Source organism: Maylandia zebra, linkage group LG15, assembly GCF_041146795.1.
Source record: "Maylandia zebra isolate NMK-2024a linkage group LG15, Mzebra_GT3a, whole genome shotgun sequence".
NCBI lineage: Eukaryota > Metazoa > Chordata > Actinopteri > Cichliformes > Cichlidae > Maylandia > Maylandia zebra.
Window position 1 is genome coordinate 26485378 of NC_135181.1, and position 69835 is coordinate 26555212.

Here is a 69835-nt window from a genome sequence, read left to right on the forward strand (position 1 = left end):
AGTGTAAACAAACATTTCCTGTGTCGCTCATTTCCTGTTTGGCCACTTTAATGACGCCTGGTGGATGGTCCTGGTGTGTGACAGAGGGAACAGCAGAGCAGACATCAAACTGCAGACGCATCATCACAACAACGCTCACAAGAACCGGGTTTAATCCTCAGAACTTTACACTGAACTTAAATGTTTTCATATTTGAAGCTCCAACTGTGATTAAAATAGGAATAAAGACAGAAACGAGGGAATCAGATGGACAAAAACAACCCCTCTGATTCTGTTTTTACAGTTTAAGTTTTGAAATGAAACTGTATTTCCTGTTTTCCTCTCAGACGTGCTTTAGTCTTTAGTCTTCATGCAGCAGCATTAGGTTTTGTTTTTTTTTTGTCGGGATTAAAACTGAGGATAGAGTCTGAGCTTCAGAGCAAATCAAAAATACATCAAACCTTTAAGGCTTTAAGGAAGAAATTTCATTTATCTACGTTTTAATACGGACATTAAACAGGTAAAAACATTCCACAGAATATGAGTGTTTGTATTTGTTCTTGTGTCACTTTCAGTTTTGGGTCTGAATATTTGAGTTTCTGCTACATTAAAAAAAAGTGTTTCAAGCTTCTTTCTCTGACAGTTTGTGATGAAGTTTTGGTTTAATCTCTGCGTCCAGCAGAATAGAATCAAAGTCTGTGACTCTGAAGAAGAACCTGAATTTCTTCTTTGATTTCAGTCTTTTTTTTAAACAATGTTTTTAAAATATGCGACACAAACATTAAGTTTTTCTTGGTTTTAATTTAATCTGATTTAAATTCTTTACAGCAAACAGACATTTTCCTTTTTTTCTGAACAAAATTTAAATCTGCACTTTACTGAAATAAACCCTGAAATTATTCATTTCTTTGGAGCACCAGAATGAAAGAAAAAATCTTTGAATTTCTTTGAAGTCAGTGGTTTTTAAATAAAATCTTCTCATTTAAATCTGACACACTGAGACGTTTAAGGTCAACTGGTTTTTGTTTGGAAATCAGTATCAATAATTCAGAAAAAAAGATGTTTGTAGTTTTGAGAAGAATCTTTTCCTGATTAAAAAATAATAATTCTACTTTTGGGGAAATTAACGAAATATGGACGGTATATTCTGACCTGCAGTCTGATTTATTAGTTTATCGATCACTGATAGATCTATCCTACCTCAAGTTTTATCCTCTGAGAGTCAAACTTTCTGCTTCTGTGCAGTTCACGTTCACCAACCTTAAACACAGCAGAAACAAAGTGCAGACGTAGTCGATAAAGTTTTACTGACATGAGAACAAACAGATTATTATTTCATGAGGTAAAAATGGCTTAAAAGTCTAGGTTGAAACTCAGTCTGAGAATTTCATGTCCTCTGATTTTTAATTTCTAAGTTTGTTTAAATAGGGGTCAGATGACAGAGATCCTTTGCAAAGAGCCAAGTTTCTTTCCAGGAACTGTGGAGTGAAATCTGGACTTCTTCCAGATGTTTAGTTTGTGATGGCAGGGGAGTTGATGTGTTTAAGGTCCACGCGGAGTTGGCTCTTTGAGCGCTGAACTCACAGTTTTCAACAGGAAGTGTGGTTTTTTTGAAAGTTTTTTTTTTTTTTTAAAAGCTGCAAAAACACAAGCTAACAGTCAGCACACAGAACTGAGCCGAGAGAGCTCATCTGTTTCCTGAGGATTATTTGAATATTATTAGAGGTTAAAAAGACAGACCTGAAGCCTCTCCAGTTAAAAGATTAATGCAGTAGTCAGTTATTTAAACTACTCGTTTAGTGTGACTTCTTATTTTCTGAATCTACAGCAATGGTGATGGCACGCTGCAGGTTAGTACTTGAGTAAATGAACGATTTCAAACTCAACCGGGAAAAAACAACCTGAGACTTCTGAGGCTGAAACAACAACAACCTTGCAGTACCCAATACACTCCCATGTTAAAACTTCACAGCAGAAATAAACATGTTTACAGCCTGATACACAAATTGGTTGTTCTCTACAGAGAATTTCCCCCTTCATAACACCCATTTTAAACTTTTGCTACAGAATAAAGAGGAAGTAAAAGAATAACCAGAAGGGTGTCACTATATGCAGATTACATAATTTTACACATTGAAGAACAGAGTCTAACAGTTTGTTTGGGTTCATATCAGAAGTAAGATACAGATATCACAACCTGTTTAAATTGTATTAAGGCTTAAAGTTTGCATTATTAGGGGTGTGGCCTTTTTGACTGACCGGTGAATGACAAAACACAGGTGCCAGTAGCTGCTAGCTGTCTGCTAGCAGATACCTCAGCTAATTAGAGTCCCTGAACTGGACCTGTGGGCTATGTTTGTGCTGTTGGGGCACTTTTTAATGATCTCACTAATAACATGGATGCTGTGCAATCTCATCCAAATATGGTGAGCACTGGAAACAAAATGGCATCAAAATGAAATTTAAAAAAAAAAAAAAAAAAAAAAAAAAGACTGAGGATTGGGAAAAACCAAAAGGTGATGTGACAGAAGCGAGCTCTGTCTTATACACGATGGTTACGATCATGCGTTTAGAAAGAAACAAAGCTTCTATTTTGTCAGATGCTTGGAGCTGGTGACCAGGCTCCTTGTAGACATTTTTGTACATCGTCTGCTGCGCCAACCAATACAGGAAGTACTACTCACAAAGTACTGAAGCTGAGATGAACCAGCAGGCCTTGAATGCAGTACGATGGCGTTTATGGCACACAGAGAAATTCAATAAAACATTTACAGCTCAGAGTTCATCTGAGGACTCGATGCCAGTGTCAACCAACTGTAAGTGAATGCAACACAAAGCTTCTTTGATGGCTACTCTCTGTAGTATCACCATGGCAACCTGCCCAACACTGTAATGTTACCCTAGCAACAGCTGTGGTAAATGAAGGTGGACAAACAACTGGTGAAAACAAATGAATGAAGTTAAAAATGAAGCATGAGATGCTGATGTTACTTTATTGTATTTGATTCTACTTTCATTTTATTTTTGTTTTCTGATTAACTCAAATGACCTGCAGAGGAGAGGCCATAGCAGCAGCGACTCGATGGAGCGAGCACACCTGAAGTCAAACAGTTGGCTCAGGTTGCCTCAGACGTCTTCTAACTTGGATGTCTTTACATCGTTTTAGAAACCAGCTGCAGCACATCATCAGAGAATTGCTATCCCAGAAAGAGCTGAGGAGAGCCCCAGATGAGGGGTCACTCAGCAGCCGCGGAGCAGAAGCCAGGGGGGGGTTGCAGTGACGCGCCCGTGAGCTCCGTCGGCAGGCAGCTGTGCCTGTGACCGAGCCCCAGGCCGAGAGGCTGACAGCACCCCACCCCCGAAGTGGCCCGAGTGAGCCCCAGGCTCCAGGCCCCGACAAGCAGCCACCAAGGAGTGAGCCGGTGTGTACCTGGACACCCATCCCCGGACACACTGTAATATCCTTTATCTATCCAGGTGAATGTCTCATTGAGATTTAAAACTTTTCCAGTGGCCATCATGGCAGCAAAAGTTACAAGACATAACAAGTAAAAAACAAATACATTTATATGTAAAAACATCATTAAGAGCGACATTAAAAACAGTCACACTGACTAGAAGAGTTATTCTCTCTTTAAAATGGACTTAAACTCCATTTTGTTACTTCTGTAGATAATTCCAAGAAACAGGCACAGCGTATTTCAAAGTCTCTTTTCCTATGTTCTGTTTTGATTTTAAGAAAAAAAAAAAAATCATTTGTATGACGTTGTGAGAGTGAAGACTATATTGGTTGTGGTTTTTACACATATAAACACAAAGATAAGTTATGAGCTAAACCTGCACAATTCAGGGGTTTATAGTAAGAAAACATTACAAAGGGTCACGTGTTGGCCACAGTTTCTTCTTCTGCAGGTGGAAACCAGAGGTGAGCAGTTCCGCTTCCTCAGGACTGACACAAGTAACAGACCAGAGTAAGACCTGAAACACTGCTTCACCTTTAACCTTTGGTTGGTCAACAGTTAGGGTTAGTACAGCTGTTTCTGCTGCTGCTGCCGCCATCTGCCCAGCAGCAGAGACAGCTGTTCACAATCATTTCAATCATTGAGGTCAAGATATATTAACACGGCGCAGACTGTACATGAAGTAAAGGTCACCCTGTGTCAGATGGAGGTCAGCTGAGGTAAATAAGTCCTTAGCTCCTCCTCTAAACTACAGCTGCCTCCACCCTTCATACTACAACCGCAAGCTGTTTTCTAGCTTCTGAAGCCAGAAGATCTCAAACTCGCCCAAAAAACATTCAGCTGCAGAGGGAGGAGGAGCAGCCACAGAATCAAGCAGCCAAAAGAAGCTCTGAGCTCAACTTTTCCACAAACATCTGGCCAGCTGCTCGGCGCTGCTGCTGTAATGGACCTCAGCAGTTTCAGTGTGTGCTACCTGTAACAGGCTGCTCTCCATTAGTGTGATTGAACATCACCTCCTGCTGGTCACTCTTAGTCAGTGCAGCACTCCTGTTCATCCATGGCACACAGGGCAGTCCCCTGGAGAGTCACACAGTCTGCTCAAATATTCAGGACAGCAAGTTTAACAACTTTAAATCTACACAATTTAAAAGCTCTTCCAGCTCCATCCACACACATGCAGAACTACACCCTCATCACATGCCACACATCCATTAGTCTTCCAGGTACTGCGTGCTCTCCGCCTGCAGATACCATTCCCAACCCGATGCTGCAACTCTCCATCAGATCCTGTTGTTCAAACTACAAATCTTTTCCTCCTTTAGAGAGATCTCTCTCCTTTTTAGGAAACGCTCTGATCAAATTTTCTTCCTATTGACAGAAAAATCTGTTTTAATGCAATTAATCAAAGACAAGAGCAGCCCTTTTAGGTTTATTTAAACAAAAACACGGAGGTAGCAGAAACAGCCAAATGTCCCACAGATGCTGCAAATTCTCAGCTCTTCCTACTTCGCTGCCGTTTCCTGTGTGAAGCCCGGGTCCCGACTGAAGCCTCAGCCGTCCTGGGTGATGTCCGGGTCCTCCTTGGTGACGTCCGGGTGTTGAGTGAAGCCTGGGCCTCGGGTGAAGCCCCGGCGGTCTCAGCCGAAGCCCCGGCATTGGCCTTGCTCTTCCCTCTGTACAGTCTGGTGTCAAAGATCCTCCTCTCCACACTCAGGACCTCCTCATAGAGGCAAAACGGCTTCACGTCCAACATGAAGGCGAAAAGCTGCAGCAGCCAGATGAAGGAGCGTGGCAGCGTTGCCTCCACCTCCTTGTAATGACTGTTGTAGCACCTGCAGGAGGAGGCAAGATTTAAGTGTCAATGCATCGTCATGGGAACGTTTGAACAGATGAGGGGAAATTTGGCATTATGATGTGGGATCAGTTTGTTGTCGGGCCTAGTCACAAGTTTGAGGTCTTCCAGGAGATCTCATTCAGCAAATCAGTTTAAAACCCACTAATGAGCATCGAAGGAATCGAAGGAGCTTGGAAAGAAAAGCATCTGGACTTCTTTAAGTTTCTTGAAGACGTTTCGTTCTCATCTGAGAAGCATCTTCAGTTCTAAGAGCAATTGTTGATTCCCCAAGAGAAAGGATGCCCCAAATGTCTACATTTTGGACAGAGAATGTCTTCTCTGGTTTGAAAGAGGAGTGGAAAAAAAAGCCATCTATGGTCGTGTCCAAATTCATGGGCTGCATCCTCCTGAGGACCCAGCCTTCACGATCTACGTGGGCCGGGTCCTCAGAAGGTTGGGTAGGCCGGAAGTAAACGGCTGGGGAAATTGGATGGTCTAGCCTTCTGATTAGCGTCACCGCTGTCTCGGTGGAGTTTAATAAACTCAGCCGTCTGCTCCTTGCTGTCTAAAATATAACAGGACACTGGCGTAAACTCTCAACCGTCTCACACTTCTGTTTAATCAGTTTTCTGTTTGACGTTTATTCAGCTGTGTGAAGATCCCGGAGGAACCCACCCGGGGGATTAATAAAGTTTTATTTTATCTAATCTAATAACTTTAATCTCAGCCAAACCGATTTACTCACAAACAAATAAAACACTGAAAAAAGCCCAACAATAACATTTTTAGGTTGTCTAAGTGACTTATATATTACGTTTAACCTGAGTAGCGAAACTCTGCGGTGACCTGAAAATGATGTGCCGGGAGTTGTGCTGTTCTCGGCGGCTTCAGTGACCCTCGAGCTCCCGGCTTCCTATCGAGCTGGTGGGTAGCAGATGCTCCGAAAACGTTGAAGCACTTTTGCAAATATGCGATATCTTCATAAACCGAGCAGATATTTGATGTTTACATAAGTACTTTCTCGCCTGAAAATATGTTAAAAGTTCATTTTGTGACCCAGAAAGATTAGTATGAGTAATTTTAAAACTTAGTAGCGGCCGCCATTGTTGGAAACTGGAGTTTGGCTGGGCCGCGCTATGAATTCTGGGATATGGTAGGCCAGGAAGGACACACCCGACCCATCCTTCAAATTCGGGAAAAGGAGGACGCATTTGTCGGCTGCTTTCGGAGGAGTCTACGAATTTGGACAGCCTTCGGCGCGTCGCTGTGACGTAATCGGTCTACAAATGCGGCCTCGGGAGGATGCAGCCCATGAATTTGGACACGACCTATGTCTACTGTGAAAACCATCTTTAAACAGAGGGCGGGGCTTATGACACCAACTGTCTGCCATCTATAATCCAGTTTTGAGATCCTTCCCAGACACTGACATCCGGGGCCATTTGACTTCAGTAAGAACTGAAGAAGCTTCCCAAGAAATTTAAAGTCCAGACGCTTTTCTAAGCTCCTTAGACTATGATGACCTGGATGACCGAAACCCTTCACAGACATGAGGTAAGAAGCGTCATTCTGTAAGCGATCGAACCCAGCGTCCAGTCTGTGAGGCAACATCAGTCCAACCTTCATGACATACAGAACACCAGTACATCTCCATATATCACCGCTTTGTCATCACCCTGAGGGGGAAACTTCAACCAGCCAGTGAACGTCATAGAGCTCACAACTCCTAACCATCACATTACTCCACCACGCTTGGCAGGTAACTTCCTCCTCCACCCAATTTTTTTCTTCCTGACACTTCACACTAAGATTCTTTGTTCATGCATCGCTATTTTCAGTCCTCTGTCATCAGCTCAGTTTAAAATGACTAAAGCCTTAAACGACCAAATAGACTCACCAGAACTTCTGTCCTCTGAGAACAACTTGTCAAAAGATCTCAAGCCAAGATGTGTACTACTCCCTTTACTGGCCATTCTCCAAGGTTTAAAACTATAAATCTCAATTTTTTACTGAATTATTTCATAAAGCTGACTGCTGATGACCAGCGATCTACAAGCGCTGATGTTTATGTCGTGCAATCTTCTATTTTTGCTCTATACAAGCAGCAGTACACTCTTAAGTGTGAAATCTTCACTTTCCTCTTTGGAAGTTTCTCTCTTTGAGGCAAGTTTCTGGAGAAAATATTCCTCTTTGGTCATTTTGAGATTTTTGTGCATTTTGATATTTCAACCTGAGACTGAAGCTGTGAGTGACTCACAAGCAGCGTCTGAGCGCCGGGTGCCAGTACATGTTGTTCAGCGGAGTCAGGAAGTCGTATCTACGGGTCACGACCTCGTCCAGCTTCATGTGGTGCAGACTGGGACCGTCTGATTCCTCCTCGTCCCCCCAGCAGAATATGAAGCTCGATGGTCCTACGTCCTGGAGCCCCGATGGACAGGAAGCCAGCTTCTCGAAACACAGCTGGACCTGCTCTGCAATTCCTGCACAAACAACAGAGGGAGCGTGTCGCATCTCAGGATGTTTTTTCATGTGCTTCAGATTAATTTTGCAGAGAGAAATGAATATACAGGAAAGGACAGGACTTCACCTCTCTTTCACAATAAGATCAGCCAATTAAATTTCTTACTTTTTTTTTTAATCATCGAACACTTTTCTTTCTTGTTTGGGTAAATTTGTTTCTTTGACTTCCACTGCTTCCTGCCGGGGAGAGAAAAAAAAAAAAAAAAGCATATCAGGAACTCTTCATCAAAAACAGAAAGCACGGGTTTAAAAAAAAAAAAAAAAAAAAAAAAAAAAAAAAATCTTTTTTTTTTTTTTTTTTTAAAAGGAACACAAGCAGCTATTAAGCAGCTTCAAATGTCTCCACATCTGCAGGTGTCCGAGTCAGACACCAGAGTCAAACTCACATTATTCACATAAAAACACAAAGAAAAAAAAAAAAAAAAAAAAAAAAAAGCCCATTATTCCTTAACGTAACACACAGATTGCAAACTTCCTGTGTGCAGATACGCCAATGACGTCACGCTTTAAAATCAGGACTAAAATCTGATTTCTGCACACAGATCCACCTCAGGGGAAATACCGCTGATGTCCTACCTGGAGACATTCTGGTCTCTCCTCTCTTGAGCTCGAATCAGAGCGGCCTGCATCACTTTGTACCACCTCCTCAGGTTAAACACCTTACCTGTGGATCCACACAGAGACAGAGTCGCACACAAGCCACGTCTAGAAGGGGTCACGCTCAAAGGTCAAAAGGGCAGAAAAGTTCCAAGATCAGACATAGTTCGTCATCTGTATACAGTCATTCACAAACACGTGCAGTCAGCCATTGATTTTCAAACTGATCATGTTATCGAATAGCTCCTTACATCTGTGCCATGTTATTTTTTTAATAAATATAAACCCAACCTGAGTCCTTCTGTCGTCCAAGATCATTGGACAGATGCCTGAAAGATAGAACCAATCACAGTCAGCACACCTGGAGCCCTGCCGGAGGTCGTCTGACGGCGTGAAAGATACGTACCACTCGGTCATGTCGTCCAGGCAAAAGAACAGCTTCAGAGTGACGATGATGAGGGCAGCGGCTTGCACGTCATACCGTGGCAGGGTGGGGTGATTGTGGGGGTCAAATGTGTGGAGCGTTTGATCCATCATACCGGTGTGCTCCAACAGCCTGCAGACCCAGGGGTGGAGCTCATCTGACAGGAAACAGGCGTGTACAGGTACACTGTCAGTGTTTGTATGTAAAGAAGGTCGCCTCCAGCAGAGACCATTATCGGTCAGAACACTGAAGTAGTCGTTACCGGGCAGGTTGACATCGGACAGGTATCTGAGGCTGAGCAGCGCCGGGTGCAGCAGGGTCTGCTGACTGATTGGAGGAAAAGCAGGCAGCTGCAGGAACTGAATGAGAGTCTCGGCCTCTTTATGAACGGCGTGATGAGACGGGACCGTCTACAGAAACCAGGTGAGAGCCAAGTCACGCATCATTACCAGGGCCAGGTAATAAACAAGATGGCGGCTTTCTCACCTCAACTACAAAGATGAGGGAGTCCTTCCCCGTGACTTTCATCTCCTCGGGAAGCTGCTCATAGGCGTTCAAGTACGGGATGTGACCCTCATTCACAAGCCTGCGAAACATCACGTTCATCCAGGTGAAACACACTGGTTAAAACCCCTCAGCCACGCAAGTGCAGGTGGGTGCAAGTGGTACCTGAGCAGGTCGCTGAGCGTCAGCGCCTCACGGCTCCACACCAGAGCCAGGTAGATCAGAGACAGTGTCTTCTTCATGCTCAGCAGACTCTGGCTCCGCTTCTTCCTGGCCGACAGGTAGGTGAGGGTGTCCGAGGAGCCGGACCAAAAACCAGAATTCTCTGAGGTTAAACGAGCAGTCAACTAACGCAGGAAACCTCATCTGGTCATATGACCTGACACTGAAACTTTTACAGGAGCTTCTTGTCAGACTGAGGACGCTTCCAGCACCGTACCTGTGTTTGAGCCCGCCGTGCTTGCTGGGTTCGACTCGCCATCTGTGCAGCTGATCCCCTCGCTGGCGCTCTCCAAGTCAGAGCCCACAGCTCTCTGAGGATTTAGATTTAATTATTAAATCTCAAAAAATGAAATAAATCAAATGAAATCAATAACCAAAAAAAATAAAATAAAACTTAGTAGATGAAGTAAAACATAGAAAATCAAATAAAATGATTAAATATACAAAAAGAATACAAATTTTTTAAAAAAAGTGAAATAAATAAGAAAATAAAGACAAAACTAATCAAAATTAAGGATTAAAAATACACAAATCAAATAAAAATACAAAAAAGAAATGAAAATGGATTAAAAACAAAGGTGAAACTGCCAGGAGACAGATAGATAGATAAAGCTGACAAGCAGTTTCCAGGCACCACCATAAAAACTCACCACTCTGAACTTGCAGCTCCTCACGGGGTCGTGGGTGTAGGCCTGGCGACTTTTCTGCAGGTAACACCTCCACAGAGGACACAGCACATCATCCTGAAACAGTAACACCAGTTAGGCCTCTGATTGATTGCTTTGTGGTTAACAGAGAGGAGACGGACCTTAAATTGAGGATGGACTCCAAGCGCGAGCAGAGCATCGGCCTGGTTCTTCAGGATAAACTGGAAACCCTCGCAGACCATCCACACGTGACCACGCTCTAAGACAAACAGACACGTTAAACAGGATATGACATCATCGATTTATGCTGGTGCTGATCGGACACTGACCGGCCTGCTTCTTGCGGGGTCCTCTGATGGTCGACACCCTGCTGGACAACTTTAAGAAGGACAGGTCCACCACCTCCCGGGTCCTCTGAGGACACAGTCACATGTTAGGCAACAGAATAAGGAGGTCCTCTACACGTGGGCTTAACCACCAACACCATATTGTTAAAAGAAGCATCTTAAAGCATGTTTATGGAGTTCTGAATTCCCTATATCCCCATAACATATTCATACTCATCCACCTGTGTAGTAAAAAGAGTGTCTCTGAAAGGGCACTGAAGAGACCCTGACACCTCAACCTCCAGTTACAGACCACTGTACAGGTCATAATGACGAAGATGTTTTTACCTCGATCACGTTGTGGCAGGACCTGCAGTAGAAGCGACCCTCGTCCGAAATGCCCCAGTCCACTGCTGAACACTGGGCACAGGGCACCGTGTACTCGGCCTGCACGCGCGCACACATACACAGACACACGGTAATGCTCAGGTGTTTCTGTAAATATTCTAATGAATAAATTAATCTTTCAGTCTTAAAAAAACAAAACAAAAAACGTACTTCATGTTTTTATTAACTTTATATAATACTAAGTGCAATAATCCTTTCTGTCATCGTTGTATTTTTACTCAGTTGTATATAGTATTTGTATTCTATTTTTATCTTATTGTATATTTATTGTATTTTATTCTACTGTATATAGTATTTTATTTTATTCTATTCTGTACAGTTGTGTACTGTATTTATTCTTATTGTATTCTAATTTTTGCCTCATAACTTTTGCACTGTCCACTTCCTGCTGTGACAAAACAAATTTCCCACGTGTGGGACTAATAAAGGTTATCTTATCTTATCTTATCTTATATTCGTGCATTCAGCTCTTAATGAACAGCGGAGGAGAAATCAGAGCTAATGTTCACGTTCAAATGCCTTTGAAAACAAATTTATGTACAACAGCTGGTGAAACTGTACAGCAGCGCCCACGGGAAAGAAGGTCAACAATTAAACCTCCAGATCCTAAACACTTCACCCACAAAAGTCTAGACGTCATTAACAACGATTGCTAAAATAATCCGTCTATGTTTATCGGGAATATTTATTTGCGTTTTCATTTGTTAACTTTAAGGCTTCTTTGAGACTTTCTGAGTATTTCGACACACAATGTAGTTAAAATCAAATTTTAAATCAAAACTCATTAAGCGTACACAGTTCACAGGTACTGGTAGAGGAGTTTATTTTGAACATTATGGATAAACTGTCGCTGATATTACGCTAACGGATTTTAATTGAAGAGAACAGTTATTAAATGTGTGCCGATTAATTACTCAACGGCTGCGGAGTCACACAAACCTGTTAAATGTCTGAAGTTAAAGTTGGAGACTGAATGTCGTGCCAATCATCTTAAAACACTAATATTTTTAATTGAGTTTGGTAGGACCAAACTAGCTGACAACTGCGTTCACCGTAGGTTGCGTAAAATGAAACGGCCGGTTTATGAGAGCACCGGGAGACTCACCGTGTGTTCGTCATCCATCCTGAGTAGAAAACTGCAGCTTTAACACGAAACTTTGGATTTTGTCAGCACTTTGTTACAACCGCACGTGCCTCTGGTTGGAGACGCTGGGACTCTTCTTCTTCGCGCATGATTTCTGTGAGACTGAACGCCTCTCTGCTGCAACCACAGGCCAGATTACATACTTCAACTACTTCTACTCAGCTGTAAAATAAAATAAAAATAAATATGCTTTATTTAAATATTGTTGTAAGTAAAAATAATACATGTGCTATACTGTGTTAAATGTGTTTAAAATAACAAATGATAAATGTGTCTTTTATACTTTTTTTTTTTTTTTTTTTTACATCTCCTCGTATAAATATACTAAGTATTAATTTTCTGGATGTTTCTAAATCACTTTAGTGAGAGTTTTTCTTCCTCCAGATGATGATGATGATGAGTTCCTGATGTGCTCTGTGTTTCTAAGCGGATTTGATGAGGTCAGAGGTTATAAATAGATGCCAGATGTCTCTCTGATTCTCTTATATAAGGTGACCCCCCCCCCACACACACACACATACATACACACACATATACGTACAGACAGAATGATGGTTTGATTGATTTTTTATTATTGATCTAGCTGAGGCGGATCAGCTGTTATCAATCACTGTCACGGGAATGGTTTCGCGAGCTTTTTGTTGGACTCGTGTGCAAAGCTTACAACAAAACAAACACAAACGCCTGATAGATTTTCAAAATAAAACATGTGCGGGTAAACGCTTTTCTTTGTGAAACATTTCTAAAACAACTGAAGGTTTGATTATTGCTTTGCTATTAAAAGAAAAGCAAAGAGGGCTATACAACACAGACATCCCACTAAACAAAAGAAATTGATTATTTATTAATTAGAAACACATTTGTATGTATACATTACTATTTGTATTTTAAATTTAAATAGTATACTTTTATTTGTTATTTATTCATCAAGTTAATTTCATTAAATTAATTAAATGTTGTATTATATTTATTACTTTAAAATGAACTTTTTTTAAAACTTGTTTTAGTTTTAAAGTTAAGATGACAGCACTCCCCCTCCAGTCTAAAAGATTTCCATCATTAAAATTTATTGAAATATTTACTATTAGCTACCGTGCGTTTGTTTTCAACAGTATTGATTATTAATCGAATTAATACTTTTTTAATCGTACCCTTAAAATCCCTTGCTTTTACTGTGAAAGCCCTCGGGCCTACTTCCGCCCTGCTTCCTCGGCTCTCGGTAGCTTCACTCGGACGCTCTCTGACTTCCTGGTGAGTGGGGGCGTTTGTTCTGCCCGTTTCCAAACACAACAAAGACTCGAGTGGGGTGAGATTTAGTGAGGTCGGTCCAGAGATGAGCTTTAAAGCTTAAATTTGTGTCTGAGCTGCGGTTGGAGTTTAATCTGATGCTAGGACGTTGAAGCGGGCGGCGGAAGGTCTTCATTCAGTCCGCCCCGACGGTTCAACATGTGGCTGCTTTTCGCCTTTTTAGCCGCTTTCACCGCTTTAACGAAGGCCGCCGTCCCCCCGGACACGACGGAGCAGGACTTCAGTGAGTGTTTAAAACTGAATTTAATCGTAAATGTGTCCTTTGTGAGAGCCGCCTTTCCGCCGGAAAAGTTCATGTTTGAGGCAGAATGTATGGAGGACCGCTCATGTCAAACAAAAGTTTAATTCGCATAAAAATCACAGATAATTAAATAAATGGCTGAGTGCAGGATTATTCAACTGGATCATGATAGTAGTTTATTAAATGGAAAATCAAGTCAAATGAGATTAAAAGTTAACATTTTGACCAGATATTTAACTATTATAAAAAAATCACAATACATGAACTTAAAAATAAAAAAGTCATAATAAGAGAAGTGTAGGGAGTTAATTGTGCCTTTTAAGAAAGAAAAAGCAAAACCAAGAATAATGCTGTGCCATAACGATGTTAGCATATGTCACTGGTTTCTAATCATGATGTCATCATTTGACAGGAAATGAGATGATAAAAAGTGCAGAGTACTGAAGTTTAATATTTTAACTTCGTTTATCGTTACAAACTTTTTCCTTTTTTTTTTTCATAAAAGGAAAAAGTGGATGGAAAAACTTACATTTCTATTAAATATAAAGTCTGCAGCATTTCATTTGTGTTAATTATTAACTGATGTGTTGAGTTTGGTCACTTGTTGGCGTGTGGTAGAGCTGAGGTATTTCACAGGATTTTCAATGCTAACAGGCAGGTATGCGTTTCCTCCGCAGTGTCTCTCAGAGCGATGCTGGATGACTTTGATGTGCTGCCTCTCTCCAGCCTGCAGACGCACTCCGTCCGCCGTCGTGACGTCCAGACTCAGACGCACGTGGAGAAGCTGATCAGCTTCAGCGCCCTGCAAAGGTAAGATGGCGGCGTCCGTCCATGCAGCTCTGTGCCATTTCTTTGATTTGTAAAATCTGAACATCTCCTCCTCGTGTCTACAGGCATTTCAGACTCTACTTGAGGACCAACGATGAGCTCTTCACCAGCGACTTCAGAGCCGTGGTCATCAGCGAGAACGGCCAAGAGTCGACCTACCCGGTCAACAGGCACAACTACTTCACTGGACACGTCATCGGTAAACTATTTAAGCAGAGCCTTTGTGGGAGGTCTTTGGGGTCCTTCTGGTGGTTTTTTTGTTTGTTTGTTTTCTTTGTTTTGTTTTTTGTATTCGTCTTGATGGAGGCTTTTAAGGTCCTTGTAGAGGTCTTTTTTGGTTTCTTGTAGGGATATTTGGGCTCCTTGAATGGATTAAAGAGGTCTCATGGAGATTTTAGGTGTTCTTATGGGGTTTTTAGAGTCCATGTGGGGATTTCACGTGTCCTCAGAGGGTTTTAGAGTCTCTCGTGGAGGTTTTTGGGGTCCTCTGAGTTTTGAGAAATCTACTTCATGGTTTCTTGTAAAGCTTGCAGAGTAATTAAAAAAAATCCCCAGATGTTCTTGAGAAGGTTCACAAGGCCTTATCAGGCTTCTTGTAGATGTTGTCGGGCTGGTCCAAAGTACTTCAAACACACGTGTGGAATGTGTGTGGTGACCTTTAGCTGAAAGGATTAACATGGAGTAACTGCTCCTTTTAATGAGTTTTTGTGTTGTAGGGGAGGAGAACTCCCGTGTTCAGGCGCACATCGAAGATGACGAGTTCTCCGCTCACATCCTGACTGATGAGGCCGAGTACAATGTCGAGGTAAACATCTGAGACTTGGAGTAAACGCCTGCTGAGTGATCAGTCCCTAAACCTTCATCTGCTCTCTTCAGCCTCTTTGGAGGTTCACATCGGCGCCCTCTGGCGGTCGCCTCCTAATCTATCGCTCGGAAGACATCCGCAACATCAGCCGCCTGCAGCAGCCTTCGGTCTGCGGCTACGTGACCTCTGACCCCAGTGACTTGCTCCCTGACAGCGTAAAAGCAGCTGTGATGGAGGAAAAGGAGGAAGAAGGTGAGAAGCGAGCTCCTCACCTGAACTTAGCACTGCGACTGCTTCCTGTTTGAGGGTAAAGCTCACACTGACCCAAAGTGACCACGCCCAGGTGACACAGGAACCGCGTTAACCACAGAGAATGCGAGAACTTCCTGTCACTGCTCAGCACAAAGGTGCCCAGTGAAACACCTTCATCTGAACTGAGTACAGAGCGAGCGACACAAACAGGAAGTCAATCAGAAAAAAGACTTTTAATGTGAAAAAAAATCACAAAGTAAAAGCTGTTTAAACAAAAGAGAGCTCGCCATTCCAACCGAAGGAAAAGTTCGAGCTTTAAATGAAAAAATACAAAATCTGAAAAAATATTTTTAAGGTAGGGGGAAAAAAAGAGAAGAGAGATTTTACTGTAAAAACATATATTTTAATATTTGACACATTCAAACACTTATAAATAATAACAAATAAAAAAAGAGCTTTCAGTTTCAAATGCATAAATAATATTGTCTGATGTGTTTCGGTGGTTTCTTGTTTAGAGTCGGCGTTCAGAGTGAAGCGTCACGTGCACGACCACAAGAAGAACTCGTGTCCTCTGCTGCTGGTAGCCGACCATCGCTTTTTCAAACACATGGGCCGCGACGAGGAGAGCACCACCCTCAACTACCTGGTCGGTACCACCTGTACATTCATCACCCCCGCCTCTCCCATCCACTGACACTGAACCCTGCCCCCTCCCAAATGTGTTTCAGATCGAGCTGATTGACCGTGTCGACGACATCTACAGAAACACGTCATGGGGCGAGGGGTTCAGCGGGTACGGCGTCCAGATCGATCAGGTGAGCATGCTCTGTTCCGCTTCCTGTTTGTGTTTAAACTCGGACGCTGTGATTTTTAACGTGACACCGCGTTCCTGCCATCAGATCATCATCAAGAAGTATCCGACTCCTGTGGATCCCGGAAAAACTCATTTCAACATGAAGGGAAGTCCAGTGGAGGGGAGAGACGTTTGGGATGTGAAGAAGCTGCTAGAGGTAACCACAGGAAGCTGACACTGCCACGCCACCGAGTAACTGTGTCCATATTCACATTTAGAGAAACAGGTTCAAGATTTAGGTCTGTGAACACAGGTTTTTTTGTGAAAACGACATTTAATTTGAAAAGAAACAGCTTAGTGTGAGTAGAGCAGGCTGTGATGTGGAGTGTGTCGGATGCATTGGATCGGTCAGCTCTCTGAGGTCTCTGCTCGCCATCCTCTCGCAGCAATTCAGTGTGGACATCGCGGGGAAAGCCTCCAACGTCTGCCTCGCTCATCTCTTCACCTATCAGGACTTTGACGAGGGCACTCTGGGGCTTGCCTACGTCGCCCCGTCTAAAGCCGACATCGCTGGAGGCCTCTGCTCCAAACGTGAGTCCCGTGGCTCCGCCCCAGAGTCCCTGGTAGATGGAGGTGGAAGTGTGACTCACGTTGTTGTCTCCTTCCACCACAGCTAGTCCTTCGACCTTAAATGAGCAGGGAGTGATCTACCTGAACACTGGCCTCACCAGCACCAAGAACTACGGCAAGACCATCCTGACCAAGGTGGAAATGAACCAGGCGTTCTGATTGGTTAATGCCTGCTCCTTTAGAATTGTTTGAGTGTGTGTGTGTGTGACACAGGAATTGTTCGTCATCTCCACAGGAAGCGGACCTGGTGACAACCCATGAACTCGGCCATAACTTCGGCGCAGAGCACGACCCGGACAAACCGGAGTGTGCCCCCCGAGAGGACCAGGGTGGGAAGTATGTCATGTATCCCATCGCCGTGAGCGGAGACCACGTCAACAACAAGGTGCAAAATGCTGAATCCAGGATTTCAGTCTTTAAACTCACTGTTCCACCTGCATGTTTATTAGCGCCTCTTTACACATTGATTATGAGTTGAAGCGACAGTGAACCTCTGCAGAATTACAGTCTGTGTTTGCCTCTCGTGTGCTTCCAGATGTTCTCTGACTGCAGTAAGCGCTCCATCGTGAAGCGTCTCAGGTTGAAAGCACCGTCCTGCTTTAAAGAGAGGAAGATCAATGTATGCGGGAACTCCCGGGTGGAGCAGGGCGAGGAGTGCGACCCAGGACTGCTGCACATCAATTCAGACCTCTGCTGCACGCCCAACTGCAGGCTGAAGGCCGATGCTCAGTGCAGGTCAGAGATACACCTGACAGGTGAGGTGATTCTCTTGCAGCGGTGCTCTCGGCTCACCCCTGCTGTCTGTGTTCAGTGACAGGAACAGCGCCTGCTGCAGGGAGTGCAGGTTCGAGGCCAAAGGAGCGGTCTGTCAGGAGCCCATCGATGCCACCTGTAAAGGACACTCATACTGCACAGGTGAGCTCCAGTTACCACACAACACTTTCAGTTGACAGCGTCAGACGACTGCAGATTTTTTAAATTATTATTATTGCTATTATTATTATTTCTGCTGTAAAGTTGAACAATGTAACATGGGAGCCTGCTGGAGCCTCTATTGGACGATAGAGGAACTGCAGGGTCTGGGATCGGTTGTTGTTTCAATGAATCTAAATCCTTTCTAATCTTTTGCAATTCTCAGTTTAGTAATACGTAGTTGTCTTATTTTAGTCATCACAATGAAAACTTCTTCTAATTATCTTAATAAAATAAATGTTTTTGAACCAATAGCAGAAGAAGCAGAGAGTGAGGTTGGATAAATGGCTGTAGGTGGAAACGCTGATAGTGTAATATAAAGTGTTGTGTGTTGACAGGAAACAGCAGCGAGTGTCCTCCTCCAGAAAATGCTCCAGATAAGACGGTGTGTTTGGACAGTGGCGAGTGTTTGAATGGAGAGTGTATCCCCTTCTGTCAGGCCGTCCTGAAGCTGCAGCCCTGCGCCTGTAACGGTACGACGCTCTCAATTTGCAAACAGTTTAAACTTAGGTTTATACCCCTGAGTTTTCTCTGTAGTGAGTGTACTCTGATAGCAGGAAGGCTGTTTACCTCAGCGTTATCTAGTAGTATCTAGTATAATGTTTGGTTATAATGAGCTGTTGTTTTTCAGTTAGCTCACTATCACATGTCTAACCTGCTGACATTAAGCCCCAATATCAGGAATAAATGAGCACGTTTACAGGGAGTGCAGAATTATTAGGCAAATGAGTATTTTGTCCACATCATCCTCTTCATGCATGTTGTCTTACTCCAAGCTGTATAGGCTCGAAAGCCTACTACCAATTAAGCATATTAGGTGATGTGCATCTCTGTAATGAGAAGGGGTGTGGTCTAATGACATCAACACCCTATATCAGGTGTGCATAATTATTAGGCAACTTCCTTTCCTTTGGCAAAATGGGTCAAAAGAAGGACTTGACAGGCTCAGAAAAGTCAAAAATAGTGAGATATCTTGCAGAGGGATGCAGCAGTCTCAAAATTGCAAAGCTTCTGAAGCGTGATCATCGAACAATCAAGCGTTTCATTCAAAATAGTCAACAGGGTCGCAAGAAGCGTGTGGAAAAACCAAGGCGCAAAATAACTGCCCATGAACTGAGAAAAGTCAAGCGTGCAGCTGCCAAGATGCCACTTGCCACCAGTTTGGCCATTTTTCAGAGCTGCAACATCACTGGAGTGCCCAAAAGCACAAGGTGTGCAATACTCAGAGACATGGCCAAGGTAAGAAAGGCTGAAAGACGACCACCACTGAACAAGACACACAAGCTGAAACGTCAAGACTGGGCCAAGAAATATCTCAAGACTGGTTTTTCTAAGGTTTTATGGACTGATGAAATGAGAGGGAGTCTTGATGGGCCAGATGGATGGGCCCGTGGCTGGATTGGTAAAGGGCAGAGAGCTCCAGTCCGACTCAGACGCCAGCAAGGTGGAGGTGGAGTACTGGTTTGGGCTGGTATCATCAACGATGAGCTTGTGGGGCCTTTTCGGGTTAAGGTTGGAGTCAAGCTCAACTCCCAGTCCTACTGCCAGTTTCTGGAAGACACCTTCTTCAAGCAGTGGTACAGGAAGAAGTCTGCATCCTTCAAGAAAAACATGATTTTCATGCAGGACAATGCTCCATCACACGCGTCCAAGTACTCCACAGCGTGGCTGGCAAGAAAGGGTATAAAAGAAGAAAAACTAATGACATGGCCACCTTGTTCATCTGATCTGAACCCCATTGAGAACCTGTGGGCCATCATCAAATGTGAGATTTACAAGGAGGGAAAACAGTACACCTCTCTGAACAGTGTCTGGGAGGCTGTGGTTGCTGCTGCACGCAATGTTGATGGTGAACAGATCAAAACACTGACAGAATCCATGGATGGCAGGCTTTTGAGTGTCCTTGCAAAGAAAGGTGGCTATATTGGTCGCTGATTTGTTTTGTTTTGTTTTTGAATGTCAGAAATGTATATTTGTGAATGTGGAGATGTTATATTGGTGTAACTGGTAAAAATAAATAATTGAAATGGGTATATATTTGTTTTTTGTTAAGTTGCCTAATAATTATGCACAGTAATAGTCACCTGCACACACAGATATCCCCCTAAAATAGCTAAAACTAAAAACTACTTCCAAAAACATTCAGCTTTGATATTAATGAGTTTTTTGGGTTCATTGAGAACATGGTTGTTGTTCAATAATAAAATTATTCCTCAAAAATACAACTTGCCTAATAATTCTGCACTGCCTGTATATTGACTTCAGTTTAGAAGATGAGGAGGAAGAGGATGTGGTTTAATTAAGATGGCAATGACGTTGGCATTGATCCCTTTTGCAAAAAAAAAAAAATAGCGATGATGCTTCATATCATGAGTCTGAAAGTGCAGGTATGAATTTAAATGTCCCTTCACGGCACGAGACTTGTCTTTCACCTTTTGCGTACTACTTATGTGATCACTATTTAGGTACATGCATAAAAAGCCATCAGGCAGAATGGTCACGTCCCTCTTAGCCACTGTATTCTTAATACATTAATTCTACATGAATGAGACTGCATCAGTTTGTTGCAAGATGTTATCACACATTGACCAGTGTTCATTTATAAATACAATATCCTTTTTCTTTTTTTTTTTTTTTCTTTTTTTTTTTTTTAAACAAAATAAACTTAAAAAAAAAAAAAACCCAGCTGACTGCAGAGAATCACATCTGCAGTTACTTGTGCGATGCTTCTTCTCTCAAACTCTGTTTTGTTTTTCTCCTGGAGGTAGTTTCAGTCTGTTTCATGCTGCAGCTAAAGCCGTTGTTTCTGCCTTTGTTCCTCTCAGAAACCAACGCTTCCTGTAAAGTCTGCTGTCGGAGCAGCGGCGGCGTCTGCACCCCCTATCAGGACATATCAGGCAGTTTCCTTTTTCTCAGGAAGGGCAAACCCTGTACCGTGGGTTTCTGCGATGGAGCGGTGAGACCATCGCTAAATATTCAGAGCTTTTACACTGAAGGCGACAGGAAGTGATGACCGTTTCCTGTGCCTGCAGGGAAAATGCATGAAGCAGGTGCAGGACGTGGTGGAGCGTCTGTGGGACTTCATCGATAAGCTGGACATCAACACGTTCTGGAAGTTTCTGGCTGATAACATTGTGGGCTCAGTGGTGGCGTTCTCGCTGCTGTTCTGGGTTCCTTTCAGCATCCTGGTGCACTGTGTGGTGAGTGGCATCTGTGATCGCATCTGCGGGGGGGCTGGAGGGTTCGGGTCGCCTTTGAAGTCTGAATTTTGTCGCACTTCTTTGGTTTCAGGACCGGAAACTCGATAGGCAGTACGAGCAGACCACCAAGTCACTCCTGTTCCCCAGCGTGAGCACAAATATCTGAGTAAAGAAGGTTTTTAAAATTTAATTCTCGGACATGCTCTCACACACGTCTCTCTGTTTTCCCAGAATGCCGAGCTCTTGAGCAGCCTGGATTCGGCCTCCGTTCGGATCTTCAAATCTCCAACGTTCTCCTCCGGCCCCCTTCGCTTTCATCCCAGTGGCCCCGAGCAGACTGGCGCCGACCCAGCCCAAAGCCCACCTCCTCTGGACAGCCCCCGCATGGCCACCATCCAAGAGGACCCCAGCTCAGACTCCCACCTGGAGGAGGCATCCCTTGAGGAGGCGTTCGGACGTCCAGCAGGGGCAACCCGGCGCTCCTTCGAGGACCTGACAGAGAACATGAGTCGCAGTGAGAAGGCAAAGGTGTTCAGGCTGCAGAGGCAGCATCAGATCGACAGCAAGGAGACACAGTGCTGAGGCGGCGAGTGCCTCCACCTTCATAGAATAGCTAGAATAGCTCTTTGCCATTGTACATGTACAACGAAATCCCGGCTCCACCTTTAGCTGCATCTTCGTCAGGATCCGTTCCAGACTGCAGAGTGTCATACTCTGTAAGACAAAAGCCTCAACAGCTGGCACTCAGACCACAGACGTATACAAGATGGACTTAGCCCCGAAAATATGTTTTAAATACTGATATAAAAAACATGGTAGCCTGCTGGCGCCTCTATTGGATGATAGAGGAACTGCAGGGTCTGGGATCAGTTGTTTCAATGAATCTAAATTCTACGTACAACAGAAAGTAAACTCAAAAAGTAAAACAAAGAAATCTTCAGATAACGTGCTTTGATTTATATCGTTATTCACTATCAGTGGACAAAATGTCCTTATTACAATATAAAAACACTGTAGTGCCTTAAACCTGCAGCAGTGACCAGCAGGGGGCGCCTCCTCAGTGTCTAAAGGAGACTCCTGCTCCCTTGACCGTTGACCTCAGTAAACGACCTCCTGACGCGTTCATGTCTCGATTTCACTTGTTACTCAATAATGGTGTCATTGGGGGCAGGGTTTCAGTACAGGCATCGCAGCTTTTGTATCTGTTCATTTTCCTTCCCGATGTTTTGCACTTTAGTCTTTCACGCCAGTTCTTTGTGTTCCTCTAAAACAGGTGGCCAACTCCAGGCCTCGAGGGCTGGTGTCCTGCAGGTTTTAAATGTGTCCTTGAGCCAACACAGCTGATTCAACTGGCTATATTTACCTCCTCAACATTTGCTGAAGTTCTCCAGAGACTTGGTAACGAACTAATCATGTGATTCAGGTGTGTTGACCAAGGGTGATATCTAAATCTTTCAGCACATCGGCCCTCGAGGCCTGGAGATGCCCACCCCTGCTCTAAAACAACCCGTCCTGTTCAGTGAAGCAACTCAGCAGCTCCGGGAATCAAACCTGTCAGTGTTCGTGCCTTGCTCAACGTGCTGAGCCTCTGTAAATATATGAACGTAAAATATTTTATCCTCCTGCAAAGCCCTTTGGACTGTTTGTGTTTGGAGCCTCATTTTAATCGTTTAAATTAAGCTGATGTGTTTTTGTTTGTTTGTTTTGGGCTTTTTGTTTTTTTTTGTTTTTTTAAAGCACTTCGTGCATCTCAGATTCAGGGTTGGCGAAATTACAGTTTATGGTTTTCTGAATATTTTTTCAAATGTTTTTTTCTACTGTTTTGTAAGGCAAAGTTTAATGCTCACCTTCAAGAGTTTCAAAGTCTACAAGACTTTTAGGAGAAAAAAAAAAACAGGGAAAATGTGGAAATAAAACAAAACATTTAAAATGAATATTGTTCTAATTTTCTAAAGAAAAGCAGGACTTTTTCTTGCATAAAAACAAACCAGGTTCAAGCACCAAAGCTGAACTCCCCGTAAATCCATTTTTTTATTTAAAAAGCGACAGTCAGCAGTGAGCTCCTCTTCTTATCTGGTATCCTGATGCAATAGAGCCAGTGTTTTTAATTTCATGTGCTCTTCTGTGCAGATGATGCTCTGCTGTATCTACACGTTGTTTACTGTCACATCACTGAAGTGGTGTCGGATTTAATATATCATTACATGTTAGAAAATTCTGCTTTTGGATTAAAAAATGAAGACATTTCTAAGACTCTGTACTGTTTGTGTGTTGAAGATAAGAATACTGCACTAATTAGCAGGTATCTGTGCCTGTGGAATAGCTGATCACCTAGCACTCCACCCTCTTGTTCAAATGTGGTCTACAAATGTCCATCTGTTACATACAGTCAGTGTCTGAGGCTGTGAAGCTACAGCTAACAGATCTGCAGAACACCATTGGAGATAATGTTTTATGTATCCAGAATAAGCCAGCATGACTGAAATAAGTGTAAACCTTTTTAAAGCGGCCATCGGAGGCTTTGATGGTCTAAAGGAAACAGACTGAGAAACTCAACTGAAGTTTATTTTACACATAAAAAAAAAGAAGCATTCATTTTTATAGGAAATCGGTACAAAAGCATCCCCTGTGACATCACTGTGGCCTGTCAGAAAGCAGGGCTTAGGGCGTCATGGAGCCGATGGACAGCGACTTCTATCATCTCCCTTAGAGTCTCGTCCTCTGCGCATGACACCAACTGCAGAGTAACACACAGAGGTCAAATAAAGGGTATTACATCATTTTCTACAGAAACAAACAAAATACTTGCATAAATAACATATGTGAAACTATTAATTTCACACATAACCAGGAAGCAACTGTAAGTTAAGCTCAGTAGCACTGACTGTGACTGTATAGTAGTCTGAGAAAATAAGCTTGAGCAAGTCTGAGTTCAGTTTAGCCCTTTACAGGCTTTACCTTACAGGCGCTCTTTAAATGTTACTGTGTGTGTTAGAAAGAAAATTCAAGGGGCTTTTGAAATGAGAGAAGGCGAGCTTTACAGGGATATTTTGTGTATCACGGTATCATGAAGCATTCACTCAATACTGTCTGAACACAGACAGAAAAAAATCACGTGTGTGCTACACATCCCCCCCCCCCCAATTCCTCACACATTTTGGACTCCAGAGAAAATAAAAAAAATCAGTTGCACTGAAGTTTTCTTCCTGTTCAGCAGCTGACTTTCAGTCTCATGGAAACTGCACAGCTGCCTGCTGGGAGGTCAGAGTCACTGCAATCACACAGACTGCTTAAGGTTTACAAATGATAAGCATCAGATTTAGTAGAAAGCCAGTTTGTCAATGAGTTGCAATCGGTCTGAGTGCAACTAACTAGTCTTTACAACTGGGGACTCCAGTGGTTGCTAACTGGGTGTGTTCCTATATGAAAGCAAGGTTGGCGAGGATCTGTGTTTGTTATCTGTGGAAGAATCTGTTTCAGATCTCTGAATGTATGAAGTTAAAGTGAATTTTGGTTTTCAGATGGACACAGACTTTTGATGTTCCCTGATTTATCAGTTAATCTGTGTCATCATGAACAGAGAGCATGCAACTGTCAACTCAACCCAACAACTTTTATGCCGTCATGATGTAATAATGACTGATCAGAGCTGATCTCAGTCGCATGAAGGTCAGGTAATTTCTCTGTGTGAGTGCAGCCTGACAGAACTTCAGCCAATGACATCTCAGAGGCGCCGTCTCTTATTTACATGCTTTGAGGTTTAAACTTAACATAAAGCCCTGCAGCGGGAACAGGAAGTACCCATACTTTCAGGTTTTTCATGAACAGATCGGGTTCTGTAACAGGAAGTCTGAGGATTTAAAACAAAATGATCCTTAACACCAGATTTATGTCACATGACCTTAATGCAGCTTAAACTGCACAGCCCCCTGTGCTAAAGGTCAGAGTTTTGTGTTCTGTCAGAAGGTCTAACTCTGCCCACTCCTCATACTCACTCTGGTCTCTGGGTCTACTGACGCTGTGACGCCGTCCACGGTCACGCTGAGGTTTTTACCATCTTTGAAATTCACGCAGTCATCCCCAAACATGTCGCTGCAACACAATACAAGTTAGTCTACCACTTGGGGACTTTTACTTTGAAAATTTTGAAAATGCTAAGTTAGAAATGAAATCCTTTCTTGGGTCTGTGTGTGTCGGTGTGTGTGGTGTTTGTGTGCGCACATGTCTGTGTGTAGCAGCGACTCACTGCAGCATGAGCGCAAGCCTCTCCACAAACACGTCCATGTCGAAACTTTCCTTCTTCCCCTCCACAACTGAAACACACAAACACACAGATGTTACAGATTCTGCACTGTCCCCAAACATTGCACTTCAAACTGCCGTACTGTGTTTACTGACACTTCTGGGCGTTGGGGTTGGACTGGACCTCGAGGATGACAGTGGCAACGGCGTCAGCGTACATGTCATTGAGCGGATTGGCGATCCACTGAGGAAACAAATCAAGAAGAAACACTTACTTACTTCAATGATGGCAAAATGAAACAGAAATTAGTGAACTAATTGGTAAAATTCTGGATCTGTAACACTTTAAAAAAAAAACGAAAAAACAAATTTACAACAAAGAAACAAAAGATCTGAAATTAAAAAAACTTCAACAGCTGCTTAAATATGAAGCAAAATTAATTTTCCTCCAATCAGTGAGTTCCTGTTTGAAATAAATCTGAACATTTTGTTTCAGACAGAGCACTGAAGCTGCATCCATGAACAACAAAGGCTGTACGAAATCACAGCACCTCTGCTCACATGGGCTGTAGTGTATGTGTGTGTGTGTGTCTGACCTCTAGCAGCACCATGCTGGCTTCATGAACCATCGTGATGCTCTTAAAGATTCTCACGGTGATTTTCTCAGTTCCCTCCACCTGCTCCACATCGCCTGAAACACAAAGAGCAGCTCATGAACGCTCTGTGGACCGTGTTCAATTAAACTTCAGTTCACTTTTATTTATATAGTTCCAAATCACAACAACAGTTGCCTCAAGGTGCTTTGTATTGTAAAGACATTGTCTCCATCATTCTCTGTAAACGTCCTGATGGAGGTGAAACACCTTCAGAAACTAACATGAACATTTTTAAGCCCACGTATCATCAAGTCTGACATGCAGAAAAATTCACGACCAAAGATCCCATTAAATATTTCTAATGCATCGCCTCACAAAACTTCCGGTAATGGGAGGAGCCAGCTTAAGTTTTACTCTGGATGACCCGAGTCAGGTGAGTCCAGGTGAGCTTTGCTGCTTTCTTACCTGCGAGGTTTCTCAGCTGGCTGACCAGCAGTGAGATGGGTCCGGTGTATGGGATGGCCTGCGTCTGAGTCACCATGCCCATCGACAGGTCAGTGTAGTCTGTACAGAGAGCACAAATGTCAGGAAGCAACAGGCGATGCGTTCAGGGACCAGCATCAGGCTGGAATAATTAGTGCAGGTAAACTGAGTTACTGACTGGAGAGGTCGGAGGGCGACAGGATGTGATAGTTAAAGTTTCGTTTGACGAGAATCCCAGAGACCCGCTGACCCTGAATGCACTTCTTGTCGGCAAGGGAGCCCATCACCTGCAGCAGAGGATGCTGGGAGTTAAGGTGGCAGAAGGTGAAACGAGACACGCTTAAAGCTGCGGATGGTTTTCAGGAGGACCTTGGCCAGTTTCTCTCCTCTGAAGTTGAGCGTGACGGCCTCGGTGTTCCTCGGGTTGTGCACCTCGATGTGGACCTCATCGTTGTCCTCGTACTCGCGGATCAACGCCGCCTTCAGACGCGCCATCTCGTTCTGCTCGCCGTGGACGAGAATCTGCAGACCCAGGATCAGCACACGTTAAACTAAACTCACCTGTTCCCGACATCAGACCGAGTGCTGTGCACAGTTTCAGTCAGTAGAGCAACAAAGAAAAACTCCAGGTCCAGGACTGAAGCTGCATGCGAAGGTCCACAGCGCACAGACGTCTTACTCTCATTAGATGATCTCTGCTCTGCTGAGCGATTGGACTGAGTCATGATTAACAATTATACAGCTGCTACAATTTTAGCACTTTTGAAACGCTGTCATCTGTTTACTGATAAGCTGAGAGTGAGTGAATAAATCTGATTACCACATGAGGAGGCTTGAGAGCTCTGATGAACTCGCTGGTCTGTTGGTAGTCTGTGTGAGCTGAGAAGGAGATGTAGTCCACCGACATCTTCAGAGGAAGCTTCTGACCCGACATGGTGGTGATCTCGTCGGGCTCTGTCATGATGTGCTGAGAAACGCAGACAAACCGTTAGACCTCGAAGGAATCAGGAAAGAAACTCGGCTCTCTGAAGGCTTTAAATGATTGTGTCATTTTCACTATGGCCTGATGGGGGCACTGTTGCCTTATTATTAATGCCTAAACCCTGACACAGACGGTTTAAATCAGAGCAGATCTGCAGGTCTGGGCTTTCCGCCACTCCCCGAAAAGAAAATCAGACTCTCAGGAAACATTTTCCGCTCAGAAACGGGAAAATGTTGGAAAAGCCTCAGAAGCAGGCTCACTCAGGTTTGTCCTTCAGGGCAGTTTCCTGACTCCACAGTTAAAATAGTCCAAGCTGACCTCACCTTGGCGAGCGTCCCCTCCACGCAGTATCCGGCGATGATGACGCCATTCCTGCGGTCGGTGCACCAGCTCTCAAACAGCTCTCTGGACAGGCCACTCTGCATCATACCAGGAGATGCCATCACCACGCTGGGACCGATGTCATCGAAGTGGTCCATGCTCTGAAACACACACATGTAAAAATCCTGCATGTATAATGATATGAGCCAACTGACAACCCACGGACTGCATTCACTGACCTTGAGGTTGCTGATGTGCTTGAAGACAAAGGGGTTGTTGATGTTGATAGCCTTGCGGATCTTGTCGTTCATGGCGTTGATGTAGGTCTGGTACACAGCCATGCACTTCCTGGCCAGAGAAGAGGCGTAGTAGATAGGGATGTCGTGGAGCTCCGGGTGGTTCTGCCAGTACTCGTCTGGATCAAAAACACGAGCAGATCAGAGGTCAATAGGGTCGGAGCCGGGCTCATGGGCAGAGGAGACCGAGAGAAGACCTCACCGAGGATGAGGAGCAGCTCCTGAGCCCGTCCCAGGGCGAAGACAGGGATCAGGCAGCGGCCCTCCCTGTTCACGATGTCGTGGACGGTGTTGCAGAAACGAGCCTCCCTCTCCTCACGCTTCTCGTGGATGTGAGTGCCATAGGTCGACTCCTGAACGCAGAGCAGGAAACATTACTGAGTATGCTTGGCTCGCTGATTCATCACAGTTGCATCAAGATTAGCAGTCACATGATGTAGTAACAGCAGGTGTTTGCAGCTCCAGGTTTCACCTTTAGGGTGTGATCTCCACACACGGGATCATGTGGAGATGTCAGATCTTACAGACATTTGAGGCGGTTACACCTCATTCATGGTTTTACTCCGTTTCCTGGGCAGGGATAGCTCAGTAGGTAGAGTGGTGGCCCCATGATCGGAAGGTCGGGGGTTCGATTCCCCTGAACAGCTACCCTGAGGTACCCCTGAGCAAGGTACCGTCCCTACACACTGCTCCCCGGGCGCCCAATGGCTGCCCACTGCTTCACTGAGTGAATGGGTTAAATGCAGAGAGGGATTTTCCCCACGGGGACCAATAAAGTACACACTTTCTTCTTCTTCTTCTTCTGTCACGTTTCTGTGGTCGATGTTTCTAACGATGACCTCAGAAGTAAATTGATCCCTGTGAAGTTCAGGCTGCTCTAAAATATCAGTTTTTTTTTCTACTCTTGGATCTGGATGATGTCACTGAGATGCTCCACCCATATGTGGATTCTGTGAGGCAGCCAATCAGGAGAAATTAGGCTTAAACTGGGCATAGCTAAAAGAGGACAAACCAGCCCAGAATCAGATAAAGGAGGATTATTATGAACGACGGATCATGCAAAGCTGCCATAAACTTTGAACAGTTGATTTCTGATTTCAGAATCACTCACTGTGATGAGGATGTCCGGCTTCACGCTTGGGATCTCTGCTGCCATCAGGTGTCTGTCCTCTTGACGGGAGAAATCACCTGTGTACAACAGCTACACACACACACACACACACACACACACACACACACACACACACACACCATGCGCGATTAGCAGCTGTGGCCATGCTGTCCTCAGTAAACTCACTCATTCACAAAAACAAAGTGCCTGTCTGAGGTGGTCCCTCCGGAGAGACAATAGTTTTGGAACACACCAGCACATTTTCTCTGCTGTTTAACGCAGAAAAACCCGACTGCGATGCGACAAAGCATCACCCCACTGATCATGTGTCTAAGACAGCCTCGCCCTCATCGTATTCACATGAAGTCACAGGAACTTATTTCACCTTTATTTTCAGTTCTTGCAGCGTCTTTATTTCTTAACAAGCTGCAGTGATTAAAAAAAAGGTCAAAGAATCTGAACTGTAGTTTTTAAACTGCAACTAAATGTCCATAAAAACTCTGAGTGTGTACATGTAGCAACACGCCCACAGAGGCGCAAACACTCAGAGGAGGCTGGATCAATGTCTGAAGAACTCACCTTGACGCCGGCGATCTCGATCATGAACATGGCGGCTCCGAGGACATGGCCGGCGTGGTAACACCAGAACTTAATGCCAGCCACCTCCTTCACCTCGTGGAAGTTGATGGTCTCGATCTTTTCCATGCTGTCCTCCAGGTCGGTCTCCGTGTACAGCATGTCATCAGCTGAGATGTTACTGCAGACACGATTCAGACAATCAAGCGTCAAAGATTCTAAGCAACTCATCAGCAGCGTCTTTGACGGCAAACAGCACTTACCTCTGCTTCACAACTCCTACAGCAGGTTTGCATTACTCCAGTTTAAAATAACCCTCCTTTGGATGTCTTGTTATTTTAATTTAAAGCTGCTTATCACTGACCTGACACTGACCTTTGCTCGTTCGAGGTAACCCAAAAGTGAGGCTCACCAGCATTCGCCCACACTCTTATTAAACCGTTAAAAACATTCTCAGAGTCAACGTGTCTACCGGCGAGTCTCACCTGACTTTGACGTAGTCGGACAGCAACCACCGGTAGATGGCTTTGGTGGCGTGTGTCATGAACGTCCGACCTTTAAAGCTGGTCTTCTGCAGGAACCAGGGCAGAGCGCCGCAGTGGTCCAGGTGGAAGCTGATGGAAGGAGGAAGAGTCAGCATAAACATCTGCGGTACATCAGTATCATCATGCTGCAGGCAGTCATGTGACCACTCGGCGGCTGTGAACTCACTGGCTGATGAGCAGCAGGTCGATCTCAGCTGGGTCGATCAGGTCAATGTAGGGCAGAGCGTCCATCCCCTCCAGACCAGGATGGATCCCACAGTCCAGCTGACACACACAAAGAGACACAGACCTTTACACACACTGAGGCTTCACGTTCACAACTGGAAGGTTCATATTCACTATCTCACCATGATCTTTCTTCCTTTGAACTCCAGGATGATGCAGGACCGTCCCACCTCCTGACCGGCCCCCCTGCACATAGACACACACTGAAACCACACTCCACACCTCACCCCAACATCCAGCTCAAACTCACTTTAAACCAAACTCCATTCAAAAATCAGTCAATTTTTATTTGTAAAAGAGCAAAACCCTGAAAGAATTGGAGTCACATGACTACACTCATAAGATTAAATATGCACTGACAGACGACCTTATATTTAATTATCAGCTGTGTCGAAGCTGGCAGGGAGATCTTTTCAGATTATAAGTGTTGTTAAATGAGTTCTGAATCAAAGCGCTTCACTGGAAACTTCCGCGGACCTTTTTAAGTTGTGTGTTTTACGCGTTTTATAGTTTATTTATGAACCCTGAATGAGTGATTTTCTGAATGTAGTTCTGTGAGGAGGGGGAGCCCGCACACAGAAAGAAGCTGAAGTTGCCTTAAACTCACAGCGGGCGGATCAGCAGCTGGTCGCTCTCCTCCGCCGGAACCGTCGCGTCGGGTTTACGTTTAGCCGCCATGTTGTTTACTTCCACACGCCGAAAAACAAACAAACAAACTCCGTCATCACTCCGTTAGTTAGCCACCTGCTATCAACAGCGGCTCCACAAGGTTTACTAATATGTAACTTCCGGTCCCCAGTGAAATCTTTCCGTGTAGTAACATTAGTCCTAACTTTTTGTTCCGCGATGAATCCCGGAGGAGAAGTGTGCTTTAAAGCAATCTAATATATTTAAAAAAAAAATCAGATTAATATGTATCAAATAAATAAATAGTATTCATCAATAAATGCTCAAATTAATTATTAACTAAATATATACTACTAATAATTACAAACAAAAATTATTTTCGTTTTTGTATCTTTGCTCTTTAAGTCTATGCACTTTTAATTTAGGAGATTTTAAAACTCTTTAAACAAATTCATTCTATAAATTGGCTTTAATTAAATTTAAAATCATATACATGACTATGTTTTTGTGTATTATATTTGAGTATTTAAATATTTTGTACTCAAGGTATTAAAAAACAATAATAAATAAATAAAAACAAATGGTTTACATAAAAACATTGACAAAATGCATCCTGCTCTGCTCGCTGATGCTTCCCCCCTCACTGATTTTCTTCTAGAATAATCAGGATGAACATCAGAGCCACAGATATGGCATGAATATTATTGATCGTTTTCTAATAAAAGGTGGAAACAGTTTGAATTTCATACAAGTTCTTAAAAATGTTTCACAATAAAAGCTCTGTCAAGAAAGTTATTTTGACCAGCGAGACTTTATAGGACTATTAATTTGAAAAGATCCAGGATAATTCGAGTTTGTATAAATAGAGTGATGCAGTAACTTTAACAGATTTGAGAAGTTTAGAAAGAGTGATGTAGGAAAACACGGACACCGAACAGCTCACAGCGAAAAGCTGTTTGTGTTAAACTCGGCTCTTAGTAAAGTCCTCAGCTCCGAAGCTGCTTTCAGGTCTCGAAGTGAGAAACTCTTTTATGCACTAAAGGAAACGTTTAGACTGAACTTGAGTATTTTTGTGTGAACCACTTTGTTTATAGAACCACGTTGTTCTTTCCTCAGCTGTTTTACACCAGCTTTTTATTTTGACATGTTTTCTGTTTTTATTCATTTCAAAACCTATTTGTTCCCCTGGAAATGCCTTTTTGGGGTTTTTTTTTTAATGCCGTTTAGTTTTCACAGTTTGTTCATCCTGTGTGTCCTTGTCAGTTTTCTCTTGTGTATCGATTCATCATCTCCCAGTTATTAGTCTATTTCACGTGTCAGCGCTGACAAAGAGCTTTACAGGTCCATCTCAGAACAGGAGTGCTTTCTTTGACTAAGTAATTCATCAGGCCTTTTACCACCACTTGATTAAATCCATGGCTGCAACATAAAAATTCTAATTTATTGATTAAGATAGACCTTCTAAGTTGCAAACTTTATTTTTTTGGGTTGTGTTGAAATAATAATGTTGGTAATTACATTAAATTAATTTTATATGTAATTTGAAATTAAATCCCAATGTTAGTGGGTTCAAAATAAAATTCAAGTTGTAATTACTTAAAGAAATTGAATAGATAACTTATTTTTTTTCCACTGTAACTTCTGATTTCAAATTCCCTCCCCTACCGACTTAACTAGCCCGGGCAAATTCACACATGTTGGGTTGCATGGTGCAAGCTTTTGTAAAAGACATTTCAAGGTAAGTAACATTTCATTTACAAATAACAGTTCTACCAAAGCAAAGCATTTGTGCTAGTCACCTGTAGTGGATTTGTGTATGATGTGATGCTCATACAGATAAGGAAATACTTTGCACTACCACATGTAGCTAATGCTAGCCATTCTAAACTTTAGCACAGCAGAGGATAAGACTTATAAAGTTTCATTTGACAAAAGTCTTCAGCTAGAGAGTGCAACTGTGGCTAGGAAAAGCGTGGTTAAAGTTTTGCTACACAGTGCAATCTAATTTCGACCATAGGCTGATTTTGTTTTTCTTTTTACCAAAATTAGAAGCCTTAAACTGTGAATAGTTTTGTCAGAGGGATAACCTAGAGGCTTCTTTTTTCCATCTGGCTCACCTATTTTATGTCTTTATAAAACTTGCATGACCTATACGTAATATTACATTGTAAATGATTTTGGTTAGTATTGTGATACAGCTTAAAGTAAGTATTGTTCTTGATCTTAAGAGCTGTAGCTATCTTTGTTTTTGTTTGTTTTTTAAAAAAAATCAGATTGTGTGAAATATTGTTAATGTCATTCCAATAGCATTATTCTGGCATAGGCTATGTGAATCTACTTAATATTAAGACTTTATGTAAGCAGTTAGTATAGTGTGATAATCTGGGGTCATTAGTGCTTTGTTAAACTGGGACACATTTTTTACAAAATGGGCTGGGAGTGAACAATGTGTAAATTCGAAACCTCTGCAAAAACAGGGTTGCTAAAACATTACAGATTACACCACGGTTATGGTGGGGAAGTCTCCCTTGTCTTCACCAAGATTGTTTTTGTTCCCTCAAAACTTGGAGTAGCCTTAGATCACATCTATCCTCTTTAAATAATGTATTACAGCATTCATTAATGCAGTATAGCTAATAGTCTGCAAGGTTTAATTCTTCTGTTTGTGTGGTCTACAGATACAGGAGGAGTTCAAGAGAATAACCACTGTAAGCCTTGAATGGCTACACTTGACCATTGCACCCCAAAACTGATGGATGTCATTTTATCAAGGGGAGGAGCTAAGGGAGTGAGAATCAGGCAGATCAAGGACATGCTTCTTGAGGTAGGACAACTATTTAGACTTTGGGTAGCTTTGAAATGAACTTTGTTGGCAGTCACCCATGTATTTTATACTCATACTTTATTTTTTCTTAAATAGCACAATACAATTGAAACATGCAGAGAAGTAGCCATCTGCTGCCTTATCACTTTCCTTGGAGAGAAGGACGAGGACCTTTTCATGGAGTTTTGGAGTTTGGTGTAAGTAATTCAGCATTGTGTGTGTGTGTGTGTGTGTGTGTGTGTGTGTGTGTGTGTGTGTGTGTGTGTGGTATCCATTGATCATCTGAATTCATTAAGATTCAGTAAGTATAAAAGTCTAATCTATAATTCACTAACCTATTTTTTAAAATTTGCTTTACAAGGACACTGAAGAACTTAAGGCAGGTGATGAAAACTGCCATCATCAGTAACCGGTACACCCGTGGATCTAACCATAAGACTGCAACCATTGTGTTTTGAATCCTGTATGTGTAAAATTGATCTTAAAGGTGTTTGCTGCATTGTGTAATAGAAAGATGCAAGATCTTGTAAAGTTTGGTAGGCATTGAAAGTTAACATTTACTGAACACTTGCATGGAAGTATTACTGCAACAAAATGTTTTCTAAGTAGATTTTTTACCAATTGAACACATTTGTTTCTGTGGTGTTAAATACATAAAGGCATATTCTATAACTTGGCTGTGATGGTATAAATCTAAATTTCTGGTTTATTTTCACTTTTTAAATACAAAGTGTTGAAATGCCTACTGTTAAAAAATAAAAAAGTTATTTGATAAAAAAAAATGTTGAATGAATTCCTTTCTTAAAAGCTATTACAATAAAAAAAAAATAAGAGAAAGCTAAAATGATGATAATAATGATGAAAATCAGCAACTTAATATTTTAAATAATGAACTTTAAAAAATTGTTTTTGTAATTGCTGTAATTAATTACATAACACTTAAAAACATATTTTTAAGTTGTTTACTCATAAAAATTATGTTCCTCCAATTACTTTTTCCACATTATTTGAAATGATTTTTAAGCTACCAAATATTACGTAAATGGTAATTAAAATCACCTTTGATTATGGAGGATAATTTAATTCCCGTAACTCAATATAGTTTGTTGGTTCAATCTAATTTCAACATAAGTTATCATAACTCAAAAAGAGTAATGGAAACTGTTGCGTTAATTTTTTTGTTGAGCTTAAACAATAGTTTTTAGAGTGTATGTTTCTGATGAGTTTCAGCCCTAGATCCTTCACAGATCATCAGTAGTTGTTCTGTTCCGTATGGCTGTAATTCCTGCTCTGACCACAGTGTGGTGTGGTTAAGATGGTCGGTGTAATTAGCGATGTCCTGTTAGTACACAGGTATGTCTGCCTGATTATCTGTAATTCCAGCTGGTCTGAAAGTCCAAACTGATGATTTTCCAAGTATGTAGAAAATGAAAAGGCTCCGCTCACATAAAACTGAACATATGTCATTGTTTTAGGTAACACTCATATGAGAGTAAACTGAAATATTTTAAGTGATCGCAGAGTTTGACCATTTCTTTACATTTGATTTTTTTGCCAATTATTTGTCTTCCAACTTATGAAATGCTTCAGACTGCTCTTCACTGACTCACAGAAACATGTAAAATAATAATGTAAATAAAAACTGAAGCAGTGAAGCGTCTAAACAAATCTGTGCCACTGACAAAACTTGTGGGAAATAAATGAGAGTGAAAAAGTGAGTGCTGGGAAAGAAAAACAGGACAGACTCTCACAGGTACACTTATGATGATTTTAATAAGTCGAAAATACATTAAAATTTAAAGGACACTCAGATTTTCTGCTCAGATTACATGTTTGATCTTAAAATAATAAAAATCATTTCATCCTGAAGCTTTTACAAACAAGCTGAATGTTCCTGATGTAACACAGCTAGATCCCAGCAGCAGAACCACAGAAATGTACATCACATCTGCCAAAAGTATGTGGACGCTGTGCCGGTGCGGTCATCCTGACAGAGTGAAGATGAAGTCCTTTCATAGTAAACTGATTATTTCTATAAATGAAGCTGGTTTTGTAACAGGAAGCAGAAAAAAACAAAGCTGTTGTTTCGTCGCGTTTTTTTAAGGCAGTGAAGGATTTTACTGTAACTGTGTTCAGCTGTAGTTCCTGTTCTCTGTCTGTGGAGGCGCTGTACTAACGTAGCTCTGCTGTGTGTAAACGTATCACTGAAGAACACTGTTCACATACTTTTGGTCTGGTCTGCCCTTTTTGTGTCCGCTGCATAGCTTTTAGAACATTTCAAACTCAGGCCGACAGCTTTTGAGGAAGAGCATGAGTGAAGATCGAGACCCCAATCAGATCTCTTTGGATGTCGGACTCTCCTCTCAGGTCCACAGGAGGATCCAGATGTGCCCTCAGTCTGACCACAGTTGGAGGCACGAATCACTCCGACAGGAAGTGAACAAAGGTGCGAGGAAACACTCCCCGCCTGGTCGGATCGCTTTCGATGTGACCGATCTGAAACGCAGACGGTGGTTAAATCACAACCTGGACAACGGGTCAGGATTGTTCTTCAGGTGGGTTTTCATCTAAACGCACACACATGCTGTAATAAATGTTGTGAAGTGAATGAAGTTGTGCTGATGATGCGTTTCCTGTGCTGGAGGCGTTTCTCACTCACCCACCACTCGCTGTCCTCCTCGCCGTCCACCACGATCAGCTCTCCCTCGCTGAACGTCAGCTCGTCTGGACTGTCCGCTGCACAGTTGTAGATGGCCCTCACCCTCTGAGGCCTCTGCTTCTACACACACACACGCACGCACACATTTAGCAGTAAAGCTGTGTTACATGCTGGACTTGTGATGATGACTGTGTCTGTGTGCAGAAATAAATGAGGTGGTGTGTTTGAGGACTTACAGAAAATGTAGTTCTGGGTTTGCGGGGTGGAGGAGACGGATTATGAGGGGACACGATCGGACGACCTGCCAAAGAGAGATAAAGCCCCCACAGACTTCAGAAAAAAGTTTCTCTTCTGTAACTTCACCTTTGTTTGAACCAGAGGCGGAGGCAGACATTTGATACACCCGGGGCTTAGGCCTAAAGGGTAGTATGCATGTGGGATTGGGGGGGGGGGGGGGGGGGGGGGGTAGAAATGACTGAAAGATTAATAGGCTCTGTTTTGAGTTTTGTTAAAAAAAGGAATGACTTCATATAGGGAAAAATATATATCACATATGCAGGACACCTTAAACTAGTTTTTTAATTAAGCAGCAAGGCAGAACAAAATCAGGGCTGCATCAAGACACGAGGACTAAACCCCAAATCAACCAGACCCAGAACTGATCCGGAATTAAAACAGGACACAACAGTTCAAAATCAGGACTACTGAGGACTTAACCAAGACAGAACCAGAATCAGAACTAGATGATAGTAGCACTAAAAATCATCATAGACCTGCACTACACTTATTTTTTAATTCTACCAAAGTACAATATTTAGATTGAGAAAAGTTTATATAATTATTTAGCCTTGTTGTGCAAACAAGCCTGCATAACTTAATAAATGTAGAATTTGAAAAATAGTAAACCTAAAAAGAAACACTAGGTACGAGATACATGAGTACCTATGATACGGTGATACTTTTGGCAAACAACCATTTGACTAACATGTGTGTCTCACCTGCTCTCTCTCCCTCTCTGTTCCTCTCTCTCCCTCTTTGTGCTGACAATCACGGCAAACATCAACATCATCAAACATACAGTGGAAACCAGATATTTACATACTCTTCAGATAAAAACACTTTTTTAATTGTAACAAATCAGACTAAATGTTTATTTTTTTTAGATTGATAAATATAAGAAACATATTTGTTAACTTTAAGAGTAAAGAGAGAAACTATCTGTTTTCTTAATTGTAAATGGCACCAAATTGTATTCAAAATTGAGCCACACTTATGGAGCTCCACAGTTCTGTTCCTGGTGTTTTGGTTGACATCTCTTGATTTTCCCATTTCAAAGAAACAGGCTCTGTGTTTTGCCTTATATGCATCCACAGGTGTGTCACCAATTTACTCACATGGACTCTACGAACCTATCAGAAGCTTCTTCAGCTCAGAATGGAATCGTCTGCAGTTTTCTTATTAATTAACAATAAACTTAGTGTATATGTGCTCCTACATTTGATGAAAGTGATAATAAATAGACAGCTCTCTCTCTTATTCCGACATTTAACTAATTCAAAAGATCTTTCAATATTTATTTATCCAAAACAAGTTTACTCTAAATTGATGTTTAACAGTAAAAAATGTTCTTGTGTTTTCCATAAAGTGTATGTAAATATCTGGTTTAAACTGTGAATATACTGCTGTGTATTGAAATTCCTCTAGCCGTTAGCATGCGTCCGTACTAGCTCCCCCGGGAAATCTCGCATGTTATCACGATAACAGCGCATGTCCCCCCCCCCTCGGCCAACGCGGATGCAGCCAGTGACTCTCTCCACTCTGTAGTCAGCAGACTGCAAACGCAATCACTTCTCCTAATATCAGGGGACTTTAATCATGTCTCACTGAACTCCACACTGTCCACCTTCACCCAGTATGTGACACGCCCAACCAGAGACAATAAAACACTGGACTTACTGTACACCAATGCAGAAGAGGCATACAGTTCATCACCTCTCCCTCCCCTGGGCAGATCTCATCACAACCTGTGTATGAGCCCTTATTGTGCAGGAAGCTACCAGCTGCCCGAACAGTGCAGAGATGGTCAGAGGAGAGCGAGGAGGCTCTTAAGGACTGTTTTGAGTCTACTGTGTGGGAGGTGATCTGTGACGACCACAGAGAGGACATTGACAGCCTTGTGACATGCATTACGGACTATATCAACTTCTGTGTGGATAACGTTGCACCCAGCAGGACTGTGCGCTGTTTCTCCAACAACAAACCTTGGATTAACCGTCCTCGAGCAGAAGAGGAGGGCCTTGCAGAGAGAGCTGGAGGACTGATAAGGAAAGGGAAGTTCAGCTACAGGCAGAAGATGGAGAACCAGCTTCAACAAAACAACTTCTCCCACAACTCCACCCAGTGCTTCCTTCAGAAGTTCTCTGACGACTTGGCAATAGTTGGCCACAGTGATGGGGACGACAGGGAGTACAGAGAACTGACCCACGACTTTGTGGACTGGGTCCAGCAGAACTACCTCCAGATGAACACTAGTAAAACCAAGGAGCTGGTGGTAGACTTCAGCAGGCACAAACATCCTCCACTGCAACCACTAAACATTCGATGCATGGACATTGAGACTGTGGACAGCTACAGGTACCTTGGTGTTCATCTGAACAATAAACTGGACTGGACTCATAATTCAGACACCCTCTACAGAAAAGGGCAGAGCAGGCTGTACCTGCGGCGGAGACTCAGGTCTTTTGGAGTGAAGGGCCTATTCCTGAAGACCTTCTATGACTCTGTGGTGGCCTCAGCCATCTTTTACGGTGTGGTCTGCTGGGGTGGCAGCATCTCTGCTGGTTCAGGAAGAGACTGAACAGGCTGATCCGGAGGGCCAGCTCTGTTCTAGGATGCCCGCTGGACCCAGTGGAGGTGGTGAGTGACAGGAGAATGGTGGCTAAGCTGTCATCCCTGGTGGACAACATCTCTCACCCCATGCAGGAGACTCTGACAGCACTGAGCAGCTCCACAGTGTAGGACAGAGCGATTTCGCAGGTCTTTCCTCCACACTGCTGTCAGATGTATATTGCATTTGTATTTTATTTTATTCTATTGTGTACAGTATCTTATTTTTATCCTATTCCAGTGTTTTTCTATGCAACTTTGCACTATCCACTTTCTGCTGTAACAAAACAAATTTCCCATGTGTGGGACTAATAAAGGTTATGTTATCTTATGTTATCACATGGGAAAAGACCCAGGGAAACAGAGTTAACGCTAAAAAACAATAAAACCCCTGAAAACCACGAATTTCACACTCGAGCCTCAACTCTCATGGCCTGGTACCAAACCACTCACAGACCCAAGGGGTGGGAACCACTGCAGTAAAGCACCAGAATATCTGACATGGCACGAAACTGCAAAGATACCCTTAAGTTTCACACAGAGAAACATCCAGTGTTGAGGTTTAATGAGCACCTGACCTCATTAAACCATGACGGGGGTATTTCACTGATGTATTGTACACCATAATCACAGCTTTCCTTGAATGAGTGACATCAGAGATCATGTGAGTGTGTTCTTGCAGGTCGTGGTGTTCCACAGAGCTCTATTAACAGTCCCTTGTCAAAGCACAAAAGTTTCAGCCTTTTAACAGCAGTTATGTTTTTATAACACACCTGCTTACATCATATTCAGGCTTAAAGTTTGACACAGGTGCCTGTAGCTGCTAGCTGTCTGCTAGCTTCACCTGAACTGGATGTCTGCACCATGTTTGTGCTGCTGGAGCCTTTTAGAGCATTTTTAATGACATCTTACGACCAATAATATGCTGCTGTGAGTTACTGTACTAACATCCAAGAAGGCGGTGCTGCAGCCTGAGTGAAATTCAAATATTTTCATGTTACTGATTGTGGATATTTTAGTGTGTGTGCTCATGTGTGTGTGTGCGTGTACCTTGTTTTTCCAACGGAATCGTGCCTGCAGGTCTCTGAGGAGGAGGAGGAACCCTCGCTGCTCTGTAATCATAAGAACAACATTAAACTGGTGTGCTTCCTCCCAGCAGACCCAGCTCAATCAGACCAGTACGTACGCGGGAGGAGAGACAGGGGCTTTGGATCCTGGTGGTCCTCTGTGTTGGTGGCTGGGTGGGAGGAGAGGAACTTTATGCTGGGGTGGTGATGGAGGTGGGATGCAGGGCGGTGGCGGGACTGGAGGTGCTGTAGGTAGTCCTGTCGGCAGGGGAGGCAGAGGAGGGAGGGGGGCAGTCTTGGCTGTGGCGGCTTTGGTCTCCAACATGCCGGTTCTCCTGCTGGGCCCAGGAGGAGGAGGAGGAGGAGGAGGAGGAACCAGTGAGAGCACTGGGAGAAGAGGGCAGAACAAGAGTCAAGAAAGCCCTGAGCAGTGGCTCCAGGCACACCTCCACAGTCAGAGCCTGAAAGCAATCCAAAATGCTGCAGCAAGAGTACTGACAGGGAACAGAAAGAGAGAGCATATTTCTCCTATATTGGCTTCACTTCACTGACTCCCAGTTAAATCCAGAACAGAATTCAAAATCCAGCTCATATACAAGGTCTTAAATAATCAGATCCCATCTTATCTTAATGACCTTGTAGCACCATATCACCCCATTAGAGCACTTTGCTCGTGCAGTGCAGGCTTACTTCTTGTTCCTAGAGTATTTAAAAGTAGAATGGGATGCAGATTCTTCCATTTTCAGGCCCCTCTTCTGTGGAACCAGCTTCCAGTTTGGATTCAGGAGACAGACACTATCTCTACTTTTAAGATTAGGCTTCAAACATTCCTTTTTGCTAAAGCATATAGTTAGGGCTGGATCAGGTGGCCCTGAATCCTCCCTTAAGCTGGGCATACACTGTGCGATTTTTTTAGTCACGTTAATCAGCTTCTGCTCAAACTGTACAATTGACTTGCAGGGGTTAGAAGTTTGTAGGTCACCATGCAGGGTCTCACACTATGCGGCCTGATGCTCTGATGCGACCTCAGTGCTCACACTGTGCATCCCTAACATGAAGGTTATAAAACAAAATCTGTCTCTCGCTCTCCCTCTCTGTCTTTCATTCACACAGACATACAACCACCATCAGAAACAGGAAAAAAATAATTTTTCCACTTAACAAACTCATTCACCCAATTAAACAGTTTGAAAAGTCAATCTCTTCACTTAATCTGACTCATGAGGTTATTTTAAATGAAATAAACAATTTTACACAAAAGAAACATTTGGTTACACCCAATTGACATGATCAATGACATCATAACCTATAAAATCAGGAAGTACTGGGGCAGCCCTTCCCACATACCTGTTTTACACATAGGACCTGCTCAAAGGAACACACAATGGTAAGTATAACCAAACTATATAAACAAATGAAAGATTGTTCTTAGCTTTAAGAACATTTGCACAGATGAAATGAATATAACCAATGCTAATACAAACAGACCCGGGATAGTATGTAGAGCCAAGATTACATGTGCTTATTTTGTGTTCTATAAGATAACAGAACACAAAATAACAATTTATGCATGTGACAAATGGTAAATGAATTCAGTCCTAGCCACTTTGTCACAATACTACACGACGCATGACACACGATGAAGGTGAAACTCGGGCCGATCACCAAAATGGTCACACGACTGAAAAAAAAAAATTGCCTCAAAATGGGCCAAAAGTCGCACAGTGTATGCCCAGCATTAGTTATGCTGCAATAGGTGTAGGCTGCTGGGGGATTCCCATGATGCACTGAGTGTTTCTTCTTCTTCCTTCACTATGTGTTAATAGACCTCTCTGCATCATGAATAAATCATGAATGAATCATATGAATCATAATTGTTATCAATCTCTGGCTCTCTTTCACAGCATGTCTTTTATCTTGTCTTCCTTCTCTCACCCTAACCGGTCGCAGCAGATGGCCGCCTGTCCCTGAGCCTGGTTCTGCCAGAGCTTACTTCCTGTTAAAAGAGATTTTTTTTCCTTTCCACTGTCTCGAAGTGCTTGCTCATAGGGGGTCATATGATTGTTGGGTATTCTCCGTATGTATCTAGGTTTCTACCCTACAATATTAAGCGCCTTGGGGCGACTGTTGTTTTGATTTGGCCATGTATAATTAAAATTGAATTGAACTGAATTTAAATTCATTGAATTGAACTGAACTGGATTAAATTGAACTGAACTTGAATTGAATTGAAAGCCTCATACAGCCGGTTCATACCTCAGAAAGAGGACAAAACTGTCTGCTCTTTTCGTGAAAATAAAGCAACAAAGCCAAATAAAGCTGACGGACGCAAAGAAAAACATCACAAACGAGACCCTCCGCTGTGGATCTGACAGGAAGTCCACCCACCGTACTTGGAGTTCCTCTCCGGCGTTTGAGGGTTGGGGGGGTCGGAGGACGACCGCTGTCTGCCTACTGATTCCACGGAGGTGCCTTTATTGGTACCTGATGGTGACAAGACAGAATCAGATCAGTTTTATTTCCTCACAGCTTCACAGGGTCTGAACAGCAGAGCTGATCTCAGCCCAGGCGCCCTCTGACCTCTGCTGGGTCCTCGGGGAGGAAGCGGGGGCGTTGGGCCGGGGGGCGGCAGGTTCACATTCAGCATGGTGCCGTAAGTCTCGTTGCTAATAATGGTGCTGGGGATCGCAGGCCGCTGCTTGTCTAATGCCAGGGAGGCAACATCCCACGCCAGCGCCGCCAGGTTGGGCTGCACGGGTCCACTTCCAGGCACAAAGCAGCTGACCGGGCGCTCCTCCCGCCGCTGTGGGATGGGCTGCAGGACCCACAGAAAACACAGGAAGTACACGGTCACTTAAAGCCAACAGAAAGTTTAATGCAGGACGTCAGAAAAGCAGTCTACCTTGTCCTCCATCTCGTCATCGCTCTCATCCAGGTCTTCGTTTTGCAGACGCCACTCATACTCGACGTGAACATGGACGTTAAACTTTCCGGTCTGAGCCTGAGTCAGCTGGAACACATCAATCAAACTTTATTGGTACAGACACTCGACAGCACAGGAACTGCTTTACTTTGAACAGCCTGGAAGTGTTTGGATTCTCACCAGTTCTTCGCACTCTTTGTGTCGCATACGTTTGGCAATGTCCAGCGGTGTTTCTCCTGCATCGTTAGCTGTGGACACAAATTCAGTCATTCAGACTTTTGGTGAATTATGTCAGCACATTGTTTCCAAAAGGGAAAGATGATTAGATCTGCACTTTTCTTGTGTTACTGCAGGTTTTTCTCCCCCTGAAAAGTACTCAGCTCTGTTTGTTCTCAAGACATCATTTAAATTTTATGTGATGGTAGAAACAATAACGGCCCCAGATGAGGGTCACACCAGCTGTGAAACTTGCTTTTATTTCTTCAAACCTCACAACAATAAACTAGAGCCAGGTTGGCTGGTTATTTGAACTTGACCTTCATCATTAGCGCCCATGTCAAAGTTCCTCTTATAAAACATTTCAAGAAACCTTATCGAGTGATATATCATATTAAAGGGCATGAAAAGAGCTGTACCACACACTTTTTCTTTTTTTTTTCTAAAATGACATCCAACGACTTTACAACGATGTCATAAAGTTTAGAACAATCACACACTGCATAAATACATCTTAAAACCTCAAGTTTGGACAGATTTCAGACCAGTCGTATGGTAAAAGATCATAAAAAGCAACATTTGAGTGTGTAATGCTCATATGAATGATATGAGCACTTGTCACTCATCGTCAGCATTCAGCACGCTCTGATATATGTGCAAGTGTGTGTGTTCTTACTGATGGACACTGAAGCTTTCCCCCTCAGCAGCAGTTTCAGGCACTCGCTGTTGTTGGTTAGGCAGCAGTAATGCAGCGCCGTGTTTCCTCTGGTCGTCTGCTTGTCCAGGTTACCGCTGAAACACAGACCCGGTCACTACACACATACACACACCTGGAGAACAGGTATTTAATTGAACAGTCACACCTGTTTTGTCCGAGGAAGTCGACAATGTGGAGCGAGTTTCTGTCGCCCATTCGGACCGCCAGGTGGAGCACCGTCTCCCCGGGTTCCTGACACACACACACACACACACACACACACACACACACACACACACACACACACACACAGTCAGTCTGCAGAGCAACAACGGACACCTGCACAGAGCTGTGTCTACGTGTTACTGAATGGACACACAAAGCAGAGCTTAAGAGTAAAAGCTTAGTAAAAACAGACACAAAATGAGCACAAAGACACAACAGAGAGACGCATGAGTCAGTCCGTCAAACTCGTGTTAGAGATGAGGAGGTCATACATGTTCGTTGGGCTGTGGGATGGCATCCATCAGGTCCACCCCCTCAGCGTAGACTTGGATAAGCGACAGAATGTCTCGGTTCCTGATGGCCTCGTAGAGAGCCCGCAGCCTGGACGCGGCGTCGGTGCACTTCCGCCGGGCGAAGCGTTTCTCGGTGTACTTCGCTGTGATGTAGTCCTTCCTCATCTGCCTGCAAACCAGACGGACGAGTCACTACGACATCCTACTACAGCTCAGACTCACCTCCTGATGCCGTCACCTACATGTCGCTGGTTGGAGTTGGTTTGGTCACTTCCTGCGCTGACAGATCTGCCTCCATGATCTCATTGAAGCTGGCGTTTCCCACATTATTCGCCAACTAAAAGGCAACAAAAGCCCAACATCAACTCTGGTTCGGTTCTGGCTGTAGCTCCTAAGATTAGACACGTGATCACACTTCCTGATTCTTCACAGCTGAAGACGACTGACATGCTCGGCAAGGGTTCTGGTTCCCTGATTATTCCAGAAAAGGTTTGCAAACATTCAGAATGTCCCTTCCATTCACGTCTTCACACAGGTGAATATAATGAGGTTAAGAGATTTCAAAGAAACAGTTTTAAACGAATCAGGAGACAGTCTTGCAGGATGGTAAAAATCTGAGGGTTTTTTGCTTTGCTTTTTTGGCTTTTTCCTGCAAATATTTTAATTTTATTTAACAGATTAAAGTCATGATGAAATGAGTCACCGCAAACTGACAAACAGAATGCTCTGACCTTCTGTCGGGACAGTGAAGTGGACTCACCAGCAGCTCAGAGGTTCCCAGGACGTCCAGGTCCAGACTCTGGATCCTGGAGTAGTGGACCCCCATTTCTCTGTGGATCCCTGAGCACTCAATACAGATCAGCACCCCGAGGTTCGTGGACAGCCAGGAGGGATCTGTAGAGGGTGGGTGGGGGCACAGAAACAACAAGCGGTGCCTTCACATCCTCAAAATGTAATTTCAAGACTAAAGAAACAACAAAGTGAATGAGATGAATTAACAATCTGCTGACAGACAAACCTGGAAAAGAATTCTGGGAAGTTTCTGCAGCTCTGAGCAGAAATGTGTTTGGACTACAGGTCCACGTGAGGAAGCTGAGTGAATACTTTTGGCAATATAGTGAATGTTGAATATATAATTGATAAAAAAAACTGTATGTTATTAATCTAATCTTTGGACGTGCTGAGATGAACAGATGAAAACGTGTTTTGTGGTGTTATTAGAGAGACTGTTGATGCGCCCTCTCTCATGACACTAACGTGTTCTCACTTCTGTAAACCATGACAGGAAATAGAAGTGCTATGAAGTTCCACATCAAGTGTTCACAGTGCAGTTCAGTAAAACCATCATCTACAAGAATATCAGCTAGGTTTAAAGCAACAGACCAACTAAAAAAGTTGCATAAAACAACTTCAATGCCAAAAACAAAAAAACCCCACACAAAACAACCGCAAAGGAAAAAAACTGCCTGAAGGCCCAGAGCTTTCCACAAGCAGTCCTGCAGAGGTCAGTGGGGTTAGAACGCCGGCAGAACTAAGCTGTCACTGGTTTTTGCGTATGTGCAGGAAGCCTTAAAATTAAAACAAGACTGTCAAGGCCACCACCGTGAGTCTAATCAGCATCCTCTGAAAGAAACGCATCCAAGTCCAGACCCTCAAACCAGATGGAAAGGTGAAAGACTCATTCAAGCGTCACTACTTTTTTGACCTGACCGTGAGTGACTGGACTTCCGTGTTTAATCTTTGAATTTTGTTTCCTTTCATGAGTGGTGTTTGTTTGAGAGAGACTTCTGAATAATTCTGACCTGCAGCTCCACAGTCGCAGCAGCTGTTGTTTCCAGTCCTCTTCTTCACCTCTCCCACAATGGACTTGGTCAGCTCCTGGACGATGTTGTTCTCACCCTCGTCCTGGTCTCCTTTGAACGCCTTGTTCAGCGCCTCCTCCTTGCTGTTCTGCAGCACCGACACCCAGCTAAAAAACACCAAACCATAAGCGCTCGCAGTAGCGCGAAGCCCGGCAGCTCAGGCCATGCCTGCTCGTACTTACATCTGACACTCGGCCTCGTCCTCGGCCTGGAAGTGGTAGGTCCGGTCATCTGTGGAGGGGGGCGGGGGGGCACGAGACAGAGTTTAGACTTTACACACATATATACAGAGGAACATGTGAGCAGGAAGTCTGCAGCATACGGGAGAACAGGTCGAAGCTTTTCTTCTCCTCATCGGGGTTCCTCTTCACCTGGCAGGTGAGCAGGTTGACCTTGGCTGGAGGTTTGTTTGGCTGCAAGACAACGAGAGGAGGTGAGAGCTCAGCTCTGACTGAACCTCACTCGGATATCAAACATTCAGCGTTACAGAGAAAAGATCCTGAAACTGTCACAGAGTCTGTACTGCTATATACCATAACATGGACAATAGTTGGATCCCAGTTAGGTTCAGCCCACAGCAAGAACCTGTAAGGACTTTAAGCTGCACAACTCAAAACCTTCCCTCATCTTGCAAAACATCTGCACATATCATTTAAAGTTCTGAGATGATTAACCTCAGTGACTTTCTGTAATCTCATTTTCTACTGTTTTCTGAAGCCTGATGACTTTTGATCCTCTGGCTTTTCATGCCACAAAACGTCTCATTCATAAGGAAACTATTGATGAACCACAGGGTTTTCCTTTCCTCCTCTTGCCTCCACCACTGTCTCCTGCCTCCCTAAATGGGCGTACCATGCGGGCCCCACAGTTCACCCATACATACCCACTATGGGCCCATGGACCCGTTTTAAGTCTGGTAGACTAAAGTTTTATGATGTTTTTCCTTCACATTTTTGATATCAGAGGATCTTCTGCAGCTGACGGTTCTACTCCCCAAAGCAAGGCAAGAGTCAGGTTTCAGAGCTGGAGCTGATCATCATGCGCAACGTTTGTATCTTTGTGTTCAATTCATTTTGATCATGTAAACAAAATGCAATTTAGGAAAAGAAAAGAAAAAAGAAATACTAAACTAGAAATACCCTCCAATATCGCTTCACCTATCCTCAGAAAGGAGTGGGAATGGGAGTGGGAATAAGTGCACATTGGACCATAAGACGGATGAACTCGGTGAGCTGACCTCAGATGGAGCACTGCGAGGACTCTGTCTGCAGTACCTGTCTTCATTTGAGTCTGAGTGGTAAATGTGGAAGGTTTCTACCAGCTGTGAAGGGTTGGCGTAATCCTGGACATGTTACGCTGAAGAAACGTGTCTCTGAAGGAATGCTTTCATGAAGGAACATTACTCTGAAGGAGGGATGTACCCAAGGATGTACCGACAGCTATCAAGAAGGTGTAGGTTACCTTGGAAACCCGGTTCTCAGAAACATGAGTCTAATCTTGAAATTTACCTTAAATAGAACTGAAGATATGTGTTACTGTGAATCTGTAGATATGAGGTTTGTTTTTCTTTGAATTTGCTTTTCAGCAAGCTCAAGGAGAAACAAAAGGCTGAAAGTTAAAGAGAAACAGTTAAGAAGAATTAGAAACTTTCTCTCCAGCAGCCCTCAGATTTCAAATCAAATCCTTTTCCCACCCTTTTCTTTTAATCATTTTCCTTCTGCTCTTTGTGTTCTGCTAGCTCAGTCCTGATTGGCCATTTGACTGCTCAAACTTCAAAATAAAAAACAGAAGGCAGAAAAGAAACTAAAAAAATAAATAAATAGATAATGTACTATTTAACCCCACTTAATGTAGACCAGGAGTAGGCAACTCCAGGCCTCGAGTGCCGGTTCCTGCAGGTTTTAGATATCACCCTGGGTCAACACACCTGAATCAAATGACTAGTTCATTACCAGCCCTCTGGAGAACTTCACGGGATGTTGAGGAGGTCATTTAGCAATTTGAATCAGCTGTGTTGGAACAGGGACACATCTAAAACCTGCAGGACACCGGCAATCGAGGCCTGGAGTTGTCTACCCCTGATGTAGACGATAAACTCATGAGGAGATTTCTGATTGGACATGTAGTGCAGGCTGGAGGGCGGGGGCTTGTCATGGACCAATGGGAGAAGAGGACCTTACCGTCCCGTGACAGATGGTCAGGAAGCCGTTCTTCACCGAGCACTTTCTCTTCTGCCACACCTTCCTCAGTCTGACGAGGAGAGAGACAAAGCTTTTAGTGTGAAAGGTCATAGAGTGGAGTCGTGACTGAGGCAGCTACCACTAACACACGTGTGCAGAAGGAGGAAAACATGTTAAATCTGTAAATATGTTACATTTAACATTGAGTCTGTGTAGACTGACTAAATGCTGCCTCTGCTGGACGTCACAGGAACTGCATGTGCATGTCAGTCACATTCATATGGCATTCTGGGACACTGAGTTCGCTCACCCTTCACTTTTCTTGTAGAGGAAACCAGAGCGCTCGTTGCCGTGGGCTTTGTCACCCTGCAACTGATGGAGGCTGTAACCTGCGTTCTGTTTGGCCTGGGCGTCCTGTCAATAAATCAGACACTTTATGTGAAGCAGCTCTTATGACAGAAAGACGTGAGAACTATGACCCTACACAGAGTTCAGAGCTCAGAGCAGCCTCTGTTTGATGGACAGCTTTGTTAATCAACTTCCTTTCCAGTAACAGGTGAGCCTGTCAGAGCTCACCTGGTTATGCTCACCATCAGACTCATGACATCTATTCAGACCATGTTTGTTCTAACTGCTGTGCGCATGTTAGCGACTCTTTACCCTCGTGTTTATCCTGCATTTTAACTGTGTTCATGTTTTCGGTCTGTGCCATCAGTCAAATGGATGTTACACCATGTTTGATGTTTTTTACCTCTTTCTGATCGGACTGCAGTGCCGCCTTCAGGGTGTCTCGGAGCTGAGCCAGCTGCTTCCTCTCGCCGTCCTGAGTCTGTTTGATCTGCAGAGGAAGAGAAACTCTAACTTTAAGCCCATTGTTGTGTTCGCACAGAGCGATCGGTAAGTGAGCTGTGAGCTTTAATGCTCCTGCAGGGAACACAAGCGTCCTCACCGCTGTCAGGTCTGTGGACAGTTTCTCTACGGCCGGTTTCAGAGTCTCCACAGCTTTCAGTCCATCCTGGAAAAAACTGAAGAAAAAAACGTCTGAGAACCTCCAAGGAAAAAGTGAATCAATAACAAAATTAATGTTTTAATATTCACACTTTATTATCTTTTCTTTAACACCTTACTCATACATGGACCTGTTGGTCACGTTTGGACATACTTGCACTGAGCATGGTAAAACTTGATGAGGTTCTGGAGGAAGTCTACTCCTTTCTTCACTTTGATCTCGTTCACTTTGAGCAGGTACTGCAGAGAAAAGCCAAAGAATCAAGAAAAACTGAAGAAAATAACCGTTACTGCATGACCAGTCCTTCCTTGTCCTCCTCCAGCTCTTCTAGGAGGACACTGAGGCATTCCCAAACCGCTGAGAGATCATCTCTGCATTTCCTGGGTCTGCCCGGGGTCTTCTCCTGGCCTTTAAACCTCATCTTGTTTAGGCATCCTGGTCAGTACCATCTCGGCTGGCTTTACTCTGAGCTGATCCTCATCGGGTCTCTAACAGCGAGCCTGGACAGCCTTCAGAGGAAGCTCGTTTTCACGGCTTTTTTTCTGTCACCTCTTTACCAGCATATCCACAGAATTCACCCTCCACTCCTTCTCTACTCATGACCAACAAAAAACCACGAGAAACACAGACTGAGCTGAAGATCAGCGCCTGATGAAGCCAAAAAAGCTACAAACCCTGAAAACCATCAAACTGGAAAACTTCTGAAAAGAATCCGTCACAGACCTCTGTCCACCAAATCTTCCACGTCATATAAAATCTGCGCTGACTGGTCGAGGCAGTAAAACAAACGTTGCTCTCGGTCTGACCTCAGAGGATAGAGATGATTGTTTTAGCATTCAGGTCACCTGTGTGACCTCTGACCTCACCTCGCACATCTGCAGCTGGAACATTCGTCTCTCCTTCTCCATCTCCTCTGCGATTTCTCCTCCGCTGAACTCCGTCCGAATCATGCCATGCATCTTGGCGTTCTCTTTCTTCTCTTTCTCAATCTTCGCTCTGCAGAGGTCAAAGGTCATGTTAAAATCTCAACACAAAAAAATGTGATCAAAACAACAAACTGAGGAGAAGAAAAAATAGAAAGATGCTAAAATACAGAAGCCAAGAAACGCCATGATTTCAATCATCATATTTTATCTTTTCTTCTTTTTTTGAGAAAAAAGGAAAAAAAGAGCATGTATCAGTCTGTGGAGACAGAAACAATAAAGATAACTTTATTCAAACATTCTCATTTAAATGCTGAATGAGTCGACTGGTTAACGTGTTCTCGTTTCCGTGATTTAACATTTCAGTGAGAGCAGCTGATAATGAGCCCTTCTTACAGTTTGGTCTCGTAATCCTTCCAGGCCTTATCGAACGGCTTCTTCAGATCCTGCAGGAAAAACAGACGTCACACAGTCACAGTTCATAAACGTGCGCACACACACACACACACACACACACACACACACACACACACACACACACACACACACACACAGGACTCTAACCTCTGAGTCACTCTGGAAATATTTCTAGATGATAGCATGTGCGTTAGATTAGAAAAACAAACACAATGGTGACCGTGTCACAACAGAGGTGTTTTAAATTCAGCCATTTAGTCTTTATGCCACGAGCCACAGCCTGCAGGACGACACCACCATTACAAACAGGAAGTTATGCTCATCGCACAACTACAAGAAAAACTGTTCAGTGTTTTGCAGAAATTAAATGTTGTATTTGGCACCTCAGGGCCACCTTACCTAACATGCCTACATTTTATAATTCAAGAAGCAGTTTTTTTTTTAATTATTCAAACTGAGCATAAAGCAGGAAAAATAATATTGAATAAATCAGAAAAAACAAAAAATTATCTTTTATTTCGATTTCCTGCTTTTGTTTTTTCATATGACAGGAAACGGAGGATTTTACAGTGGCTGGTTTGCTGCTGTGGTACAAAGATATTTAGACATTAATGTGGGACCCCAGCGTGATTTTATTTGTTAAATCTGAAGCTGTGTGTTTAAAATGATTACAGTTCTGATGTAATTATTGTAAATACACAGTCAACATGTCATCTAACCAAACATGATTCATTTTTAGCCACAGTAACAGGAAGTGAAGTGTAACTGAGCGAGTGTCTGCGGGTTTGTTTCAGCAGGAAGAAGAAAGTGACACCAACCCCTTTCACTCCTTTCAGGTCTCCTTTCAGCAGACTGTCCAGAGGGAATGTGATGATGTTGTTCATGTTCTGCAGCTGCAAACAGGAAGTTGTGTCACAGCACAAATGCGCAAAACACACCACACTTTCTACATTTAACACTTTTCACAATAAAATGTCTGATGTTTCACTCTCTGAGGCTGACTTTGGTTCCTCACCAGGTTCTTGAAGAGGGCTGTCAGCTCTCTGGTGAAAACGACAAACTTGATGAAGGCAGAGCCGACATCGCCGTCATCCCTGTCACCCCGGGTCAGGTAGTTTTCCCCGAACTTGTGCATGGACTGAACGTACTGCTCCTCATTTTCCACGTGAGCTACGACACAGAAAACACTTTAAATAAATGCGGACTGCAGCTCGGATCATCTTTCATTTAACTCCAAAAACAAAAATGATTAAACTCTGTGTGAAAACAAAAACCATCCACTCCACCATGTGGAAAAAACAAGGACAACAAACACGTGTGAATAAAAAAGTAATAAAATAAAAAGTAATTAAAAACAATAAATATAAGAGGAGACAAAGAGAATAAATAAAAATATGATACTAAATACTGAGAAAAACTGGAGATATATAAATGAACAGAAATAAAATACACACCTCAAATTAAAATAAACAAATCTAAACAATTAAAACATAAATATTTATTTTAAATATTTTAAACAAATAATGAATGTGAATGTATTAAAATAAATGTAAATTTATTGAAATTATATTTAAATTAATTTAAATGAATTTTATATTGCAACAAAAGATTTTTCCAAAAACATTTCTAGTTAATTTAATTTAGTCCCTTTTGATACGAAAAATTAAAAGTAGAAAAATAAAAGGAGAGAAACAAAATCTTAATTTTTTACAGTTTTTCGTATAATTTTTCAGCTTTAAATAATTCTGATGATTTAAAAGTGTTTATTGGGCTTCAGTTGGACATGTCTGTGTGTACCCGCTGCATTTCTTTAGCAGAGAAAATGGCCTGTTCCCCTCGAGCTGAGGCACCGAGCCGCTCTGAATCTTTGGTATATACATGGAGATTTACCTCCAACATAAACCTGCAGGTCACAGAGAGAAGCTAAATATTTCAGAACCTCTCTGCTGTCCACATACTTCTGGTCATGCAGTGCCTTCTGTCTGTGAAACTGCTGAATGATGCGTTTCCTGTCAGTTTTTGCAGAAGTGCTGAATAATGTTCGGATCTTATGTGTTTGCTGAGTGTGTGAAGGACTCGGCCTTTCCTCTGTTTGCACTGTAGTGTGGATGTGGGCGTATCCCTCAGCATGCCGGGACACGGGGAAGCATGACAGGAATGTTTGGAGGTGAGACTCCACCGGCCCGAGCAGAGACCCACCAGCAGCACGCGGCTGCTGACGAACCCACCCCACCCGCACTGACCTGAATAAAAAAACTGCTTTTATTTTGGTAGTTTGTATCTGAGCGCAGTGTGCTACCACAAACAGGAAGTGACAGTCAAAGTGAGACTGTGGTGACAAGCGTTGTTATTTTGGGTCAGACTGACATGAAACTGCATCTCTCACCCAGACCAGACGAGTTGATGGCCTTCACCGACTTCTTGATCTTGTAGAGAACGGACCGGTCCAAGTCGAGAGCCTGAGGAGAAGAAACAGCACGCAGATTAGGAGCCATGCCTCTAATGCTTACACGTCAAAGTTAAAGAAAAAGTGTGTTTATAGTCAGTATGAACCGTTCACCACTGCTGGTGTTCATCTCAGACTGTCACCCTTCATACCCTGAGCTGACGTGCGTGGACGGACTGCAGAGTCTGCATGTTTTACCCGAAGCAGAGTTATTATCAAGACATCACACATCTAATAAGAGACTGATGAAAACAGTGCTGCTATTAAAGGTGCTTTTTTTTTTAGCAGACACCTCTCACTCACAGAAACTGTTTCATTCAGACCTTTGAAGCAGATCTTTTTATTCTTGCAGTTCAACATAATCCGAAGACGCCTGCTGAGGGACAGCGCCCAGCGGCCACAGCTACTGACCTTCTCAAGGCTTTAGAATGCTGGCAGCATTTCATAAAGTTTAGTCAGTTCTTTTTGTGTTTTACTGTTGCATCAACTTTTGCCTCCCCCAAACATAAGCCTGGTTCTGTTAAAAGAAAGTTCTTCCTCCCCCCTGTCACCAAGTGCTTCCTCACAGGGGGTATTATTGTAGTATTATATTTATTATTTTAGGGTCTTTATCTTACAAAGCACCTTGAGATGTGCATTGTTGTATATTAATAAATCTGTAATGAACTGAATCTTATGTTCTGAAAATGATCAGATTCTCTGTGCTGTTCCTGTTTCCTGTGTCCCTCCTCATCTGAGCGGTACAGTTTGGTGCATTAGTCCCTAAAATAAGAGCGCTGCTTCTGTGATCTGCAGGACATCACATGGAATCATCAGTATTGTATTGATTGGCACGATCAGCTCTGGCGAACACACAGAACCTGACATAGCCACGCCCACTGTATTCACAGGAATCTGGTTAGGGCTTCAGAAGGAATTCTTTCACCTGTTTGACGTACCCAAAGGGAGCTCATATTCTGTAAAGCCGGCGTGCCTGCAGGAGAGCTGATCTGAAAGCTAACGTCTTCTAGTTCCTGAAACTCTCCTCGTTAGCCTGAGGCTAAAACGCAGCCTAAATTAAACCTTTGAGTGGTAACACGAGCTACAGCATTAGCTTCATGTTAGTCAGGAACATGAAGTCTGCTTGTGTCTAACCCGAGGCTGTGGGAGGGAGACTGAAGAGGCCATGCGATCTAAGCCTTTACCATAGTTTGCATGACTGATGAGACCACAGAGGTTCAGTCACATGACCTTCAGGTGTTTTCCTGCCGACCTCATCTGTGGGGTTCACCTAAGCGTCTACAGCTCTGAGTCACAGGTCCATGACTCAGAGAGAAAAACATGCACTTGGTTATTCTTTGACCAAAAACTGGTTCAAGATGAGCCACTCATCAAACACCGGAGCTGATTTCAAATCTCTGCACAGAAACACAGCGAGGCGACAGGTGAGCTCAGGTGTAGAGCAGCGACTTCATTCAGCTCAGCCAAAGACCAAACAACAGATCGAGCACAAATACAAAGAACTCAGAAACAGCTCAACTCAGTACGGTGGATGATTGATGGTCTCACAGCACTGAGGTCCTGGCAGGGCCTTCTAGATAAATATTCATGGTCTTCTTGTGTTTGTGAGAGTTTACCTGCAAATTCACCAAAGCACTCACTGAAAAAGAGCTACAGGACGGGTTAAACGTAGAAAACACCGTTCCTACAGGATGAATGATGCAATAATCTCAATGAAACGCCTGCAAACACACAAACAACACACAGGGCAGGTCTCTGAGGACAGCGTTGAAATCTTGGTACAAACGCCAACAGGCTCATGTCACAGCAGCCCACCCACGAGCTTTCATTATGTCCCTAATAAGGGTGTTGCAAGGGTGTAAAGAGGTCATAAAGGTTAAATATAGTAACTTAGTGCATGATTGTACACCACATAGATCATTGACCTGGTCAGCAAAGATAAAGGGGGATCACTTCCTCTGCTGATACGTCAGTCAAACTGTCTGATCAAAGTTTACCAGCAGCCCCTTCAGACTGTTTCAGGCTGACGTCAGAGGATTCATATTTAATGATAATTAATGGTAATTACCCCTGTTACCTACTGAATTCATTTTTAGCACAAAGCTCTGGTTTTTCCCTGTGTTATAAATCAAGTACATCATTTCCCCCCCCTTATCTACATCACACTCATGGTCAGTTTAGAATCACCAGTGATCCCAACATGCAGCTCTTTGGACTTTGGAACCTACTATGAGGTTGCAGGCAAACATCTAGGAGGATGTTAATGGATGAAGATGCCCAATTGACTAATCATAACTAACTGACTGGTAGTTGGCCTTCATCACTCTCAGCATGCATGCAGGTGTCTGAAGGCAGGTGAGGTTATTGGTGCCCTGACTTCTTTTCGCCCCACCTCCACCTGCAGACATCCTGACTTGGAGGCTGCAGGCGAGCAGGGGCGCTGCTTTGTCTTGTGAGGTCAGAAACGTCCACCAACGTGTGTCTAAAACTGTCTGCAGGACGTCGCATGTCCCCACCACCCTCACGGTTTTTACACTGAAGTTCAAAGAAACAGTCTGTAAAACTGTTAATGTAATGACTGTAAAATCATTGAGATTACAGTTATTGACTAAAAGTAATCATCATCATGAATTTTCCTGTAACCGAGTGGCAACAATGTAGAGCTGCTAAAGCTCACAGTAGTGGTGATATTTATTCAAACAGAGGTCTCAGGTCTACAGGATGAGGCACGAGCCAGAGTGTGGATTTGGAGAGTGGCAATCATCAAAACAGAACATTTCACAGCAGTTTTCTGACAGTAGAAGCAGCCGAGACGCTTCCTGTTTTTAGGGTTTCCTCAGTTTCACAGCCTCTGCACACCAGCTCTGCTCAGCTGCTTTTAACACGTGCAACAACACTAATTTTACATTAGTGAACGCAGGTGAGCAGATCAGTGTGACGAGTGGAAGATGAAGCAGATAAAGAAACCTGAATGGGCACAACACTGATCAGACCAGCAGGGACTGTGTAAAGTACTCATCTGCTGTTTTTACCATTCAGCACACTGATGCTGATTTCATGTGTTTACTGTAATTATTCTACCGTCTGAAGATGAGGGAGGAGCTGATGATTTATTGGAGACTTTAATTCCTTTCACATCACTTCAGACAAGTTGAGACACAACAGAAACAGAGATGAGCTTCAAACGTGAAGAGAAGAGCTTTAAAAGTGACCAAAGGAGAGAGAGAAAGAGGACGAGACAAAGAAAGATGACAAAGGAAAGAGGAGAGAATGGAGGGATTTAACTGAGAGGAAAGCAAAGATCGGAGACAGCAGGAGGACCAAGGTGAGGCGAATCATGTCGAGACTCGATCAGAGGAGTGAGGCTCTACCATCGCCTCGGGTCTACTGAGTGGGAACATCCCAGCATGCAACAGGAGGAGGAGGACATGATCAGCAGACCTGCGATTTCAACAGACCTCACGTCAGGTTTTCAGTTGTGCTTTTAAAGCATTCGCTGCAAGGACATAGATTTCTTCACTTTATGCTGAGAGGAACCAGCGTTCAACTCTGTGCTCTGAGCTGTAATCCAACAGCTCCTCAACAACAACAGATGGCCTCTACAACGATGGGGAAAAATATTTACTGTCCTTAGAACCAATAAAGTCTCAGAAGGAATCTGAAAAACTAGAAACCATTAAAAAAAGAAAAAGAAAAGAGGAACCCAAACAAAAGTCCCCACAAAAACACACAAAGTGAAATAAGAGATTGTTTAATCCATCCCTGAATCACGTGATCACCTCCCTAAAAAACATCCATGTTGTGTCTTCTTTTCAGAGCATTTGACTCTTTATGCTAAGAATTAATAAATAACCTCTCTGACACACTGTTCTATTTATCCATCAACAAGGAAACCTGTGAAAAAAATATTTAATGCCTTCATTATTGACAGGAAGCCATGAATAACCAATGGACTCCTGTCCTGAAAGACTTGCTGGCAACTATAACGTGATATCAAAGACTCAAAGAGAGAAAAAAAACTAAAACATGACCACAAAAGAGCATATATGTATTAAAACAACAACAACAACAACAACAACAACAACGTCCTCACTGAACAGCTTTCTGTCCCATTAACAGTCTCAGGCCAGTATGCACAAAGTGTGATCACTAACGCCTAAGCTTTTCCTGCCCTGAGGTCAGCTTTCAAAGACATGGCCAGATTTGTGAAACAATTAAATGAGCACACCTAATACGACCTAAGCGTGTGTTTTCTTATGCTCGGCCAAGATGTTTGATATAGAGGAGTTTCTAACTCCTTTAGTAAGCAAACATAATCAATGTTTGTCAATCACCTCCATTAATCAGCTATGTACCACAGGCCTTCAAGCTGGCAGTAGTTAAACCTTTACTAAAAAGGCCATCTCTAGACCTAGCGGTCTTAGCTAATTATAGGCGAATCGCTAACCTTCCTTTCATATCAAACATTCTTGAAAGAGTAGTTGTCAAACAGCTAACAGATCATCTGCAGAGGAATGGCTTATTTGAAGAGTTTCAGTCAGGTTTCAGAGCTCATCACAGCACAGAAACAGCTTTAGTGAAGGTTACAAATGATCTTCTTATGTCCTCTGACAGTGGACTCATCTCTGTGCTTGTCCTGCTAGACCTTAGTGCAGCGTTCGATACTGTCGACCATAATATCCTATCAGAGCGATTAGAACATGCTGTAGGTATTACAGGTACTGCACTGCAGTGGTTTGTATCATATCCATCTAATAGACTCCAATTTGTTCATGTAAATGGAGAGTCCTCTTCACATGCTGAGGTTAATCATGGAGTTCCACAGGGTTCAGTGCTAGGACCAATTTTATTTACATTATACATGCTTCCCTTAGACAGTATTATCAGAAGGAATAGCATACATTTTCACTGCTATGCAAATGACACCCAACTCTATCTATCCATGAAGCCAGATAACACACACCATGTAACACCGCTTCCATGTAAAATAGAACGTCAGCCTTCAGCTAGCTGTATAATTTAAACATGTATCAGACTAAGTTAACAGTTCATCTGCAAATTTTAATACAACTTCTGGAGGCTTATGCAGATTTTTCTCCATGTAACACAAACAGGAGCGGGCGGAGCAGCTGCAGAATTTGCTTTTCTTCATGTTAAAATGTGTTAGCTGCTTTGACAAAGGACTCCCGCTCGCTGTTTCCCAGTAAAGGTTTTAATGGTGGTCACAGGAAAAAAAATGTTGATCATAGGAACAGCTGCTGTGGATGCTGGAAACACGTTTTCTACCACTCAACCTGAGCTCACCAACTCAGTAATGGCTCTGCCTCTTTGCAGCGTGTAAACAGATTCCCTTCCATGTTAAACTGCGCCAGCATCATCATTACTTGTGTTTTTAATTCTGTTTAAAATTGGGGGCTGTCAGACTTTTCATTCATGTGCTGCTCATAAATATGCTTCTATTGAAGGTCTGTTTTTTATTTTCCAATATGGGTGAAACACTGCACAAAACCCAACGACATGGTCCAACGATGTGCTGCAGACATTTAACCTCAGTTTAGCACCAGGTCCACAATCTCCTCACTGTCCTTCACTGATGACAATCTCACCCACACTGAGGTGGTGCTCCACTGTAATGGAAAACAACCGAAACGATCCAGTCTAGGTGAATCGAGTTGAGCCGAGTTGGTGATAGTGGAAGAGTGGCTTCGCTAATACTACCTTAACCTTTCATGAATATTATCATTGAGTTTACAGTACAATCATCACGTTAATTTACTTTAAGATATTTTCTCTAAATACGACTAAAAACAGCCAGTGACGACTTCCTCCTGAGCTTGAGGGCAGTTTGGGGCCTTTCACATGTCTGTGCCCACGGCCCTGTTTTTTCCCAGGGCGGCCCTGTTTTTTCCCAGGGCATCCCTGTGGGGAAAGCCTTCAGCCCCATCTTATTCTCCCACCTGAAACCTTTGACCTTTAACTTCTGCTTCCTCATCTCTTCAGTTTTAGAAATATGCTTCATCATCGTGTTGCAAAAAGAAAATAAAAAGAAGCTGTTAAATCTTACAAAATGTCTACAGAAGGAAGTGTTTCTCTCAGTTCCTCTTTCGAATAAAACAGATTCGTTTGACGCTCTGTTGCTTGGAAAGTTTGAAAAGCAGTAGAAATCACCGTTTATTCACACTGTAGGTCCACAAACAGTGAAAACAGGCTGTGACTAAAACCATCTTCAATCCCACACACGGGAAAACAAACCACGTTCATGAAAAAAGGAACAAACCGGACTTTCCGGGTATTTACAGAGAGGCTCAGTGGAAGCCTTTTTACCACCTTATTAAACTCTTATAATCCCCGACTTCCAACCGTGTGTGTGTGTGTGTCCTTGTTTCCTCACCTCCTCAAGAGCTCCCACCGCGTTCCTGCAGTGGCCCATCCGGGTAGTGAAGTTGGAGGTGGTTGGAGCTTTGTAGTCTTCATTGGTCTCGTCGATGAACTCCGTGACGCTGATCAGCTCCGGCATGGTGAGCTCCGGCAGACGCAAACTGACCGGGGGCGCAAAAATCCCGTCAAAACTGCAGCAGTGATCGCGCAGCCGCAGGTGGAGCAGCCACACCTGGACGCCTCAAGAGTGCCCGCAGCGTCACAGCCAAGATCCTCTGCTGTTCCCGCACGCGTCGCTGCTCATAGTCATAGGAGGAAGAGGAGAAGTCCGACCTCCATGTTTGTCCCGCAGCACGAATCACCGACAGCACCGACACATTCCAACACCCTCAGCTGCTTCACCTGAGCAGGAAGCGCACGGAGAGGGGCGGGGACACTGAGGGGGCGGGGACAGAGAAGGGCGCTCCCACCCTGCTGCTGTTTCCGCAAACCACAAACACGCACACTTACACACAGGTACATACCCCCCCCCCCCCACACACACACACACACAGACAAAACACCTACACACAGAGAGACACACACTCACACAGTATTTTCACAGTCCTATCAGGGTGGGACTGGAACAATATGATGTTTAAAGTGTGAAGTCCTCTAAATTTTTACAAACGGTGTTAATGAGACACGGTTAAAGGAACACCCGAAAAGTATAATGCACCTTTATTTTTAACCCTTTGGTCAGCAGTGTTCTCACTTAGCTGCAGAGAACTATATTTACCATTAATATTTAGAGCACTCAGACATCCCCCAACACACGCACGCCATAAAAGCAGGGACACTGAAACAACACGAGGAAGCTGTGAGGCTCACCAGCACACAGCCTTACTAAAAACGTCTAAAGGACACGGCACGCGCTGCGCTGACCGCTAGCTGGAGCGAAGGACCCAAACTTTCGCTGACCGCAGCGCTCTGTTTGTACATCATTTTTTTGTAGCTGCTCTATGCGTCATTTCAAAACATGTATCTGACTTTATATCTTATACGAGAGTTTGTGTAGTATTATGTTCAAATGTTTAATAAAAACATGTATCGCTCATTCACAAAGAAGAAAGCTTTTAACTAGTGAAGAGTGTGTCGTTTCCACTACACTGCTTTCCTCCAGGTCCGCAGCCGTTGGAAAGGCTCTGGAGGTCCCCATACGTAAACTTGTGTCATTTTACACGACGGGCCACATCCAGCCCATTCTGATCTTATGTGGGCCGGACCGGTGAAACATTCTTTCTGCCAGTGCACAGACGTTTAACTACACATTTAATCCCTGAGATTAAATAAAAAAAATGAAAAGCTCAACTCTTTGCTTATTTTAAGAAGTGAAAGTGTAAAATCACAGAAATCTGTAACTTCAGGCTGTTCAGAGTGTACCCCCATCTCTCACCGACCCTGACAAGGAAAAGCAGAAGATAATGGATGGATAGATACAACTTCGTTACTTTGCTGTAGCATGAATGGGCACTGATCTGTATCAGTAGGAATAGCTGTAAAACTTATGAAGATCTCTGTTCACACTTTTAGAATCTGGTCCCTGGGCTGTATGTTTTACAAGCCTGGTCTACACTGTGATGAACTCAAACAGGCATCCCTGACGTGAACAGGTGACGTGTTTAATCAGGTGACTTCACCAAACAGAAAGCATAAAAGCCTTCCTGTCACACTGAGGTAAATCCTGTCTGTGTGCTGATCGTGTTAAACGAAGAGAAAGGCTCTGAGCCGGAATATCCCTCAGTCTGAACTCCAGCAGGCGGTCCTGAACCAGGAGGTGCTGCCATGTCAGACTAATTACATTTTTGCTTTAACATACAGTTGAACAACTGTCTGTGTGCATTTGTGTGAGATCCACACATGCTTTCAGACCTGTGCTGATATCTTTGTCAGTCATCTCCATCTAGTGGACAGATGGTAGAACTCGATCATCTGATGTGGTTTCTGACTCAGGTGAGGTTGTGTTTGAGATGCGTCAAACACATCTGGCTCCATGTTCACGGGGAGAAGGTTCTAGATTCAGCATTGTTGGTCTGCATGTCAGCCTCTTAGGTGTACACATGGGCTGTATCCCAATTCAGGGTCTGCAGCCTTAAAGTACGCAGCCTCAACGGTCCTCAAGGGCCGTGTACTCAAAGACCGCTAAGGCCGGAAGTGCGAGGCTTGTGAAATGGGATGGTCTAGCCTCCGTAGCGCTGCCCAGGTTGCCTAGCAACCATGATAGCTGGAAACGTGTGGTTGACAGAAATGAAGGAGAAAATATTTTGTTCGTTTGTTTGTTTCTACATGAGCTTTGTGTGATTTAATAAGTATCTGAGGCTGAGACCACAGGACTGTAAAACATGATTGTTGGGCTTCATATCTGTACTGAACAGTCGTTTAAGATTAGCTAGTAAATAACAATTAGCTAATGTTGTTCATGAGACTAAAGTCAGTGTAAATATGATATGGCCAATATTATAGTTATTATACTAATCATTATTAGTTATTACAGCAGTGAGTTTGAACTCTCAAATCAAATCACTTCTATTGTCACATCACATGTGCAGGTACACTGGTACAGCACATGTGAGTGAACTCTGTGTCAAATACTGAGCTTCAGTAAAGATTCAAGTTGCAGCTATTTATATGTCCCATCACCTTAAATCTTCACTCAAAGACACTCAAGTATCTTTGACAGTGTATATATAGATGTATCATATATAAGAGACAAATGTTGTTCCTTCAGTATGTTGGCATTATTACATTTGGCTCAATGCTTACATATATGTGTAAAAAGCAAATGTACGAGCTGTGATAACTGTTTCTGATAGAATGAAGAGTAGACTGATATATGAAATATTCCTTTATTGGGTGAGAAAATCAGACCATGTCATAACTGCTTTAAGTCATACAGAATAGATATCAGAGCCTTAAACAGGCTGAATTCTGCTAAATGGGTCAAACTGGGCAGAAAGTATACAAACACATAACATCCTTATAAAATATGATGTAACACTATAGATCAACTTACCTCAGAATATATAAAGCATATAAACAATTACAGCAATATGATGCGACAAACACAGCAGTACTACTAATCCAAAATACTCAAAGCTTCATAGAACTGAAACAAACATTTATTTTTAGGTCTATTCTGCTGCTGATACATACTTTAGGTTTCTGAGTATTAAACTTGTTGCTGCCTTTCATAGTGTGTAACTTGAAGGCCCTGAGTACTTTCTCCCACACTGAAAACACTGGAATGATAAAATTATTTAAACATTACCTAATAAGACTGATTCAGGCCAGACAATTAGTTATGTTAAACTTTTCTAGCAGTCCTTCACAAACAGGGAACAGTCTGTCTATTCTCTCCATCTGTCAGCTGCTGCTGGCTCTTCCTCCTCCTCTTCCTCACACACTGCTGAGTTTGTCCTGGTGGATCATCAGGGGTGCAAAGCCTCACAGATGATGTGCAGCAGTGGGTCCCTCACTCTGTCCTCACTCTGGACACTTGCAGTTGTCACACATGGAAATCAAATGTGCGATGAGCTGCAGGATTCAAACACAAGTGTAACTTATAAATACATGTTCATACTTTTATTACACAATCAGAGAGAAAGAAACAGAGAGAAAGTGCAGGACAGACAGACAGCTGACAGTCTCAGGTGTATACACTGCTACAAAACAGCACAAGAGAAGGAGGATTTAGTGTTTGTGTTATTACAAGTGCTAAACAAGAAGAGTTCCCAGATGGTACAGTGGACACATGTGTGACTCCTGTGATTAAAGCATCTTTCTTTCAGCTTAACGAGTGAACCGTCAGCTCGTTCAAACACACGTTAAAGTCCGTTTGGCTTGACACCACTGAACAGAGGCAGCAATATAACATAGCGAACATTAACAGTGCAGTGAATCCTGCTTGTGCCGTGATATTCAGGACTGCAAACCGAGCAGTTGTTGTGTTTGTGGATGTATGACTGACTTTAATTATCCATAAAATAATCACATCTCTGTAAGAATAAGGTTGACTATTATGGGGTGCCGTTTGTAAACTGAAACATGCCGAAATTAACAGCAACATTTATCCACATTTAGCTCTAAAACTTACAAAAACATGTTTTTTCGAGTCATTTTTTACAACATTTAGTAAAATAGTTGTAACTTCCATCCATCCATCTTCATCCGCTTTATCCGAGGCCAGGTCACGGGGGCAGCAGCCTAAGCAAAGAGGCCCAGACCTCCCTCTCCCCAGCCACCTCCTCCAGCTTATCCAGGGGAACACCAAGGCGTTCCCAGGCCAGCCGAGAGATATAATCTATCCAGCTTGTCCTGGGTCTGCCCCGGGGCCTCCTCCCAGTGGGACATGCCTGGAACACCTCACCCAGGAGGCGCCCAGGGGGCATCCTTGTCAGATGCCCGAACCACCTCAGCTGGCTCCTTTCGATGTGGAGCAGCAGCGGCTCTACTCTGAGCCCCTCCTGGATGGCCGAACTTCTCACCCTATTTCTAAGGGAGAGGCCAGCCACCCTTCGGAGGAAGCTCATTTCTGCCGCTTGTATCTGCGATCTCGTTCTTTCGGTCACTACCCACAGCTCGTGGCTATAGGTGAGGGTAGGGACGTAGATCGACCGGTAAATTGAGAGCTTCGATTTTACACTCAGCTCCCTCTTCACCACGACGGACCGGTGCAGCGTCCGCATTACTGCAGCTGTAGCCCCAATCCGTCTGTCGATCTCCGGCTCCCTTCTCCCATCACTCGCGAACAAGACCCCAAGATACTTGAACTCCTCCACTTGGGGCAGGAACTCATCCCCGACCCGGAGTGGGCACTCCACCCTTTTCCAGCTGAGAACCATGGCCTCAGATTTGGAGGTGCTGATCCTCATTCCCGCTGCTTCACACTCGGCTGCGAACCGTTCCAGTGCGAGCTGGAGGCCCTCACCCGATGAAGCCAACAGAACCACATCATCTGCAAAAATCAGAGATGAGATTCTGAGGCCACCAAAGCGAAAGCCCTCCGCCACTTGGCTGCGCCTAGAAATTCTGTCCATAAAAATTATGAACAGAACCGGAGACAAAGGGCAGCCCTGGCGGAGCCCATCACCCACCGGGAACGAGTCCGACTTATTGCCGGCAATGCGAACCAAGCTCTTGCAACGGTTGTATAGGGATCGAATGGCCCGTAGCAATGGGCCAGACACCCCATATTCCCGCAACACCTCCCACAGGACACCCCGAGGGACACGGTCGAATGCCTTCTCCAAGTCCACAAAACACATGTAGACTGGTTGGGCAAACTCCCATGCACCCTCAAGTATCCTGGAGAGGATAAAGAGCTGGTCCAGTGTTCCGCGACCAGGACGAAAACCGCATTGTTCCTCCTGTATCCGAGGTTCGACTAACGGACGAACTCTCCTTTCCAGCACCCTGGCATAGACTTCCCCAGGGAGGCTGAGGAGTGTGATCCCCCTGTAGTTGGAACACACCCTCCGGTCCCCCTTCTTAAAGATGGGGACCACCACCCCGGTCTGCCAGTCCACAGGTACTGCCCCTGATCTCCACGCAACATTGCAGAGGCGTGTCAACCAGGACAGCCCTACAACGTCCAGAGCCTTCAGGAACTCGGGGCGGACCTCATCAACACCAGGGGCTCTGCCACCAAGGAGTTGTTTAACTGCCTCAGTGACCTCGGCCCCGGAAATTGGCGGGTCATTCCCCTCATCCCCAGACTCTGCTTCCTCCTCGGAAGACGTGTCAGTGGGATTAAGGAGGTCCTCGAAGTATTCCTTCCACCGCCTGACAATTTTCTCAGTCGACGTCAGCAGCGCTCCGCCAGCACTATACACAGTGCAGGTAGAGCACCGCTTTCCCCTCCTGAGACGTCTGACGGTTTGCCAGAATCTCTTCGAGGCAGTCCGAAAGTCTTTTTCCATGGCCTCTCCGAACTCCTCCCACACCCGAGTTTTTGCTTCAGCCACTGCCCGAGCCGCATTCCGCTTGGCCTGTCGATACCTGTCGGCTGCCTCCGGAGTCCCACAGGCTAACCAAGCACGATAGGACTCCTTCTTCAGCCTGGTGGCTCCCTTCACCTCTGGTGTCCACCATTTGGTTCGGGGATTACCACCACGGCAGGCACCAACCACCTTGCGGCCGCAGCTCAATGCAGCAGCTTCGGCAATGGAGACGCTGAACATGGTCCATTCGAACTCAATGTCCCCAGTCTCCCTCGGAATGCTGTTGAAGCTCTGCCGGAGGTGTGCGTTGAAGATCTCGCGGACTGGGGCCTCTGCTAGACGTTCCCAGCACACATATAATAAAATAAATTATATTATATTGGAATAAAACAAACATTGCCTTTACTATGAACAAACATTTGGACTGCATATACAACAAATCTTACTGCAATAAAAGCTGTCCAAACATTTTCTTATATGTTCTACTTGAAGCTTTTAGTGCCTGATATGCGGTGTGGCTGTTACGGGGTGTCTTGTTGCTGCTCTTGCTGTATCTAACTTTTCATGTATGCACAAGAAAATTTAAAAAAAGCTTTGATGTTGCAGGTTTTAAAATTCTGGTCTTTCACAAACATGCATATACGCTAGAAAAATGATCAAAACTGTGATATGTTTCTTATTTGTTCATTTAGGAAACCCTGATGCTGCAGAGTTTCGCCAAAAACACAAGACTCGCCTAAAGAGGAAGTTCCAGTGTGTGTTTGAGGGGATCGCTAAAGCAGGAAACCCAACCCTTCTGAATCAGATCTACACAGAGCTCTACATCACAGAGGGAGGGACTTCAGATGTGAATGATGAACATGAGGTCAGACAGACTGAAACAGCATCCAGGAAACCAAACAGACCAGAAACGATAATCAGACAAGAAGACATCTTTACAGTCTCACCTGGAAGAGATGAACCAATCAGAACAGTGCTGACAAAGGGAGTGGCTGGCATTGGGAAAACAGTCCTAACACAGAAGATTCCTGCTTCTTTGGTTTCAGTAAAGAAGTGATGAACAAGTTCCACCAATTCTTTACTGAAACCAAAGAAGCAGGAATCTGCAGCTTTGAAGACTTCCAGGTTGTGTTCATCTTTGATGGTCTGGATGAGTGTCGACTTCCTCTGGACTTCCACAAAACTACAATTTTGACTGATGTTACAGAGTCCACCTCAGTGGATGTGCTGCTGATAAACCTCATCAGGGGGAAACTGCTTCCTTCTGCCCGCATCTGGATAACCACACGACCTGCAGCGGCCAATCAGATCCCTCCTTCATGTGTTGACATGGTGACAGAGGTCAGAGGGTTCACTAACCCACAGAAGGAGGAGTATTTCAGGAAGAGATTCAGAGATAAGAAGCAGGTAACCAAGATCTTCTCCCACATCAAGTCATCACGAAGCCTCCACATCATGTGCCACATCCCAGTTTTCTGCTGGATCACTGCTACAGTTCTGGAGGATGTGCTGAAAACCAGTGAGGAAGGTGAGTTGCCCAAGACCCTGACTGAGATGTACATCCACTTCCTGGTGCTTCAAACCAAAGTGAAGATGGTCAAGTATGATGGAGGAGCTGAGACAGATCCACACTGGAGTCTAGAGAGCAGGAAGATTATTGAATCTCTGGGAAAACTGGCTTTTGATCAGCTGCAGAAAGGAAATCTGATCTTCTATGAATCAGACCTGACAGAGTGTGGTATTGACATCAGAGCAGCCTCATTGTACTCAGGAGTGTTCACACAGATCTTTAAAGAAGAGAGAGGACTGTACCAGGACAAGGCGTTCTGCTTCATCCATCTGAGTGTTCAGGAGTTTCTGGCTGCTCTTCATGTCCATCTGACCTTCATCAACTCTGGAGTCAACCTGCTGGAAGATCAACAGGCAACATCTTATTCGCCTGAAGTGTTTACAGAAATACATGAACTAAAATATCTCTACCAGAGTGCTGTGGATAAGGCCTTGGAGAGTCCAAATGGACACCTGGACTTGTTCCTCCGCTTCCTCCTGGGTCTTTCACTGCAGACCAATCAAACTCTCCTACGAGGCTTGCTGACACAGACGGGAAGTAACTCACAGGACACAGCCCAGTACATCAAGAAGATGATCAGTGAGAATCTTTCTGCAGAGAAAAGCATTACTCTGTTCCATTGTCTGAATGAACTGAAGGATCGTTCTCTAGTGGAGGAGATCCAACAGTCCATAAGATATGGTAGTCTTTCTACAAATGAACTGTCTCCATCTCAGTGGTCAGCTGTGGTCTTCATCTTACTGTCATCAGAAGAAGATCTGGATGGATTTGACCTGAAAAAATACTCTTCTTCAGAGGAGGCTCTTCTGAGGCTGCTGCCAGTGGTCAAAGCCTCCAACAAAGCTCTGTGAGTACAAGACATCTACAAACCCATGTATAGAAATGTTTGTGCAGTATAAAGTAGAAATAAAAGAAAACCTAAACACAGAATTATTACAATAGTCATTGAAAATGGTACTAATATTAAAATCACTGTTTGAAAGGTTTTCATTTTGTATTTAATATCAGTAACGCATCAAGGCAAAAAACAAAAGAAGAAAAAAAGACTGGGCAATCTAAAACCTAAAACGACTAATGTTCTTTTTATGCAGGGTATTAAAAGAGCATGACAAATAAACTGAAACTTTTTAAAATAAAAACGGGGAGGACAAATACACTGAACAAAAATATAAACGCAACACTTTTGTTTTTGCTCCCATTCCCCATGGGATGGACGTAGAGACCTAAAATTCATTCCAGATACACAATATAACCATCCCTCCCAAACAGTGGTCACAAATCAGTCCAAATGTGTGGTAGTGGACACATCTGCTATATTGAGATAATCCATCCCACCTCACAGGTGTGCCACATCAGGATGCTGATCTGACATCATGAGTAGTGCACAGGTGTACCTCAGACTGCCCACAACAAAAGGCCACCCTGGAATGTGCAGTTTTTTGCGCTATTGGGGGTCTGGGGACCCAGAACCGGTCAGTATCTGGTGTGACCACCATTTGCCTCATGCAGTGCAACACATCGTCGCATGGAGTCTATCAGATTGTCAATTGTGGCCTGTGGAATGTTGGTCCACTCCACTTCAATGGCTGTGCGAGGTTGTTGGATATTCGTGGGAACTGGTACACGCTGTCGTATACGCCGGTCAAGCACATCCCGAACATGCTCAATGGGTGACATGTCCGGTGAGTATGCTGGCCATGCAAGAACTGGGACATTCTCAGCTGCCATCTGCCCTGAACAATGTGAACCATGATTCATCCGTGAAGCGCACACCTCTCCAACGTGCCAGACGCCATCGAATGTGAGCATTTGCCCACACAAGTCTGTTACGGCGACGAGCTGGAGTCAGGTCAAGACCCCAATGAGGACGACGGGCATGCAGTTGAGCGTCCCTGAGACGGTTTCTGACAGTTTGTGCAGAAATTGTTTGGTTGTGCAAACCAATTGTTCCAGCAGCTGTCTGGGTGGCTGGTCTCAGACGATCTTGGAGGTGAACCTGCTGGATGTGGAGGTCCTGGGCTGGTGTGGTTACACGAGGTCTGCGGTTGTGAGGCCGGTTGGATGTGCTGCCACATTCTCTGAAACGCCTGTGGAGACGGCTTATGGTTGAGAAATGAACATTCAATGCACGGGCGACAGATCTGGTTGACATTCCTGCTGTCAGCATGGCAATTGCACGCTCC

At 43.7% G+C, this 69835-nt stretch overlaps 4 protein-coding genes and 1 long non-coding RNA gene across 6 annotated transcripts; 2 read left to right on the forward strand and 3 right to left on the reverse strand.

The window, feature by feature from the left end:
• Positions 1-2966: 2966 nt before the first annotated feature.
• On the reverse strand, positions 2967-12227 carry taf1b (TATA box binding protein (Tbp)-associated factor, RNA polymerase I, B). Its single transcript, XM_024805191.2, has 15 exons — positions 12028-12227; positions 10863-10961; positions 10518-10602; positions 10350-10447; positions 10192-10284; positions 9759-9852; positions 9485-9644; positions 9302-9401; positions 9078-9225; positions 8798-8972; positions 8683-8720; positions 8371-8458; positions 7901-7971; positions 7532-7754; positions 2967-5272 (listed from the first exon to the last, which is right to left on the reverse strand). The coding sequence occupies exons 1-15, from the start codon at positions 12043-12045 to the stop codon at positions 4933-4935; spliced, it is 1830 nt and encodes a 609-aa protein (XP_024660959.2). The 5' UTR covers positions 12046-12227; the 3' UTR covers positions 2967-4932.
• A 1038-nt stretch (positions 12228-13265) lies between these two features.
• Positions 13266-23346, forward strand: adam17b (ADAM metallopeptidase domain 17b). The gene is made up of 18 exons (XM_014408458.3): positions 13266-13597; positions 14293-14425; positions 14509-14642; positions 15160-15248; positions 15320-15500; positions 16016-16146; positions 16229-16315; positions 16400-16510; positions 16740-16884; positions 16967-17058; positions 17159-17308; positions 17459-17658; positions 17735-17838; positions 18234-18368; positions 20721-20851; positions 20928-21095; positions 21187-21243; positions 21327-23346. Exons 1-18 carry the CDS (start codon positions 13513-13515, stop codon positions 21675-21677), a joined length of 2484 nt encoding a protein of 827 aa, XP_014263944.2. The 5' UTR covers positions 13266-13512; the 3' UTR covers positions 21678-23346.
• Positions 23347-23642: 296 nt separating this feature from the next.
• On the reverse strand, positions 23643-31270 carry cpsf3 (cleavage and polyadenylation specific factor 3). Of its 2 annotated transcripts, none has more exons than XM_004561110.5 (18): positions 31080-31270; positions 30595-30658; positions 30414-30511; positions 30188-30316; positions 29706-29883; positions 29127-29216; positions 28218-28368; positions 27959-28134; positions 27722-27880; positions 27237-27383; positions 26786-26938; positions 26595-26703; positions 26399-26497; positions 25934-26028; positions 25494-25581; positions 25342-25408; positions 25091-25187; positions 23643-23832 (listed from the first exon to the last, which is right to left on the reverse strand). In XM_004561110.5, the coding sequence occupies exons 1-18, from the start codon at positions 31148-31150 to the stop codon at positions 23743-23745; spliced, it is 2061 nt and encodes a 686-aa protein (XP_004561167.1). In that variant the 5' UTR covers positions 31151-31270; the 3' UTR covers positions 23643-23742. The 2 variants fall into 2 exon arrangements, with proteins under 2 accessions (XP_004561167.1, XP_076730330.1); XM_076874215.1 differs by having other exon boundaries at positions 27959-28129; positions 28213-28368.
• A 2518-nt stretch (positions 31271-33788) lies between these two features.
• LOC143412695 (uncharacterized) lies at positions 33789-34781 on the forward strand. The gene is made up of 3 exons (XR_013093226.1): positions 33789-33923; positions 34020-34120; positions 34285-34781. It is a non-coding gene; the product is annotated as an uncharacterized LOC143412695 (long non-coding RNA).
• Positions 34782-35677: 896 nt separating this feature from the next.
• Positions 35678-60541, reverse strand: asap2b (ArfGAP with SH3 domain, ankyrin repeat and PH domain 2b). The gene is made up of 28 exons (XM_004561135.4): positions 60118-60541; positions 53667-53739; positions 52296-52450; positions 52099-52173; positions 51260-51309; positions 50807-50936; positions 50094-50179; positions 49881-49956; positions 49683-49769; positions 49242-49345; positions 48932-49001; positions 47074-47164; positions 46934-46982; positions 46692-46858; positions 45650-45783; positions 45132-45226; positions 44869-45058; positions 44538-44623; positions 44351-44466; positions 43639-43706; positions 43438-43545; positions 43116-43350; positions 42924-43019; positions 40655-40922; positions 40519-40580; positions 36819-36883; positions 36583-36702; positions 35678-36419 (listed from the first exon to the last, which is right to left on the reverse strand). The coding sequence occupies exons 1-28, from the start codon at positions 60241-60243 to the stop codon at positions 36345-36347; spliced, it is 3057 nt and encodes a 1018-aa protein (XP_004561192.2). The 5' UTR covers positions 60244-60541; the 3' UTR covers positions 35678-36344.
• Positions 60542-69835: the final 9294 nt, after the last annotated feature.

Excerpts from the sequence above, each read along its gene's own strand:
- adam17b (XM_014408458.3), top strand. The coding sequence starts at position 13,513 with ATGTGGCTGCTTTTCGCCTTTTTAGCCGCTTTCACCGCTTTAACGAAG. Across the intron at positions 13,598-14,292 it reads CACGACGGAGCAGGACTTCA|TGTCTCTCAGAGCGATGCTG; the intron begins GTGAGTGTTTAA and ends TTTCCTCCGCAG. Across the intron at positions 14,426-14,508 it reads AGCTTCAGCGCCCTGCAAAG|GCATTTCAGACTCTACTTGA; the intron begins GTAAGATGGCGG and ends TCGTGTCTACAG.
- taf1b (XM_024805191.2), bottom strand. Across the intron at positions 10,603-10,862 it reads CCTGCCACAACGTGATCGAG|AGGACCCGGGAGGTGGTGGA; the intron begins GTAAAAACATCT and ends CTGTGTCCTCAG. Across the intron at positions 9,402-9,484 it reads ACGCTCAGCGACCTGCTCAG|GCTTGTGAATGAGGGTCACA; the intron begins GTACCACTTGCA and ends GATGTTTCGCAG.
- cpsf3 (XM_004561110.5), bottom strand. The coding sequence starts at position 31,150 with ATGGCGGCTAAACGTAAACCCGACGCGACGGTTCCGGCGGAGGAGAGC. Across the intron at positions 27,881-27,958 it reads AGCACATCAGCAACCTCAAG|AGCATGGACCACTTCGATGA; the intron begins GTCAGTGAATGC and ends TGTGTGTTTCAG. Across the intron at positions 26,704-26,785 it reads GAGGAGAGAAACTGGCCAAG|GTGATGGGCTCCCTTGCCGA; the intron begins GTCCTCCTGAAA and ends CCTCTGCTGCAG.
- asap2b (XM_004561135.4), bottom strand. The coding sequence starts at position 60,243 with ATGCCGGAGCTGATCAGCGTCACGGAGTTCATCGACGAGACCAATGAA. Across the intron at positions 43,707-44,350 it reads GAAAGCTTCAGTGTCCATCA|CTAACGATGCAGGAGAAACA; the intron begins GTAAGAACACAC and ends TTGTGTCCACAG. Across the intron at positions 40,923-42,923 it reads GGAGAGGAACTCCAAGTACG|TGCTCTCACTGGTTCCTCCT; the intron begins GTGGGTGGACTT and ends CTCTTCTCCCAG.